At 50.7% G+C, this 70,374-nt stretch overlaps 2 protein-coding genes and 1 long non-coding RNA gene across 6 annotated transcripts; 1 reads left to right on the forward strand and 2 right to left on the reverse strand.

Moving 5' to 3' along the window:
- Nucleotides 1-9,078: 9,078 nt before the first annotated feature.
- WDR4 (WDR4 tRNA N7-guanosine methyltransferase non-catalytic subunit) lies at nt 9,079-33,130 on the reverse strand. Its single transcript, XM_082626023.1, has 11 exons — nt 33,011-33,130; nt 31,338-31,403; nt 29,976-30,119; nt 23,093-23,249; nt 22,404-22,516; nt 19,977-20,037; nt 14,239-14,337; nt 12,748-12,812; nt 11,809-11,992; nt 11,044-11,113; nt 9,079-10,167 (listed from the first exon to the last, which is right to left on the reverse strand). The coding sequence occupies exons 1-11, from the start codon at nt 33,097-33,099 to the stop codon at nt 9,971-9,973; spliced, it is 1,245 nt and encodes a 414-aa protein (XP_082482149.1). The 5' UTR covers nt 33,100-33,130; the 3' UTR covers nt 9,079-9,970.
- An 8,670-nt stretch (nt 33,131-41,800) lies between these two features.
- Nucleotides 41,801-52,797, forward strand: NDUFV3 (NADH:ubiquinone oxidoreductase subunit V3). 4 transcript variants are annotated; one of them, XM_082624957.1, is made up of 4 exons: nt 41,801-41,935; nt 43,146-43,266; nt 48,451-49,542; nt 51,821-52,797. In XM_082624957.1, the coding sequence occupies exons 1-4, from the start codon at nt 41,882-41,884 to the stop codon at nt 51,982-51,984; spliced, it is 1,431 nt and encodes a 476-aa protein (XP_082481083.1). In that variant the 5' UTR covers nt 41,801-41,881; the 3' UTR covers nt 51,985-52,797. The 4 variants fall into 4 exon arrangements, with proteins under 4 accessions (XP_082481083.1, XP_082481086.1, XP_082481084.1 ...); XM_082624958.1 differs by lacking the exon at nt 41,801-41,935 and adding an exon at nt 44,697-44,797 and having other exon boundaries at nt 43,180-43,266; XM_082624960.1 differs by lacking the exon at nt 48,451-49,542.
- Nucleotides 52,798-63,078: 10,281 nt separating this feature from the next.
- LOC309806724 lies at nt 63,079-66,701 on the reverse strand. Its single transcript, XR_014294430.1, has 3 exons — nt 66,618-66,701; nt 66,283-66,407; nt 63,079-64,454 (listed from the first exon to the last, which is right to left on the reverse strand). It is a non-coding gene; the product is annotated as an uncharacterized lncRNA (long non-coding RNA).
- Nucleotides 66,702-70,374: the final 3,673 nt, after the last annotated feature.

A 70,374-nucleotide genomic window follows, 5' to 3' on the forward strand; every position in this document is an offset into this window, starting at 1 on the left:
GGTTTTCCAGATATACCATTATGTCATCTGCAAATAGAGATGGTTTTACTTCTTTACCAATTGTTATGCCTCTAATTGACTCCTCTTGTCTGATACGTGCAGGATAGTAGAAAAGGTAGTGAGCATTCGTGCCTTTTTCCTGATCTTAATGGAAATGCCTCTTCATAAAGTAAGGTACTGGCTTTAGGACTAAGGTGTATCATGTCAGATGGCTGTAAACCGTGTGACTGTACTTAATGCCACTGAACTGTACACTTAAAAATGGCTAAAACGGCATATTGTATGTATATTTTGCCACAATTTTTCCCCCTCAATTCCCATTCTTTTATCATGGTACTGAATTTTGTACAAGATGTATCCATGGAGAGAACTATGAATTTTTTTCTTAGATGTGTTAATGTGATAAGTGATACTAATATTGAACAAACCTTACATTCTTAAAATAAATCCCATTCAGTCATGATGTATTATTTTTGTAATGCTATTGTATTATTTTTATGTTAGATTCCAGCTGCTAATACTTAGTAATTTTGCACTGATAATTCATGAGTGATATTGGTATACAGGTTTTTCCCTTTATACCGTCTTTATCTGGTTTAAGTATCTGATATTATACTAGCTTCACAAGAGGAATTAGGAACTGCTTTCCTTCCTTTTCTACACTCTGGAACACTGTATGGTGCTCTGGGACTATCTGGTCCTTGAAGTTTGGTAGAATTCCCCTGGGAACGTCTAGGCCTGTGGTTTTTCTGGGGTAGTTCCTTAATAACTTTCTTATACTTATTTCTAACATGCTGCTGTCCTCACTTAACCACATACAGCGAAGAGCTTTCCAACACGCACCTACCAGAGAAAAGTCTGTTCTCACCTGTGCTGGTGGCTTCGGGGGTCTTTTGAATACTGAACTTTGTTAAGGTTCAAAGCAAGCTTCCCAGCAAGGCTCAACTGCAGAGGAGCCCTGACCACATGGTGCTGTACAGTCAGACTTGACCTGGCAGGATTCACGGGTGCAGGGCCAGCAAGTGGGGGGCCTGCTTTGTCTGCTCTTCGGGTCAGATTAAGAAAGCTGGAAAGTTGAGGTAGATCATCACGTGATCCTAAGCCAAGGGCGCTGTCTGCCCGCCTGCTGTGCAGAACAAGCCACTTCACTGGAATATTCAGTCATCGGAATAGTTCACAAAAGGAGATGTTCCGAGCAGGGTCGCCGTGACAGATGTCTCATAGCCTTTTGATTTCTCTGGGTAATGGTCCGTCTGAGCCAGTAACCTCAAAGAACACTGACCTAAGAGATGCTTGGCCCGGAACCGCAGGCTTCCAGGAACGCTGACCTCCTCCGTGGCCGTCCCTGCCCACCTGGCTACCGCCCGTGCCCTCTCAGCCGCGCTGGCTGCTCACAGGCTCTTCCCCCGCCAGACGCCTCCCCTCCCCATCAGGCCAGCAAAAATCAAAACACCCAGAGAAGCCATGAACACAGCTTTATTATTTTCTTTCATTTCTTTGTCATGGAACTGGAACCAGCAAAACATAACATCAAATGTCAGGCTGGTGATTTTCTGCTTCAAAAATTGGCAAATCCCACTGTGAATCTTAGCACCACTTTGCCTCCATTTCACGGATAAAAAGCCAGGCTTGGGGGGAAAAATAAATGGCTCTTGACGTGGAAATCACAGTCTTCCCACACGCTCCTCCCCACGTCAGGCGGGCTTGTCCTGTCTTTGGTCCTGTCTTTGGGACCCCCTTCCTAAACCAGCTGTTTCAAGTTATGCAGGGTGGAGAAAACCTTCCCAAATACAGTGTGATACCCAAAAATCATAAAAAGATGGATGAATCTGACTACCAGAAAAGGCCATATTAAAAAGAAAATATCTAAAGCAAAGCCAAAAGTCAAACTGGGAAAGATGCGCAATTCACATAACCGAGGAAAGGCTAGAAAGATGTCCTTCAGATCAGCTCCCTCTCCCCCCAGGAAACACTGACAACCAACTGGGCCAAGGACGGTCACAGGCAGGTCAGAGACGAGAGGCCAGGCCTCACTCGTCACAGGACAAATGTGACTCAACCGCAGACCATGGGGAACACGGCGGGCCCAGACACAGACCCCCCGCCCCCCAGGACCAACTGGAAACCTGGCGACACAGGCCTGAGGACTTTTTGCCTCAAGTCATCCTTCGGCCGCAGCACAGTGGGGGCGGGTCCAGGTGGAAGGGAACTCGGAGGCAGGGCGCCTGAGAAGAGGGAGCTGCCCGGGTCCCCCTGGGTCTTGGCTCCAACACCACCCTGCTCACGTGTGGTGAAACCCCGCGAGGCTCACACAAGGACTTCTGAGGACAGGACAAGTCCCAGACCAGAGGTCATCCGAGGCCCCTCCGGCCAGCCCAGCATGGGGAGACTTCATGAACATACAGGGTGTTCCCCAGGGATGCCAGGTGGGCCGGCCTCAGAAAGCAGAGTACACTATCCCTCTAAAGGCTGCTCCAGACCTGCCCCGATGAGCTCCAAAAGAGACCCCAAAAGGATCGACTTCATCCACAGGAGCTTAACAGCCTGCCAGGAAGAGTGAAACATTCTTTAAAGGAAGACAATAAGGCTGAGCACTCAACCGTGAAAATGTCACAATATCAGGCACCCGATAAAAAACCTCCCGGACACAGTAGCAGGAAAATAGGTGCCATAAACAGAAGGTAAACCAGTCAGCAGAAACAGACCAGAAATGACAGAGAAGATGGAGTCAACGTAAAAGAAAACAATCATTTTAAGTATGCACCATGTGGTCAAGGACATTTTTTTAATGAGTATGATGAGAAAAATGAAAGATATTTTTAAAAGAACAAAATCGAAATTACAGAGATGAAAAATACAATATCTGATTCAGAAAATACTCAGCCTCGGATTGACAGCAGCTTACACACCACAGAAGAAAAGATCAGGGAACGTGAAGATGAGAAATAGAATCCATCCATGGAATTCCCTGGTGGCACAGTGGTTAGGAATCCACCTGCCAATTCAGGGGACACGGGTTCAAGCCCTGGTCCGGGAAGATCCCGCATGCCACGGAGCAACTAAGCCCGTGCACCACAACTACTGAGCCTGTGCTCTAGAGCCCGTGCGCCACAACTACTGAGCCCGCGAGCCACAACTACTGAAGCCTGCATGCGCCTAGAGCCCATGCTCCGCAACAGAGAAGCGACCCCAATGAGAAGCCCATGCACCGCAACGAAGAGTAGCCCCTGCTCACCGCAACTAGAGAAAGCCCGTGCGCAGCAACGAAGACCCAACGCAGCCAAAAATAAATTTTAAAAAAAGAATCTATCCACAATGAAGCACAAACAGAAAAAGGCCCGAAGAGGAATTGCTGAGACTGGTTGACCTTGGTGCCCCCATCAAACAGTCTGAAATACAAGTATTGAAGTTTGCAGGAGGCAGAGAGAAGGGGGAAGGAAAAAAATATTTGAAGAAATAATACTTGGAAACTCCCAAATTTGATAAAAACGATAAATCCACAGATTTAAGAAGCTCAGCAAATGCTAATAAACAGGATACATACACACATACCCCCAAAGCACATCATGATCAAATTATAGAAAACCAGTGATGAAGAGGAAAACTTTTTAAAAACACAGGAAAAGAAGACACACAGTGGGGAAAAGAAGGTGTATCAGTCAAGACATAGAAATCACACAGATAATTTCAGGAGGAAAACTCTAATATAAAGAATTGTTAAATAGGAACAGAGGGTTGCTGAGTGAAGTGTAAAGAACTTTAAAGAACAAGGGAATCTGAGGTCCGGGAGGAGCCGGCACCTCCAGGACTGATGCAGAGCGAACGAGCCAGGAGAAGCGTGGCGTCTGTGGACCTCGGGGAGATGTCAGCATCCCACTGGGGGTTTGGGGCGGGGACTGGACCCTGCTTGAGGGGGTGCGGCTGTGGTGTGCCAGCAGGTGGCGCTGGCGAGCAGAAAGCCTCCTGCCAGGGTTCCAGCAACTCACTGGGGCACCAGGAGACAGACTCTCTGGGAGCTGGACGTGGTGCCAAGGCACGTGCCAGGGCGCCTCCTGCTGGGGTGCGGTGCACGCTCCCTGGGAACCCGCTGGGGTGTCACAGAGCACCCCGTGCTGCTGGCCGGCATAGCACAGCCCACGAAGAAAGGACCCTGGGCGCTGGAGCAGCAGCCCCACCCTCCTGCAGTGCCCCCCCAGCCCCGCCCAGCACCCGCCACTGACCATGCCTGCCACTGTGCCAACCCGCAAAGGAAAAGGCAGAGGGTCCGGCTGCAGGGGCACGAAGCTGGGCACGGACTTTGTGCATAGACACTGAGGCCACCAGCACAGAGGAAAAACAGACACTGGGGAGACCAGGGCAGCCCCAAGACAGAGCAGGAACATCTCCAAAGAAATGAAAATTAAAGAACTACATCCAGTGAAAATACCCTTCCACAGTGAAGGCCACAACAGCAATTCAACAGAGGACAGCCTTTCCAACAAGTGGTGCCAGGACAGGCAGACGTCCACAGTCAAAGAACAGAACCTCACATCTTACATACAAATTAACTCATGATGGATCATGGACTTAAATGTAAAATATGAAACTATGAAACATCTAGAAATATCAGAGGAGAAACTCCTGAGGGGCTAGGGCTAGGAAAAGGATTCTTGACACCAAAGGCACCATCCATCAAAGGAAAAAACTGATAAACTGGAGCCCATCAATATTACATGTGTTCGCTTTGCAAAAGACCCCGTGTTCAAAGGATGAAAAAAGGAACTGCGCCCTGGGAGAAGACGTTTGCAAACCATATCCGGCAAAGAACTTGAATAAAGAACTCTCAAAACTGACTTAAGATAAAACAGTGACGACACCAAATGCCAGTGAGGATGCAGAGAAACTGGGTCAACGTGCATCACCCATAGGAACGTAAACTGACACACCCGCTCTGTAAAATGGTACGGAGCTTCCTTACAAAACTGCACGTGTGCTTCATACAACCCGAATTACTTAAGAGCGAGCCCCCAGACGTTTTCCCCGCCAAAGCCAAGGTTGTGGCTGGACCAGCCTGTCTGGTTCTTACGGTTGCAGGACGCGCTTCAGCAAAAGCCATCAGGGAACTTTGAGAAATGAGGTTTATTACTCAGTCCTAGAGGGCACAGCATGCCCGAGGGCCACACAGCGAGGCCGAGGAGAGTGACCGTGCAAACGCATGAGCCTGGGGCGCTGCCTCTATTGGGGTCAATGCTGGGGTGCCTAGGGTTTCAAGGGTTCACTGTTTATTGGCTAATTTGAGGCTTAAGAGTGGGAATTAGGTTGTGGAAAGGGCAAAGCAAGGTCATTCACGCAGTCAGTTTATCTAGGCTACCAGGGCTTTCTGAAAGAGGAACCTTATGTACAGTACACACCATATTTCTGACAATTAAGATTAAAAATAGAATGTAAAATAGCTCATGAATAACTTTTATATAGATTATATGCTGAAACACTATTTTTGCTGTATTTGGTTAAACAGACTATTCTCAAAATTTTATTTTTTCCGGTACGCGGGCCTCTCACTGTTGTGGCCTCTCCCGTTGCGGAGCACAGGCTCCGGACGCACAGGCTCAGCAGCCATGGCTCACAGGCCCAGCCGCTCCACGGCATGTGGGATCCTCCCGGACCGGGGCACGAACCCGCGTCCCCTGCATCGGCAGGCGGACTCTCAACCACTGCGCCACCAGGGAAGCCCTATTCTCAAAATTTTATCTGCTTTTTCAAACTTTTCAAAGTGACTACTGAACGCTTTAAATTACATATGTGGCTCAGCTGAATTCCCACTGAAATCCAAAATTTGGAGGATAAGAAGAGATTGTCTACAAAAAAAAAAAACACTTTAAATATAAATACATACATAGGTTAGAAGGGATGAAAAAAGAAATTCCATGCTAACACTAACTTTTTACTTGGAGTGGCTGCATTCACAGGATAAGCTACACTTCAGAACAAAGAATAGGACTAGGGACAGGGGGATGTTTCAGAATGATAAGGCATCATTCATCAAGATGACACACTACCCCTACGTGTGTACACACCTAATATCAGAATCAAAAACCACTAGGACAATGGAAAATTAGTTCCACAATTAGACATTTAAGTACTGCTTTCAGTACGTGAGAGAGGGACAGAAATTAGGAGGATGGCTGTGTTCCTGAAACTGGTAACAACCAACAGCATCACCGACTTGACCTGATGGACACTTAAAGAACACTCCTCCAGCCAGCAACGGTGGGACACGTTCTCTTCAAGGGCGCGTGAAACCGTCACCATACTGTGGAGCATAAAACAAGGCTCAATAAATCTAAAAAGAAAGGAATCAAAGTATATTGAGACCACAATGGAATTAAAATTAAAACCAGAAATCAATTTTAAAAATCTGAAGAAAAACATCCAATGTTTGGGAATTCAACCACACTTCCAAACAGCCCATGCAGCAAAGAAATCACAATGGAAATTAGAAAGAAAAATGCATGTCAACATGTACAGAATTCAAATAACAGTGCTGCAGGAAAAAAATCCACAGCATTCCCTCTACATTTACACTAGAAAGCTCTCCCAAGACAGTGAGTCACTAGCTGCTGGCAGGAGGCCTCAGTTCCCGGCCACGGTGATCTATTTGCAGGCCTGAATGTCCCCAGGACCGTGTGCTGGCATCCCCCCTGAGCGGTGATCCACGCTTTGTTAAGGCGACTTTGCTGAGAACAGGGTCAAGGTTAAGCCTCGACACGAAGTGGGCCGCTTCACTGGCCCGCACACAGCGGCCCATAACTCCAAGTTCGCCCCTTTGCAAAGTTAAACCTCAAAGGCTGAGCAAGAGAATGTACCGAGTTTTACATTTTCCATTCACGGTAGGGGTTGAAATGAACGAGGGTGGGCAGCACTGTCCAGGTAACTGTGGGCCAGCAGGGCAGTCCCGAGAGAAGTGTTCACGCGTGCTCCAGGACACTGACCAGAATGTTCCCCGCAGCCAAAACGTGGGAACTACTCAAATGCCCACGTGACAGCGGGATGAGCGCGCTGTGGTGTTTTCATACGAGGGAGCAGTGAGAGTGAACACAGCTGTACACAACAGCACGAGAGATAGCAAACCAGCGTGTCAGGTCGGCCTGGCCTGGGGGTAGGGGTGGGGGGTAGGCGGTGACTGCTAGGAAGGCACCTGGGAACCACTCTGCTGTTGCTAAGCGTCCTGGCTCTGGCTGGGACTGTTACCCACGTGTATGCAGTTGGTGATGTTTGTGCATTCCATGCACACTTGCCAGCCGTACACTAGGATGAAAATGAAGGAACAAAACCACTTAGAATTCAGAACTGTGGTAACCAGGTTTTTAAAAAATCAGTAAATGGGCTGGAACAAAGCCCAAGGAATCTCCCCAAACGCAAAACATACAGACACTGAGAAAGAATGGAAAATAGAGATAAGTAAAGGGGTAAAGAAAGCCAACTCAACTCCTCAGTCCCCGTAGCTCAACAGACAAACCAAAAGAAGCTGCTCTTCTAATCGGATGATGATGGACCGGTCTTCTCAAGGCAAAGCCACGGAGGGAAGCAGGGATGCTGCTGCTGTGGGTGAAGAGGTAAGAGACGAAAACCCAGGAAATCCAACAGGTGGCTCCTCACGGATCCGGGTTCCGCCAACCGTAGAAGAAACTTCGGGACAACTGGGGGCACACGAGCATGAACGGTTCCTAAGTCAGGGTTCCAGCGAGAATTCGGCTCACACTCACCTGAGATTTGTTAAGGTCCTTTGATGGAGAGACTAATTCCAGAGATGCGGATGGGGTTTCGGGACCAAGAAGAAGCCACGTCTGCCCCTAGGGCTGGGGTGGAGCCAGGGCCCCCAGAAGGCTACAGTGCCCACGGGAACGGGCACTGCAGCAGAAGAGAAGGCCGCTGCCTCCCTCCCCCTCCCTCTCCACCCCCCACACCTGCTGCCGGGCCCCCAGCGGCCGAAGCCCCGGGACGGAGGCATGGATCACCCAAGTGGGGCGGGGCTGTGTGGGAGAAGCAGCAGACCAGATCACAGTCAGGCCATCAGTATACTCTGGTCTCTGACACGTGCGTGTGTAGCTTCGATAAGAACGCAAGTAACTTTAAAGCGATCCCCGGAAACGCGGGAGATTTCGTGGCCCCTCTCACTTGTGCCCTGCTCTCCCGGATAGGCTGCCTGACACTACCGCTATCCTAAGTCTGAGCCTCCCAATCAGGTGCAAGAGGCCAGCCTCACACACCCCTCAGCGCCGCCCCTGCTGCCCGGAGCTGGGACACCGGGGTTCCAGAGGCGGGGGCTCCCCTACCTGCCCTCAGGGACCACGTGGAACGCAGTGAAATTAACCAGCTCATTTAAAACACTGCACAGACTTGAGACAGAGTGCAGTAGGGACGGGCAAGGCTCTGCAGAGGGCCAGAAGATCAAGGCTGTAGACTGAGCAGGCCATCTGGTCTCCGCGGCAACCACCCCACTCTGCTGCTGCAGCCCCAAAGCCGACGCCGACCACCCCCAATCGAGCAGGCGTGGGCGTGTCCCAGTAAAATTTTATTTATGGACGCTCACATATCTCTTTTGACTTTTTTCAACCCTTTAAAAATGTAAAAACTATGCTTAGCTCACAGACCACAGAAAACTGGTCAACGGGCAGCATGTGGCCTGCGAGCCCGTTTGCTGACCCCTATCTTAGACCAAGACACCAACAAGAACAAACCTAAATTGCTCCTAAAACCAAGAATTCAGAGCAGACTATTAACGAAAACCCTCCCTGTGCCCAGTGCAGTGCTCACGAGGTCAGGCTCCCACTCCAGGACCATGGCCAGGGCACCCCACTCTGCCCTGGGGACCCCATTCCAACCCAGGCACACCCCCTCTGCTCTCCTCTGCCCGAGACAGCCCCCAGTCTGGGGAGGTCCTGATGTCCCTTGTGGGAAGTTACCCCGGGCGGTCCACAAACAGCATTGTTTTCAGATCAATGTTTAAAGTAGAATAAGGCACTTAGGAAAAGTTTGAAGCCTTCCAGCTTTTGAGACACAACATGATGTGTGTCCAAGTACCCTGTGAAACCCACACCAAAGAAATGCTTTTCTCCAAATCAAAAAGCAAATGTTTCCGTCGGAAACAGCACACTCATCAAAGATGGTTCTGCTCAATATATTTTGAGATTAGCTCCACGTGTTGCTGCTAAAATTTCTAGAAGCTGCAAAAAAGCTCATCTTTATTGATCAGTAATTAGAATTCAGCCGACCCTCCTGCTCTGCAGCACGTGAACAAAGTTCAAACCGAAATCAAACATACACAACGTCACCCGTCACTTCTCTGCGGAGTTAAGTGTGCAGCTGGGCTTCTCTGTCCTCACGCGTCGCGGAGAAGCTCCCGTCTCCACCAGCACCGGCATGAGCTCTCCGCACCCCGAGGGGCCTGAGCACCGGAGCCAGCGCTGCCCAGGGAACCGAGGACTTAACTCCCCTCAGGTTTACAGACCCCAAGGCGCGCAGCCGCCTGCTGGACAGCGTAGTGGACCATCCAGAAGGGCGAGGGGACTGGAGAAAAGCGCACGTGTGCACTGCACCGCTGGAAAGACGTCCGTCGCTTCCAGGCTCCCCTGGAGGAAGCCGCGTGGACGAGCAGGAAAGGACAGCGCCACAGCTGCAGGGTGACGTGCCCTCCAGTGTGAAGGGAAGGGGCTTGGAGGCACTTGCTGCTCAGGCATAGCGGCTAACACGCTGCATGGCCTCCCTCCAGACAGAGGGCTCTGCTCAGCAACGGAATGTTCTAGAGCCCAGGGTCCTGCGTCCAGCTACCCAGCACGGCCCCAGGTGTCCGATGAGTCGGGATGGACCTCGCCGCCCCCCAGCCCGAGTCGGGAATGAGGTCCCCCCTTTGCCTTCGTCAGGGCGCTGCGGGCAGGAGGGGTGAGCACAGTGTCCCACCGCCCCGAGGCGGCGAGCATCCCGAGCCGAGCTAGGACGAGCAGCTCCGTGGTGCGCGCCCCGCCTTCATCTTCTTGGTCTGCCCGTTGGACCCGCACGGCGGCCCCCTGCGTCGCTTCTTCTCCAGCTGCTGCTGCAGACGTTCCTCCTTCTTCTTCAGGTAAGTGGTCATGTTGTCGCAGGTGGCCTTGTAGAGGCTGCTGAAGCCACCATCCGTGCCAGCAGAGCCTGTGCGGAACAAGAATGGGTGCCAGCGTGCCACAGGAGCGCAGGGGCTCTGCTTCTAGCGGGGGACGTGGTGGGCCGGAGGGACCCTCCTGCGACAGTGACCACCCGGCTCTCTGTGGACCCGGGGCGCCTCCTCTGGCATGGCCCCAAGGATGCCCACCTCCTGGTGGCCACACCTGGCTAGACCGAGGACTCGCTTCTAACAGGACACGCGGGGCCCCGGGGTCCCCGGGAGGCCAGGTGCAGAGGCTGTGGCTGCGTCCTGTCGGCACCGTGCCCCTACTCCTCTGCGCTGGGGACTGGGGTGTCCTCCAGCCAACAGCCAGAGGGGACCTGAAAACTGCCAACCACCGAGTGGCCCGGATGCAGACCCCGCAGGACCCAAACAGTGGGACGTGCGGGCCGCTCTAGCGTCTATACACACCGAAGCTGCGTTTGTGTCCCCAGAGCTTGGAGGACCCAGACCTCTATCCGGACACTGGTTTGTCTTCCCAAGAAGTCTTCTGAGCAATCATTGCTTTATTCGAGTGAAGGCACCTGAGTTCCAGGGCTGAGTTAAAAGCACCCCCAGACACAGCCAGAAGCTGCATCCCAAGAGCCTGCCTTCTGCCAATACAAACAGAGGGGCTCTCGGCACCTGAATCTCCGCTAAGGGAACCCGGGGCGCGGCCCACCGTGGCCCCGCAGCCAACCAGGCCCCGGCTCACAGCAGCTCTGCTGTCCTGACGGGGACGCGGACACACACTGCACCCACCACAGGCCCCGCACCCTCACCCACAGAACGGCTTCCCGCTGCGTTCCGCGCTCTGGAACCTGCGTCCGCCCGCGCCCACGGGTGAACGTGACCCTGCAAAGCAGGCCAGGGCGGGTCCTCACCTTCCAACATGGCCCAGTTCTCGCGAAGGTGAGCACAGACCCTCTTCGACGCAGCACTTTCAGGAAGAGACTGAGAAGACGAACAGAAAACCTTTATTGGAAAGAGGCCAGTGGACAGCGGTGACCCCTGCACTCACAGGAGGCGGAAAGGCCGCTCTCCCCGGTTCATCAGGCCTGGGAGCGACCGCGGCTCGCACGCAGGACTCCGCCCAAGGCGTCTGGAACCTGGCAGGCACCGGCTGGCAGCATCGCTCACTGCTGGTTTTCAGATACAGACACCCGAGCGAGCTGTCGGGCAGCTCTGAGCACTCGTCAAGGCCGTGCAAGTTTGCAACGGGCTCTGCGGGTGTCACCTGCTTCTCCCCATGGCACCTTAGACACAGGACAGGCGGGAGGTGACATCCCTGATTTACGCACAGGCTCACCCAGACCACCTGTAAGGAGGGGTCCCCTCACTGTCCAGCGGGACCACTGCCCCAGCGTAAGGCTGTGCTGAGGCTGCAAATGTTAAGCATACACACCCAGGGCTCACCAACTGTGGGCTTTTCTCCTAAAAAGACGTGTCAGCAAAACAATCACAGGAAATACATACCAATGACAGCAATTCACCCCCGAGACACCCGTGCAGGCACCGTGACACTGAAGAACCCGGCCAGGCACCCAGCTCCCTGCACCCACGCCACAAGCCCTGTGGCCACTGTCCCCCAAGGACACAGCCGCTGGCGCGGGTGCGGTCGACGGAAACAGCGGGGCCGCCCATCTCACCTGCCACTGGCCGCCCACAGGCCTGCAGAGCACGAGGGGGGCCTCCCGGCAGTCCTGCAGGACCCACAGCCCCCGGGCCTCCTCGAAGGCGGCGTCCCACACTCTGTGCTGGAAAGTCAGCTGCTGCTGGTAGACCAGCTGCCGCCGGGGGGCATCCAGCTGGAAGAGGCAGACCACGGGCAGCCTTCGCAGGGAGAGAGGGGACGATCACGACAGCGCCCACGGGGGCGCTCAGCCCCGGGCCAGCCCCGCCAACACCTCAGCGGCAGCCTCGGGACGCCCTGAGCCCGGAGCCCCCAGCCAAGCCACTCCCGCTCCCCCGACCCCGGGAACCGTGAGCTAACGCACGCTCAGTCCCGAAGTCCGGGGGCAGCTTACTAGGCAGCAAAGACGAAGCCGTGCAGAGACAGCCGCCCTGCCCGCCGGGCAGCGGACGGGACCCCGGGCCGCGCTCAGCGGCCCCCACGGGCCTTCCACCCTCTAATCCTGCGTCGTCATTTCCAACACGAGCCCAGCCGCCTGCCCCAGGCCTGCTGTCAGGACGAGTGACGATGGGGGAGGCCCCCGAACGCCCTCCCCGGCGTGCAGACAAGGCTCAGGAGGGAACAGCTGGGCGGCCCGTGCTCCCCACACCTACCTCGTCAGCACCGCCCGCCCCCGACGGGTCTCTCGTGCCGAACCGGGGCTGACTGAGGTGGGTTCTACCACAGCCGACCCTTCGTTGGGGTTCTATCTGCACAAAAGACCAGCCGGGGGCCACCGCTACCTTCACTCTGGCGGATTAAGATGCAGCGCACAGAAAGGAAGCCACCGGCCCTCAGCAGCAGGGCTCGTAAAGTGAAGATCACCGCAGGCAGATGCCAAGCCAACGTCGCCGCCCAAGCCTCCCGACCCAGGAGACGCCCGCCGCTCCCTCCCGCACGGGCCGCGCGGGCTCACCCGTCACACAGGAGCGCCACGCAGTCCTCCTGGCGCCAGTAAGCGATCCTGGATGCGGCAAACCTCTGAAAGGAAAAGCAGCGGCTTCAGGGATGTCCGCTTGTCAGGACCTGACGCCGGGCTGCTCTGCTCAAACTGCGAGCATCGCTGCAGGACGGACGGTCCCCACGTGTGGTCCACGACAGGCAAAGAGAAGGCACTGCAGGGCTCTCTGGACGCCAGTGAGGGCACAGCTCACAGGGAGCTCCGACCCACGGGGCAGACGGCACAGGCCGCTCCGGGGCTCTGGCCCTCTCTCCGGAGCTGTGCCGCATCTCCAAGGCCAGGGGAACTACTCAAAAAGGAGGGAGACCAGAGCACATGGGGAGGAAGGGAAAGCGGGCACGTGAGCGTCCGTGCACTCCGGCAGAGGAAGCAGCCTGGGCTCGGAGCCAGCAGAGGTGCGGGGGACACGGCAGGCCCTCGCACAGCTCTCGGGGGCCACCCGGCTGCTGCTCCCCTCTACGCTCTCTCCTCGCCGTCCAGGGGCGTCAGGGGTGAGCAGGGCGCAGACGGGAAGAAGGCAGAACGAGCAGGCCTCTCTTTGCCGCAGCTCCAACGGGGGCACCGTAGCTGCAGAAACCCGAGGCGGAGGCGCGCACGGGGGCAGCCAGGGCAGGTGGAGGCCACTGACCCGGGGGGCCCTGCAGCCACTGGGCTGGGTGGCCGCGGCCCTGGGGCCCTGGGGCTCTGACCCACGTCAGGCCGACCTGCCCACGTGCTACAGAGAGGTCTCGGGGTGGATAAGAGAACCGAGAAGCCAAGGACGAGGAAGGAGAGTCCTTCAGTTCAGGCCCAGGTCTCGTTAGACACGCGGCAAAGCCCCATGCCGCGGGCTGCCACCCTGATCATCATGACCCCAGCCCCCAGGCCAGCTCTGCGGGCCCCGGAAACGCATGAGCAGACCCTCCCTCCCCACCAGGCCCAGCTGGGCTTCTGGAAGCTGCCAGAACCGTCCACGTGTGACCAGCTGGACCCCAGCCAAACAGGGCACCTGCCCGGGAGCATCACAGCGAAGAACCCCAAGAGCCTGAAAGGCAGCCCACACCTTCTCCCCTGCAGATCCCCTGACAGCTGAAGGCTCAGGTGACCTGACCTGGGGATGCACTGGCCAGTGCGCCATCCTGGGGGCATGAGGTTGACCCACGAGGGACAGAGGTAGGGAATCCTGGGCATGCTCAGCTCCCCGCCAGGCACCACTATTTTTTCCACTTCCAAGCAGGATTAGAGGCCTTTCTGTAAATCCGTGGTTTGAATGCACACATGGTAAGATATAAATTTTTTCCCATTTACATGACTAGGTGCCTTCAGAATTTGAAATACACGATTCCTCTCAAGCTGGAAGAAGTGTACATTGACAGTAAAAACACTTTTCCAACGTAAAACGAATTTTTTCCACAGGATCCATGACTGGAGAGACGCCCTATAAACCAGAGACAAACGTGAGGTTACCTTGTCGCTCCAGGGCTCCGTTGGCTCCTGCAGGCTGGGCAGGTGACAACAATGCAACTCACGGCCGCTTCTGTACTGCCAGAGCCTCAGGGTGCGGTCCTGCACACACCAAGGACGGGTCAGCACCCAGTGAGGCATCCAGGCTTCACCGGGTAGTGGGAATAACTCAGCGATGGCCACTGCGCCTCTCTCCCAGCTAAAGGCTCTTTGCTTAGTAACAACTGTGCAAAGAGTCGCACAAACCAATAAGTAAACATGGGTGACCCCACAGAGCCAAATGGGCAAGGACACAGGACACCCTGTCACATGCCGGAGGTCAAAGACAACACCTGCTATGCTCGGGCTGGGAGTGAACACACACGCATGCACGCACGTACACACACGGACCCATCAATGAGCATGCATTCGCACAAGGAGAAACACATGGAGTTAGTGAGCATGTGACAACTGTCCACACATCTCTGTTTAAGAATGGGTGAAAAGAGGACATCCGTTTGTTACCCATGAGAGTGTCAACTGGCATGGCCTTGATGTGTGCTCCAAAAATAACAAAAATGCAAAAAAAGGAGTGTTTATCAGGAACAAGACAAGGATGCCCACTTTGGCCACTTTTATTCAACACAGTAATGGCAGTCCTAGCCACAGCAATCAGTCAAGAAAAAGAAAAGGAATCCAAATTGGAAAAGAAGTAAAACTGTTACTGTTTGCAGATGATGTGATTTTATATATAGAAAAGACTCCACCAAAAGACTACTAGAAATAATAAATGAATAGAATAAAGTTGCAGGGTACACAATCAATGTAGAAAAATCTGTTGTGCTTCTACACACTAACAACAGACTAAAAGAAAGAAAAATTAAGAAAGCAACCCCACTTACAATTTATTTAGGAATAAATCTAACCAAGGAGATGAAAGACCTGTACTCAGAAAAGTATAAGACATTGTAGAAAGAAACTGAAAACACAAATGGAAAGATATTCCTGCTCATGGATTAGAAGAATTAACATTGTTAAAATGTACATTATTAACTAAAACAATTGAAGACTCAGTCCAATCACTATCAAAATCCCAACAACATGTTTCAAACATAAGACAAAAAAATCCTAAAATTTATATGAAACCGCAGAAGACCCAGAATAGCCAAAGCAATCTTGAGAAAGAATAACAAAGCTAGAATGTATCACGCTCCCTGATTTCAAACTATACTGCAAAACTACAACAATCAAAATGGCATAGTATTGGCAGAAAAACACACACACAGATCAATGGAACAGAATTGAGAGCCCAGAAATAAACCCATGCACATATGGACAATTTACAACAAAGGAGTAAAGAACATACAACAGAGAAAGGACAGTCTCTTCAATAAATGGTGTGGGGTAAACTGAACAGCCATATGCAAAAAAATAAAACTGGACCACAATCTCAAACCATACACAAAAATGAACTTAAAATGGATTAAAGACTTACATGTGAGACCTGAAACCATAAGACTCCTAGAAGAAAACACAGGCAGTATGCTGTTTGACGCTGGTCTTAGCAATATCTTTCTGAATATATCTCCTCAGGCAAAGGAAATAAAAACAAAAATAAACAAATGGAACTATTTCAATCTAAAAAGCTTCTACACAGCAAGAGAAATGATCAACAAAAGGACAACCAACCGAATGGGAGAAGATATTTCCAAATCATATATCTGGTAAGTGGTTAATAACCAAAACAGAGAAGGAACTCCTACAACTCGACAACAAAAAACCTTTAAAAATGGGCAGAGAAAAAAAAAAATGTGCAGAGACTATGAATAGACATTTTTCTAAAGACATACAGATGGCCAACACGCACATGAAAAGGTGCTCAACATCACTAATCACCAGGGAAATGCAAATCAAACCCACAATGAGATATCACCTCACATCTGCCAGAATGGCTACTACCAAAAAGACAACAAATGACAAATGTTGGCGAGGATGTAGAGAAAAGGGAACCCCCGTCCACTGTCGGTGGGAATGTAAACTGGTGCAGCCACTGTGGAGAACAGTATGGAGGTTCCTCAAAAAATTAAAAATAGGGCTTCCCTGGTGGCACAGTGGTTGAGAGTCCACCTGCCGATGCAGGGGACACGGGTTCGTGCCCCGGTCCGGGAAGATCCCACATGCCGCAAAGCGGCTGGGCCCGTGAGCCATGGCTACTGAGCCTGCGCGTCCAGAGCCTGTGCTCCGCCACGGGAGAGGCCACAACAGTGAGAGGCCCATGTACTGCAAAAAAAAAAAAAAATTAAAAATAGAGCTACCATATGATCCAGCAATTCCACGCCTGAGAAGAAAACAAAAAACACTAATTTGAAAAGATATACACACCCTTCTGTTCACTGCCACATTATTTTCAATAGCCAAGATCTGGAAGCAACCGAAGTGCCCATCAACAGAAAAATGTGGTACACACACACACACACACACACAATACATTACTGAGCCATAACAAAGAATGAAATCTCGCCATTTGCAGCAACATGGATGGACCTGGAGGGTATTACGCTCAGTGAAATAAGTCAGATGGAGAAAGATAAATACCATATGATTTCACTCATACGTGGAATATAAAAAGTAAACAAACAAAACAAAAACAAACATGCAGATACAAAGAACAGAGTAGTGGTTACCAGAGGGGAAGGGGTGGGGGGAGGGCAAGATGAGTGAAGCGGGTCAACTGTACTGTATTGTGACGCGTGGAGACTAAACTTTTGGTGGTGAGCGCACTGTAATGTATGAAGAAGTCAAAATGCAATGTTGTCCACGTGAAACTTACACGTTATAAACCAACATTACCTCCATAATACAGAAAGGAGAGGGTTATATTAAGAAACATTTGTTACAACGCTCATTAAGACGCCAGGAAATAGAACCACACGTCTAAGGAGAAGGACCAGACAATGAGTGAAACGGAGCAGGGTCCACACCGGCACCCGCCTCAGAAAAACCCCTCCTGTGAGTGGGATCCCTTGACTAAAACTAGACATGCACAGGCCACGTCCACCTGCGGAGCAAATACGAAGTCTGATGAGAAGAACCTCTGCATGATTTAAATGACCCAGAGAGAAAGAGGAAAATTAACTTCCCCCGAATGGTTAAGGCAGGAATCTCCGGGTGCTGGGATGTGAGTATGAATGTCTTGCCGTGAATATGGCTGATAAACAGGGAGACGAACGCACGTCTACAGGTGTCCCCACTCGCCCCTAGTCCCCCCAGGCAACAAGGGGTGTTTTAGAGCAGAGCCCTACAGGACAAAGCCAATCACAGGTAGATGCAGACAGAACCCAGCTGCTGGGGACAGATGATGGGAACAAGAGGCCTTGGTCTCGGGGACGCTGGGACACATGTAGAGAAGAGACACAGGGCCCCTCCCCACAAAGGGTGAAGACAGGAAACCGAACTCCACCCCCATGAGAAAAGGACTGACTGACCCAGGAGGGCTCCCACAAGGATGCAGCTGGGTGCCCGAGTCTGACACCTGGGCTCGCAAACCCAGCCCCAGTGCCATAAGTGGACAGACGGACCACCAGACATCGAGGAAAACCTCCAGCTGGAAAGGTGTGCGACACACAGGGAGGAAAGGAAACACACACAGAAAAATCCTTAAAAAAAAAACCACACGTCACACCACCTCAAGGTGATCCTAAGTCTGCATTCAGGATGCAAGAACGGGGGCTATGAAGAAAGAACATTCCAAGGACGAGAAAGAGCCTTGAAAAGTAGAAATCACAGCAGAAATTAACATTCCCACAGAAGGCTGGAAAATAAAGTTGAGAAAATCTCCCCCAAAGCAGAAGAGGGAGCAGGAACATGAGAGAAAAAATATGAAAGGAAAGAATCAAGCGTCAGCGGGTCCAACATCCAACTGCACAGATCCCAGAAGAGTGAGGCGGGGACAGCTCCAGAGGGAGGGAGCCTGAGAAAACCCCCAGGTCTGTGGCCCTGAAGACTCAGAATGGAAAGAGCCACTGACTGTGCAGCTAATTTCAGGGCCCCCGTGACACCCCCGCCCTGCTCCACCATTCTTCAGAGCACGGGGTGAGAAGGCCCCCAAAAAACGGCCAGAGAGAAGGCGATCAGACCCCACATAGAGGACCCAGACTCGGTGGCCTCAGACATCTCAAAAGAAAAAGCGGGCAGTAAACCAAGCGAACTAAAAACCAGAGAAGAGCCTGGAGCAACCGCTTGACAATCTGCAGGGAAACATCTGACTGAGCATCGTACACCTGCCTGATAACCGAGTGCTGGGGGCGGGCGATGGGCACCTCCCGAAAGGCAGGCTCCTAACCACCCTCCCTGCACCTTCAGAAAGCTGCCCCGTGATGTGCGCCCCAAACAAGGTCGGCGGGCACCTTCAGGAGACAAGGAGCCCACCAGCAAAGAGGGAGGGGGTGCAGGCAGGACACTGCTGATTCCCATGCAGATGGCAGCACCTGACACAGGGAAACTGCTCGTGCTTGAAACACGGGCATCAAGAGGACACAGTGAAGGCTCCCAGGGCCTGCCTTGGAGGCCACGGGGGGTGGGGTGCTAGTTTCCACTCTAAGCCTTACAGCAGCATCTGACTCTTTAAACAAACAGACAATCTGCACTTCACAGCGTGCAGGGCACGCGGCACACCACGCCCGGGCCGGGTGGCCCGTGAGGAGGTAGGATGGCGATGGGATGGGTCACCCAGGATGGCCAGCGCCAGCCCTACTGCACTTCTGTAAGAAGGAGAAGCGAAACGCTGGACTTGACAAAGCTCAGTGGTAAGACCAAAGGTGGCCACTACGCTTTCCTGTGCGGCTGAGTATTTTGTTTTATTGTAAAAGAGGCTTACAGCAAAATTCACAGAAACTGGCTATCTCTGGGAACTCCAGCACGTTTATTTTCTTCTCTTTACTTTCACAAGTCACTTTCAAGAACAGGACAAGAGAAGGGAAAAGTAAAAACCTGTGAGAAACCACACGTGATGAAGGAAATGGGACGTGGCCACCGCCTGGAAGGCCTGCCTGTCAGGAGTCCACGAGGCCCCCAGCCCACCCCAGGCCCGAGTTGCATAAAAAGCTCAAGGTTGGAAAGACAAAGATAAAGGGCTGTGGGCAGAGCTTCTGAAAAGAAAAGAAGAATCAGAGCCAATTAGAAACGCAAAGCCTGCACTTCAGCAGAAGTACTGCCTGATGATCCTTCTAAGGAGTATTCCCTAGAGAAAGGGGCCACCAATCACTCAGCTGTTCAGGCTTCCGGCTCCTGGGACAGACAGAGCTGCTGTACTTACTGATCAAACTTCCACCAAGGCCAAGTGCCTGGCCCCTCTCCACGCACTCACACAGGGGCGGGTCAGGGAGAAGGGCTGAGAGCGGCAGGGCGGGAGGGAACCAGGTCCCTCTGGGATTCGGAAAGGGCCGTCTACCAGCCGTTTTGACGAGGTCATGGTGCTGTAAGGACCCCTCAGACCGGAGTCCCTTGCACACCGGTTCTGGCTCAGCGCCTGCACACGCACTCACACGCACAGCCCTGGAGCAGGGAGCGAGCCGGCCGGCTCTACCCCACGGACCACGAGCACCACCTAGTGGACGGCCACCCAGGAAAGGCACGCGCTGACCTCCCGACCACGCTGGGAACCGAAGACAGGCTGCTCGCTGACAGGTCCTCCCCTGAGCGAGGCTCCAGGCTGCATCCCCCCCAAGGGAAGCCGGGGCGCCCGTGGGGGGCGAAGCACTTACCCCGGAGGAGGACAAGAGCAGCTCGGGGTGGTCGGGCACCACGAAGATGCGACTCACAAACCTACAGGTGGAGAGGAGCAGAGGGTGAGCCAGGCTGCTGTGACTCTGCCCCGCCGTGTCACCTCAGACCCTGACCCCAACAGAAGCCGAGAGGAGTAGCGTGACTGCGTGGGGAGCACGCCCTGTCACTCGGGCCCAGAGGCACTCCGCGGCCGCGCCTGCCAGGAAGGCCCCAGGGGGTCTGCCCTGCTCGGGAGCTGCCCAAGCACGCACCTCAACGGGGTCTGTGACACCAGGGCGACCTGCGAGCAGGGCCAGGTGTTAGGGGAGCAGCACCACTGACCACAGCCCGAGTCACACCCATTGGCCTCACCCGAGCAACCCAGCTCCCCACAGAAAGCAGCCTTGGGGCTGCAGGCGTGCGCCAGCATCTCTAACGCGATCACTAGCTCACGGGCGCCTGGGGACCCCTGGGAGGGGGGCCTCCGTGGCTCCCTCGCCTCCACCGGTTCCCATCCCAGCCGTCTGGAGCTCCACCTCGGCCTGGGCCCCGTCCTGGCTGCAGCCACCCTCCCTCCCCAGGACAGCCTTCCCCGAAGGCCCTCAAAAAGGAACAAGGACATGTTGCAGGATGAATGCAGCCTGTGTCCCCTGCAATGGCACGTCCACGACAGCGGGTACGCGCCACCTCGATGTCTCTACAGGAAAGGAGTGGAAACCCCAGTCTCCAGGGCCTTCACCAAGACTCTTAAGGAGCAATGACTGATCATTTATTCGCCGAAATGTCCACTGAGCACCTACTGCGTGCCAGGCGCTGTGCTGAGGGCTGCAGACAGCAGTGAGCAACCCTGACAAAGACCCCCCGCAAGTCTAGGACTCGGCGGGAGACGGGCCATAGGAGACCCAGGGTGTCAGGGGAGGCTCAGAACGGCCCATCCAACAGAAACACGGCCCCAGCCATGATGTGAGTCACCAGGGCATTTTACATTTCCTGGTGACCACGCTAAAAAGGTAAACAGACTCAGGCGAGACTAATGTTAATACTATGTTTTGACTTAACTCAATATACCCAAATGTTATCATCTCAACCTGCAATCCATATAACAAATTAATAATGAGCTATTTTTACGTTGTTTTTTCACACCGTCTCTGGAATCAGGTGTTTTACACTAACTACTGGCACATCTCACTTGAGACCTGGTGGCTCATGGCTCTGAACTGGCCAGCACAGGCTGAGAAGCCCAGCAAGGAGGGGCCGGGGAGAGGGGTGCTTCCTGAGAGGGCAGGTGGCATCGGGCAGAAAGCTGAGTGAAGGAGGGCGCTGAGCAGCATGGGCAAGAGCTTGCCCGGTGGAGAAAATGGCATATGCAAAGGCCCCGAGGCACAGTGTGCCCAGTGGGGTGGCGAGCAGCAAAGGCCCCTGAGAGACGGCAACGGGGCGGGGGGCTGGCAGGTCACAGGAACTCTGCTCGCAGGATTACTAGACAACTGAATAAAAGCTAAAGCAACGCTATCATGACATACAGACCCAGCAACCATCGACCTTTAAGGTCAACGTGTACATTCCATTCAAAAACCAGGAAACAGGAGCAATCTCAGAACTGAATTAAATCCGTCCAATTCCTCCCCTGCCTCAAATAACGTAGTTTAAAACACTTCAGCCAGTTAAACTAAGTGCTTTTCCTTCCTGCACACTGTAATCGGCCTTTTACCTCAGAAGAGCGACATTCTTCAGAAACGCCACCCTCACATAATGTCAAACTTCACTTACTAAACGAGCGCTCACTTGCCAGAAGACAGATCACAGAGCAACAACGCCCGCCTGGACGATTTAAATGACTGAAGCATGTTCCTCGTCCCCCGACACCACCCCTGACCGCTGACTACTGCCAGGCGCTGACGGGCATCTATGCTGGCCTGCGGTGACCACGAACTGGGGATGGAGACCTCGGTGCCACCAAGAAAACCTCTGGGAAATGGATTCTGAACAGGGAAGGAGGTTCTGAAGGCTCTGAAGCCCTGGGACCAGGGCTGAGCTAGACCAGGGCCTCACGAGGAAGCAAACCGATGCAGGCCAGGCCATCCAGGCTGGTCCCCTCCCCCCAGCAGGCATCTCTCGCTTCGCCACAAGCTTCCCCAGCTGAAGGGTCCGCCTGCATTTCAAATCTGAGCCTCCCTCTGTGGAGGGTGAGGGACTCACTCGGTGGGGGGGTGGGGACGGAGGACACTCACTAGTTGGGGCGACAGGGACAGGGGACACGGTGCGGGGACGGGGGTCACTCACTCGGTCGGGGGATAGGGAGGGGGAACACTCACTCGGTCGGGGGATAGGGGACACTCACTAGGTGGGGCGACGGGACGGGGGACACTCAGTGCAGGGACGGGGGACACTCACTCGGTGCAGGGACGGGGACGGGGGACACTCACTCGGTGTGCCCAAGGCAGAAGGACTCGATGTTGTGTGGAGCCGCGGCCCAGCTCACCCGGATTTTCTCGTCCCGGTCGGCGGTGAGGACATAGCGGTCGTCGGGACTCACGGCCTGTGCACGAGGGTTAGAAGGGGCGGGTCAGCATGGCCGGCTCCCCCGGCCACCCCAGGCCTCAGCTCAGGTGTCCCCCGAGGGCCACAGCTGCCCCACACCTGCTCCCGCCCCAGCCCGGCCGCGCCCACTCCCGTCTCCAGCACCTGGTCGCCTTCCTTTCACGTGTCCCCATGTCCAGCCCGTCACTGAGTCCTGGTGATCTGTCCTTCACAACCCCCCGGTTCCTGTGTGCCCCTGCAGGGCCCCCACCCCCGCCCCGCCGCCCCGAGCCGCAGCCCGGCCCTCGTGGGCCTCTCGGGGCCTCTGTGGGGGGCAGCTCGTGGCTCGGGGGCTCGGAGGACGCCTGCTCTTTCCACACCCCTCCCCCTCGTCTCCCCGACCTGGGCCTCCCCCACGTCTAGACCACCCAGCTGCCCCCGACTTGACCGTCCTCCTCCAGCCTGCTGCCAGCTTCACCTCTGAGATCGGGGCCCTGCCCACAGCAGAGCCCCAAGCCGCCCACCTGGCACACAGGCCGCCCCCTCCTCGCCCCCTGAGCCGGACCGCAGCCAACGAAGCACGTCGCCCACGTACCACATCCAGCAGCATCGACAGGTGTCCCAGTTCAAGCTCGCCGCTCCCGTGCGGCTCCAGCACCGAAAAGGAATAAACGTCCCCAGACTTGTCTGCTACCAGAACTTTCTCCTCAGAGGCCGTGAAGGTCAGGGCTGTGCACCTCCTCACCACAGTCCTACAAGGCCAGAGACGCCCACGGTCGGCCTATACGGGTCGGCGCCAGGGCAGCCCGCTGACCCGCAAGGCTCCCACCACGTGGCAGTTACCGAAGACGGTGCCAAAAACATAAAGGATGGAAACAGAGCCAATGCCTCGGACAAAACTTACTTTCGCGATACTTTTTCTTTTAAAAATGTGCTAATGGCAGAATCTGGGTGGTGGGTATCTACGTGGCCAACGTGAGACCCGCTCAGCTTGACAGTGTGTTTGAAGGCTGTCGTGATAGAGTGCTGGGGGCGGGGCTCCCCGGCCTCCCCGGGCGTCGGGGGCACCACAGCAGCCGGCTTCCTAAACGCCAACGCGCTCCGGGCCGCGACCACAGCTGCGGAGGGCCCTCCTGCCCCTGCGGCTTCCCATCCAGGACCCCGCCCTCCGCGCCGCCCACCCACCGCCGGCTCTGCCGCCCGGACCGGGATCCTGCACGCGCTGCGGGTGTGCGTGCGCACACGGGAGGGCCGCGACGCCGAGAGCTGGGGGCACATCACAAATCCAAGTCCTTGATCCAGGGCCACAAGACCTGTCACGTCTGCGAGCTGGTTCAGTAACGACGTCAGCCACGAGGAGCAAAACCACAAGTGGTGACACAGGCGCCACCGCCGCCCGCTTACCCCGGTCGGGGTCATGCCGGTGCCTCCTGCTACCATTTTTCATTTTGTTTCTACTGGGACGTCTTCCAGGAAGCAAAACAGGCTCTCCGCGACAGGGTACCCGTGTTTTCCATTCTACGCTAGAGACAAGCCCTAACGCTGCTTTACACACAAACGCCTTCCGTTTATCTGCACGCGTGGCCTCTTCACAGAAGGGCGGGTCTCAGCTTTGCCGTCACCCGAGGGCTGGAAGGGGACCCACCGTCCCCGTAAAGAGCTAACGTCCGTGCAGACGACACCCAGCTCACAGCAGCCGGGACTCCAGACGTCAGCCTGAAACGGAAACTGAACATTACGCCCCCCACGCGGGGCCCATCAGAGCCCTGCCCGCCTCTCTGGAGGGAGGGGCGAGAGGACAGAGGAGCGGGCGGGGGGCCCTGCTGGGTTCCAAGCGCCGCCACGGGGCTCGGCAGCTGCTGGACGGCCCCCACTCCTCGGTCCGGTGCAGCCCGGCAAGGAGGCGTGATGCCATGAACGTGGGGAAACAGCAACAAGGAAAGGGAATCAGACCCCAGGGCGAGGCTGATCAGAACTCGCGGTGCGCCCGGCATTTAAACAAACGGCCTGTGCGGCACCAGCAACCCAGCTGCGCAGCCTAACGGGCCCACTGAGCATGTGCGCGAAGCGCGGCCGCGGCCTGGGGGGGGCGGAGGGGGAGGCACGACCTCCTAGGGGGCACGACCTCCTAGGGGGCACTGGCCTAGGACAGTCCTCGGGAAGCAACAGGCTTGCATCCCAACAAGCTCGCCCACCCCAGGAGGAAGTGAGCCCTCCAGAGCCGGCCCCCTCCCCACTGCAGCCCCCCCATTCCCACTCCGCATCTCGCCCCTTTGTTCTCTGCCAGCTGGGGGCTTCCAGCTTCTCAGGCTAAACCCGTCCTGGCAACAATTCCAGGACGTGGCTCAGCTGTGCAGGACGGGTGTAGGAATTGGGACCCGTGGGCATCAGGACACAGGTGGCAGACAGGACCGTCGGTGGCTGGCCATGCCGCCCCAGCAGAACGAGCCCCGGGGGCACCAACCTTCGGCCTCCCCGGGGTCTGAGGCCTCAGTGCTTTCCCTCGCTCCACAGAGTCACTGGGTTCAGGGCCCAGGCCCCCCCCAGGGTGGGTGTGGCCCCCTCCTCCCTGCCAGGGACAGAGGGAGGGGCCGCTAGAGCGAGCTCTGAGCCGTGGGCAGGTTCCACAGCCGCTCGGGGCCCCGGCCGGTCAAATGTGGATGAACTGGATGTCAGATGTACCGAGGGTGGGTGCTGTTCTGAGGGGGCCCATCAGATCCCAAAGGAGTCTGTGCCCCAAAGGTGAAGAGCTGCTGCACCCCCTCCAGGGTGACGTCCACTAGACCAGCATGGGGGGGACCGCCCACTGCATGTCGTCGCCCCGGAGACTTCAACTCACCCTGCTCTCCTGCAAAAGCGTAATCGGAGAGGAAAGGCGCTGAGCTCAGGGTAAACGCACAGGAAAAGGCAACGGGAGACACACGACCCCTGCCCTGAGCTCGCCCCGGCCCAGCCCCTTGGCCCCATTATCCAAAGGCTGCAACACGAGGGAGGTCCTGCAGTTGTAATCTGGTTCCTTAATTTCATCCAATCACATCATGCCTTCCACACCACCTAACGCAAGCATTTCCTACACAAAGTTATTCTGTTGATGTCAACTTAAAAGCCAAGAGAGAACGACTAAAGGGAAAACGCCCGGCACCGAGACCGCTAAGGTCTACAGCCCCGGGTGTTATTGGGTCTCACGTGGAAAGAAGCCCCGACACACGACCTTCCAGAGACAAAACAACATGGCCCCTTCCGTTCAGTCCACACCCACAGGCCTCGGGGTAGGGGGACCCAGGCACGGTCACGGGGACCAGGCGTCTGAACACCCGCCCTGCCCCGCGCCCGAGGAGGCCTCACCTAAACTCTCTCACTAAGAAGCCCGACGCCACGCAGACCCCCTGCCCCCTCCTCAGACCCTGCACGAGCCAGGACCCTTCTAGAACAGCCAGAGCCCCCCAGGAGCCCTGGGCGCTTGCCGTGCCACCCCGGCAGAAGGGTAGGAGCTCCGGAACCAGGACCCAGGAGTGCGGCAGGCTGCGTGGACACCCCCGTGCCCACGTCCAAAGTGAAATCCCTACCCACCCGCGGAACGCACACAGAAGTGGCAGTTCACCCGCATGTCTGCCTTCTAGCAAGTCCAGAGCAAGAGCAAGCTGGCCGCCAACTCTCCCCACCACCAGCAGGCCCTGCGGCCGCACCCACGCTTCAAAGAAGTGGTCAGTGTGACTGCGAGGGACCCAGGGGTCAAGAGCCCTGACAGTGGGCACACCCCCTCGGTGAAGAATCACCCTCATCCAGAGAGAGGTCGGGCCCGTGGCCTCACGGCCTGGGAGGAGGTGATCTCTAGGAGGACAGAACAGGTCTCCAGGGGCAGAAACAGATCCCGCGAAGAAACCGTCGCAGGGGAAAGGCAGGTGCCGGGGAGGCAAACGCCGAGTTGGAGGGCCACGCGATGTCTCTCGCTAGGGATCTCTGGATGATGAGATTCAGGGTGATGGGTTTTTGTTCCCACTTTGGCCCTCTCTGAGGTTCCCAAATTTTTACATGAACCAAAAAAACTCAAGGGGGAGAATGGAAAAAATTGCTGTGGTAGGAAACCACACTGCTTCAAGGACCAGACAGGACGCCTACGAACCTGCCCTCAGCTGCCCTCCCACAGACCCCACAGGGGCAGGTCTGCACACAAGCACGCCCATGGCAGCTCTGGACGGCGGCCTGGGGGAGCCGGTCGGCCGAGGCTCACCCGTAGTGTCTCGCTCAGCACGCGACACTATATTGGGTTGGCCGGGTGTCAGGGCAGCCGCAGCAGATGGACTCGTTTAACACAAATGGGAAAAACCCAAGTTCCCCAACAGAGAATCAAAGGGAAAAGGAACCACCACCCCGTGGGAAAGCAAAGGGCGTGAAAAGACAGCTCGCAAGATACAAGCAGTTCTTCAGGGTACGGCTGCTCTCCGCACTCCTAACGCGGCAAGCACGCAAGGTCCCACTCTTCTCTCACGCGGCCCCAGGTCCAAGGTTAGACGCTACTCAGTGCTGGGCTGGGTGGTGCTGCTCCTGCGCTCTGGGGGGTAAAGGGAAAACCCCTTGGGAAGGCAATTTGTGATCATTGACATCATTTACAAATACACATCTTCAGACTTGGCAATTCAGTTTAGGCAACTTTTACAGAAAAATGAGAAAAATTACGTCTGTATATGATAATTCACTGAAGCACTTTTTGAAAGAGCAGAACAAGTGAAATGCAGGTAAGAAATGTCCATGAAGAGGGAAGGTCAAGAAAACGACGGGACTGCATGCAGTTGCTACTCTTCACAAAGCACTGACCGGCGTAGACATCTCTGCCAGCGGCTCCATCGGGCGTACCTCCAACACGCCCTGGAGTCCTAAAGACCCCAAGTCTCCTCTGACCCAGGCCTGATCCCCTGGGTCCTCTGATCATTGCCCAGGTCCCCTCGTCAACCTGGGGGTCAGACACAGATTTACGGATGTCCTTGGAGGGCAATCAGAGCTCTAATACATCGCGCTGCAGACAGAATCAGTCTGCAGGTCCTCAAGGTACCCCGGTGGGCGTACCAGAAGCAGGCCAGACAGCCTTTACTTTAGCAAAAGAATTACTGCCAGATCCCTTTAGATGGTTTGATTTTCATCTTTTGGGGCAAAGCTCCCTTTTTGAGAATCTGATGTAAGGTATGGAGACTCCACAGACAAAAGTCAGCAGTCAGGGTCAAGAACGGAGATTAACTACTGTTATGGGCTGAACTGTGTCTCCCCCACCAAATTCATGTTGGAATCTAAACCCCCGCCCCAGACCTCACAATGTGGCTGTATTTGGAAAGACGGCCTTTAGAGAGGTGATTCAGGTGCAGTCTGGCTGTTCAGGTGGACCCCAATCCAGTGTGACGGGCATCCTGTGACGGGCATCCTTACGAGAGGAAAACAGCCCACAGAGGGATGACCATGTGAAGAGACAGCAAGAGGGCAGCCATCTACAAGCCACGCCCAGGAGAAACCAATCCTGCTGACACCTTGATCTTGGACCTCAGCCCCCAGAACTGTGAGGACTAAATACCTGCTGTTTAAGCTGTGGCGTTCATTATGGCAGCCCTGGCTGCCTCATCAGCTACCATCACCTGCCATCACTGTCGCGGGCCCGCCCTCCCCGCTCCCTACAGGTTGTGGAAGCAAAACCAAGGCTACCTGCAAGGATCCCTGTGGGGGAGCTCAGGGTCAGAAACCCCAACGTTCCCGGCGATGTTCAACCCTGAACCCCGAAAATACATGACATCGTCTGTGCTCTAAGTGACCCGCCAACGTTCCGGCTATGTTGGCAGGAAGATGCTGCCTCACAGGCCTGTCCGGTTAAGGGTGATGTGAATTCACCTCGGCAGGAAGGAGCAGTTCATCATCAATTATCCTGTGGCTACACGGCAACACACATTTAAACGTCATTTTGGGGCTGGAAACTCTGACTGTGGGCGGTAGCTGGAAGGCACGGGTGCAGGGAGATTCCCTGTACATCCTTTAAATTTTCTGTTTTAAGCTTTTAAAACATGAGCATCCATTGCCCATCTAATACACAAAAACAGGTATAAGGTAAAAACGAAGTAATGTTACTGGACTTTATTTTTAACCTGACTGAAATCGAGGGCAGAGTGGGTACTCCTTGCTTTTGATGCCACCTGGAATCTGGCTTTTTATCCTTCTCTTAGCAAATAAGATGAGATAAAAATCTTAGAAGAGTAGCTGTCCCAGTACAGGTGTGAGTCGGCTACAACAGGAAACTCCTTGACCTTGGCCCTTCAGTAGTTAGAACGTTATAACTGCACGGGTTTATCTCTGATTATGAAAGGCCAGTTAAACCCTGCAGCCGCAGGGAGGCGAGGCGGAGGGGAAGGGCTGGCTCTGTTCCATGTGGGTGCTTCCACCAGTGTCAGAGAACAATCAGAATAAAGCCAGCCTGCACCCTCCTAAGGAAAGAGAGAAGGTGCAAGTTAAGAGAGTATCAAAGCCAAAGGAAATTTACATCTGCCCGCAGCCGACTGTCAGCATCACCCACCTCCTCTCCAAAGACAAGGAAGCTCTCGGGAAGCGAGCGCGCTCAGAAAACCGCAGTGCCCCCTCCCTTTGAGGAAATGATGGAGAGAGATGCAGGAGAAGAATAAAAAGTCGGAAGAGCATGCACAGGACTTTGCTGGGTAAGAGGAAACACCCAGGCCCTGTGACAGCTATGTTCTTGCTGAGTTACTGACATCATCTCCCATCAGTGCTGAGCCCCCAGCCCTTGAGATACTCAAGTAAGTGCACCGACTTAAAAACTCACCAAGTTAAAATCGTGGCCCAGGGCTTCCCTGGTGGCGCAGTGGTTGAGAGTCCGCCTGCCAATGCAGGGGACACGGGTTCGTGCCCCGGTCCGGGAAGATCCCACATGCCGCGGAGCGGCTGGGCCCGTGAGCCATGGCCACTGAGCCTGCGCATCCGGAGCCTGTGCTCCGCAACGGGAGAGGCCACAACAGTGAGAGGCCCACGTACCGCAAAAAAAAAAAAAACCGTGGCCCAGGTGCCTTAACTTACACGAAGCCCCCGACACACTCCCAGGGGGCATGCTGGCATTCTCTATTTCTGCCACCACAAGACTGGAGGAACACTGTTTGGGAAGCACGTCAGAAGCACGACAGCACAGTGGCCAGGGGCACAGACTCTGTAGCCAGTGACCAGGACAGGGCCCAGCTGAGCTGAGTAACTGGAACTGCTTCAAAGTCTCCTGAGCAGCGGTGTGGGTGAGCACACTGCCCCGCCCCGCCCCACTCGTGGGCCTGTTATGAGAATTAAATCAGTTAACACAAGTACAGCACTCGAAACAGCTCCTGTCACAGAACTGGTGCCCTGTGTTAGCTTCTTACACTATTGCTACGGTCACTATTGTTATTGGCATGCAAGTGTAAGCCGTGCGTTCAACATCGTAACGATTCAATGTTAGCATTTCATACCTGACACTCAGACATTGCCATGGTTTTGTACGGAAAAGAATCAGACGCTTACTGTCATCAGTTAAAGCAAAATAGCTGCCAGACGTAGAGAAGGTGGACGCCAGAATCGTGTCACTCCCCTTATCCACGGGCTGTCCGTCCTCCCTGAGAAAGAGAGGGGACAGGTCAGGCCTTTCCTCAGCAAGTGAGGCTACGCCCTCCAGGCCAGCCCTGTGCGTTTATAATGCGACCGGACGTAGAAAATGTGATGAGGTTCATGTAACCAGAATATAAAACATATTAAGGGGACATGGAGAGGTTAAAGACCACTCTAATGTTTAAGGAGTAAAGCTCATTAAACAGAAAAGTCTCTCGGCATACACACCAGAATCCCAAGGGCTGAGCTGCAAAGACCCTCAGAGGCCCACTCCCTCAAGGACATGAACTGATCTACAACTAGAGGCAGGGATCAAATCATATTAAGAAAAATAAAGTGGGCCCCAAGCCCGATTCTTCTAAAGAAAACCACCATACAGAATGACCATACTCTGAAAACAAACCTATGGTTACCGGGGGGGAAAGGTGGAGAGGGATAAATTGAGATTGGGATTGATGTATACACACCACTAGATATAAAATAGGTAACTTAATAAGGACCTACTGTATAGCACAGGGAACTCTACTCAATACTCTGTAATGACCTATATGGGAAAAGAATCTAAAAAAGAGTGGATATAGGGCTTCCCTGGTGGCACAGTGGTTGAGAGTCTGCCTGCCAATGCAGGGGACGCGGGTTCGTGCCCCGGTCCGGGAAGATCCCATATGCCGCGGAGCGGCTGGGCCTGTGAGCAATGGCTGCTGAGCCTGCGCGTCCGGAGCCTGTGCTCCGCAACGGGAGAGGCCACAACAGTGAGAGGCCCGCGTACCGCAAAAAAAAAAAAAAAAAAGAGTGGATATATATATATAGATGTACAGCAGATTCACTTTGCTGTACACCTGAAACTAACACAACATTGTAAATCAACTACAATAAAAATTTTTTTAAAAACCATACTCTACTTTTATCTTTCAATTAGCTAAAGTTAATTTCATATACCTGCTTTCAATGCATTTAAAATTGTCCTGTTATTTCAAAGTGCCAATAAAATAGTTAATTACTGACAAAAACGAATTTAAAGTATTTTTTAAAGTGCTAATATTCTTAATGCTGAATTTGAAAGGTAGTTCCACATTTCTCTCCTGAGGTGGTCCGTGGTTTATCCACACAGCCGGGTAACAGAAATGAAAAATTAAGCAAATAAGACAACAGCTTATTCCTTAGACTAAACGGTCCCATTATTCAAACCATGCATCAGCCCTGAAGAGGCTCCCCTACCATCTCACCCTTTATGCTCTTGTGTCTCCTTTTCTGCAGCACTGCAATCATATATGAAGAGGCTGTCATCATCACTAAAGAAAAAAATAACAAAAACATTTTAAAGGAAGCACTTCGTTAATTATAATGCTCATTTTTTTTAACCTGCATCAAAAAAATATTTGCATACTCACTAAGGGTCTTATCCACAAGAAACTGTCTCCGTAAGATATTTCAGGGAACAGTTAAGGAGCTTTATTTGCTTAACCTATTTATATTTGCCATACATAACTGATATGGTCTGTCCATAAAAGTCAGTTAAGTAAAATAAATGAGGACAAACACTCAACAGGAAGTAATATACTGTTCTTTGATAACAAGAACATCAGTGCAAGACGGCTATGTAAGAAGTTATATTCTGATGTTATTGAGTTTTCAGAGCGTTTTTTGCACCCAAGTTTAAAACCGCCATTACTTGTTTAGAAAAATGTCTCATCTGCCCCAGAAAAGCTCCCACGGCTGCCAAGCATTTACCAGTATAGAAGCCACCCACCTTCCCTATCAGACCCTGAGCTCCCCCTCCAGTGCCTGGCACAGAGAAAACATCGTGCAAATGTTTAGCCTTTAAAGTGACTGCAGCCAAACTCTTTTCACATGGAACACTGCAGTGCAGGAAGAGAAAGTCCTCCAAGCCAGAAACTGTGCCAGCCAGCCACTAGATTTCCTCAAAAGGCATGGAATGAAGCAACCAGATGGAGTCTAATTTAGCCATCTCTCACTGTGGCATGTTAGATACCCCGAGGCTCTAAAACAAAATAACCTGGGACAGACAACAGGTTTGTGAATAAATCTGTGAAATCTAAACGTAACATCTTATTGGATCTCTGAAACCAAACACTGAACAAAGAACACAGAGAGTATCTTTACATTTGAGAGACACATTGTTTCAAGTAAGGAAGAATCAAAACTACCCTGGGAAAGAAAACAGGGGCCGAAACTGACCACTACTAATATCCAAGAGGCCCCTGGGTCAAGACTGTTCGATCAACAAACATTTACTGATTTAAGAATCCCGGGAACGATAAGGAAGGGGCGTGAAATTAGGGAAAGCAAAAGCAGGACCTTGTAATGGGCCACTAGGGAGGTGCGCGCAGTGGCTCTGGAGTACCCCCTGAGCGAGGAGGTGTCAGATAAAACCCTCCAGCCCCGAAGGGCAGGTAGGGCGGGGTCGAGGGATGTGGGCTGGGAGGAGGAAACAGGCACCTACGCAGGAAGAGGGAGGGGAGAGAGGGAGTGCGCCGAACTTGGTCCCCGGGAGTAAAGCCCTCTCTCCAAGGGCTGCCTTCCACCCCTCTCTCCAGAGAGGGTCTGACCAGCGTACCCCGGACCCCGCAGAGCCCAGAAGTGTCCCGCGCCGAACCCTCAAAGAGCGCCGCAGACCCACCGCGGAGGGCGCGGGGCCCTGGGCAGGCGGCTAGGGGACCCCTGGGCGGGTCTTGGGAGAAAGACGCGGAGAGCGGACATTCTGCGGCGCAGGCACGCGGCCGGGCCCAGGTGGCAACGGAGAGCTCACAGATAGTAGCGGGGCTCCCCGGGGTCACCCCAAGGTGGGTGCAACCCCGGCTGTGCGGGAGAGCCGGGGTCTCAAGGCCCCGACGCGCGACCGCAGCCTTGGATCCTGCTCCAGGCCCAGACCCCTCACCTGCTCGAAGTGGAGGTGGCCAGCAACCGGCTGCCGCCCCGCACCACCAGCTCATGCCCGCACAGCGACAACCCTGCAGAACCCGCCATGTGCCCGCCCGCCGCGCAGCCACCCACGTGCGCCGCCTAGCGCCTCTTCCTGCCAGCGCCGAAAAGTGACGTCAGACGTAGACGCCGCGAGGAGACGTCATCCGGGCTGGCCCTGCGAACGCGCCAGCCCCGGGCATGCGCAGAAGGTGCATTATCCCTTCAACTCGCAAGCCGGCCTTCGCGCCTCTGGTGGCTTGGGGTCGGTTGCTGATCGCGTTTGTCCGGTTGGAATACACTTGCTTGTTTACTGTTCGTCTCTTCCTCCAGACTGCATAGGGCCAGTTCTGGATCTTTCTCACGCTGTGGCTGGGCGACTTGGCCGGCCTGGTACCTACTTGGTCCTTCAAAAAGTGAGAAGGTCTGAGTTTGCCTCCAGGTCGAGGACGCGGTGTCTGAGGTGGGCTCAGAGCTGAGGGAGGATAAGCCAGACGCGCCCGAAACGCAAAGCCTCTGAACTGCTATTTTTCAACCCAAGATAGGGCTCTTTTCCTGTGTTCTTATGCTCATGGAGTAGGTCACCAGGCACCAGTTATGCGGGGTGATTTCTCGGGACTCTCCGCCCCCATATTCCACACTGTTCATCTAATCTCATAAATCCTCCTGGACGCCCCTTCTCTCCATCTCCGTGGCCTCCGCCACGACACAGCCCACAGGAGTCCCGCTGCTCACTGGTGTCACATCCGCCCTTGTCTCCCCGCCACCCCCCCCCCATGCAGTTTCCGCACTAAAGCCAGAGAGACCTTTTCAGAACACAGTTCCAATTCCCTGCTTAAAATCAACAAGTGGCTTCTCACTGTTCTCAGTACAGAAACCAAATCCTAATCTTCCACTATGAGACCAAGCGTGGTCTGCCTCCTAACGACTCTGCAGCCTCCTTCCCTACCAGGCCCGCTTCAGTCTCAGTGCTCTAGCCGTGACTACCCTTCCTTTCACTGGAACAATGGTCCTACTAACCACAGGACCTTAGCGCGTGCTATTCTTTCCGCCTGAAATGTTCTCCCCACACCCTGTCTATGTCCCTAGTTAATTCCAGTCACCCAGTTTCATCACAGTGAAGTCATCACTTAATCAGGGAAGCCTCTCCTGACTTTCCATTATTTGCATCCACAGCACCGTGATAACTTGTTTAATGTCTGTCTCCAGACTACAAGTGCCATGAAGGCAGGGACTGATGCCTACTAAATTGGCAAGTCACCGATCGATGCCCCAGCTTGCACCACAAAACCTGGCATGAAGTCAGTGCTCAATATTTGCTAAGTAAATAAATGGAACAACTAATTGGCAGTCTTAAAATATCAGCTATATTTGCATAAGAGGAATTGTGATAGGCATGAGGCATGGAAACCGCCTGACCCAAACCCCACCTCCAGTTTGATTCAAGGATGAATTTACACCCAGACTTAAAGCAGAATGCTTGGGAGACTTCCCTGGTGGTCCAGTGGTTAAGAATCAGCCTTCCAATGCAGGGGACTCAGGTTCGATCCCTGGTCGGGAAACTAAGATCCCACGTGCTGCGGAGCAACTAAGCCTGCGCGCCACAACTACCGAGCCCACATGCCACAATGAGGAGCCCATGCGCTGCAGTGGAGGATCCAACATGCCGCAATGGAGGATCCCCCGTGCCGCAACAAAGATCCCAACGAAGAACCCGCATGCCGCAGCTAAGACCCGCAGCCAAAAATAAAATAAATATTAAAAAAAAAAAAAGCAGAATGCTTGGGAAAAGCTGGGCTTCCTTTAAGGCAATGAGGTAAAAGGGGCTTTCATGGAGGCAGAAGATGGAAGAGAGTCTGTATCACAGAACAGAGAACGCAGAGGGCTGGGGGCGGGGGGTTGCAGGGTTGGGGGGTTGGGGGGTTGGGGGGTTGGGGGGTTGGGGGGTGGGGAGAAGGGGCAGGAGCTAAGCCGGAGACTCACATGACATCATTGCAAGGGAGCTTCCAAGGAGGGATTGACGCTGGGCAGAAACCAGAGGAAGCAGGAGGCTCCACAGTGTTTCTGGAGGTGAATCGGCTATAAACATCATTTCTATTCAGCTAACCTAGCCGGTACAGTGAAAGTCCATACTCATGGTCTGGGGTATTTTTCAAGCCTGCAGGTGAATTTACAGTTTCTCTTCTGGGTGGGATAACAATATCAAGACCACAGAGATCCTAGAAAGGGGCAGCCAGTCATCAGCAGTCTTGCCGGCAAATTTAACTTTCTTTACAATCGTGGTTTACATGGTTTTAAATGTTCTGTAACACACACTCTAACAGATACAATTAACTGTAATGTGCGTATTTAAACTGACCTTGAAGCTTCACTACTTTCATGTTATAGGTTACAACCTCGAGAAATAACTACAATTCTTTTGGAGTTGCACTATTCCTCTTAAGTCTTTATTATTTGTTATTTGGAGGAAAAATAATAAAGACTTAAGAGGAATCCTGCATTGTATCAAAAGACACAGAGCAGGTATAAATGAAAACTTAAAGATCTGTACTTGACCATCAGATGTAAACAAAACTTAAGCATTTTGAACTTCTTGAGTTGATAAATCACTTGCCTCATACTTTGAATTCTTATAGTACTTGTGCCAACAAGACTTATTTTCCTCAAGATTTTTTTCATCAAATTTCATGATAACATCTACCTTTTTAATTTTAATCAAATCAAATTGAAGGGGCTTCCCTGGTGGCGCAGGGGTTAAGAATCCGCCTGCCAATACAGGGTTCACGGGTTCGAGCCCTGGTCCGGGAAGATCCCACCTGCCGCAGAGCAGCTAAGCCCGAGAGCCACAACCACTGAGCCCACACACCTAGACCCCGTGCTCCACAAAAAGAGAAGCCCCCGCAATGAGAAGCCCGCGCACCGCAACAAAGAGTAGCCCCCGCTCGTGGCAACTAGAGAAAGCCCGCGCGCGGCAGCGAAGACCCAATGCAGCCAAAAATCAATCAATCAATCAATTAATTAATTTTTTTAAAAGTCAAGAGAATAGATCTTGAAAGTCCTCATCACAAGAAAAAAAAGTTTGCAACTATGTGTGGTGAGGAATGTTACCTAGACTTACTGTGGTCCTCATTTCACAATGTACACAAATACTGAATCATTATGCTGTATACCTGGAACTAATACAATGTTATATGTCAACTATATCTCAATAAAAAGTAAAATAAAAATTGTACGAAAAAGAGAAGAAAAAAGAAAATGCTACATATATATATATGTATATATAATTCAGCCATAAAAAAGAAGTAAATCCTGCTACTGCACCATTGCAACAACATGGATGAACCTAGAGGGCATGATTCTGTGTGAAATAAGACAGACAGAAAAAGATGAATACTGTATAATCTTATTTATATGTGGAATAAAAAAACCAAACTCATAGAAACAGAGCAGATTGGCAGTTGGCAGGGGCAGGGGTTGCAGTGGGGAATCAGGGGAAAATGGATGAAGGCGGTCAAAGGCTACAAACCTCCAGTTATAAGATGAATAAATACTGGGCATGTAATGTACAACATGGTGACCATAGTTAGGAATATTGGATTGTATACTGGAAATTTAATAGAGTAGATCTTAAAAGTTCTCACCATACACACAAAAATTATACCTATGTGAGGCGAGGGGAGTGGTAACTAACCTTACTGTGGTAATAATTTGCAATATATACACTTGACCCTTGACCAACTCAGGGGTTGGGGCGCCAACCCCCTGTGCAGTCGAAATGCATGTACTGCTATCTCTGCCTCAAAGGGCAGGAAGCGGACGCAATTTGTTCCGAATCAGGACTCACACCCCAGTTCTTTTGATTCCACATATTGTGATTGCTAATTGAACACAAACTTTTCCCTACGCTTAGTTAATGTAAAGATCTGTAAAAGGAAAATACAGGTACTATATTTATTGAAAAAAATACAGGTAGAAGTGGACCCATGCAGTTCAAACCCTGTTGTTCAAAGGTCAACTGTACATATGTCAAATCATTACATTATTCACCTTAAACTTACACAATGTTTTGTCAATTGTATCTCAATAAAGCTTAAAATTTTTTTCCACTAAAAAAAAATAAAGTCACTCAAAATCTCCCATTTGGCATGGTTTTGACATATGTTATGGGTTGAATTGTGTTTCCCCCAGATATACTGAAGATATATGGAAGCCCTAACCCCCAGGACCTCAGAATATGACCCTTTTTGGAGAGAGGGTCTTTACAGAGGTAATCAAGTTATAATGAGGTCTAATCCAATATGACCGGTGTCCTTATAATAGGGGGAAATTTAGATACACAGACATGCACAGAAGGAAGACTCAGTGAAGACACACAAGGAGTACGCCTTGTGAAGACAGAGGCAGAGACTGGACTGATGCAGCAGAAACCTAGGGACAGCAAGGACTGCTGGCCACCACAGCTAGGAAGAGGCAAGAAAAGATTCTACCCAGGATCTCAGGGGGTGTGTGGCCCTGCTGACACCTCGATTTAGGACTCCAACCTCCAGGAAAAACTGTGAGACAATACATTTCTGTTGTTTTAAGCCACCCAGTTTGTGGTCCTTTGTTACAGCAGCCCTCGCAGGCTACTGCGACACATATTTTCATCTTGAGGACACTGGTATTATGACAACTAAGTTCTTAGTAGCAGCGCTCAGCTTCTCGCTTGGTTGGTAGCGACCTTTGTCCATCAGAGGCTTGGAAAGTCTCTGGTCACAGCCACTTGGTGAGGTGGGAGAAACGTGAAAGCAGATCTTCCGAGCTGGATGCAAGTTTTATCCCAGTTGGTCCATCTAGAATGAGTTAGAGCATGGTTATATATGCGGGATTCATATACACAGGACCTTGCTGGATAATCCTAGTCATCATGTCAGTGTACAAGAAGACAGACTTTCTAGTAGTATCATTGGAATCTACATCTTTTCCATGAAACAGTGGGCATCTGAAACGATCATATCAGGACTTCCCTGGTGGTCCAGTGGTTAAGACTCTGTGCTTCCACTCCAGGGGGCACAGGTTGGATCCCTGATTCGGGAACCAAGATCCCACATGATTCATGGCATGGCCAAAAAGTAAAAAAAGAAAAAAGGAAAGAAAACAATCATATAACTTTGAAGCACCAAATGAAACCAAACATTTGTGGGTTTTTTTTTTAACTCATCAAAATGCATTATGAAATATTTCTTACAAATCAAAACCATGCACATAAGAGAACAAACACTCATGTACCCCCAATATACCTTAAGAACTAACCATTACTGGACTTCTAACCTCCGGAACTGTGAGAAAATAAATTTGTTTTAAACCACCAAAAAAAAAAAAAAAAAAAGAACTAACCATTACAAATAGAACTGAAGCCCCAAGTCTCCCTTCCATGTAGGCCTCACTCCAGTCTCCCACATCCCCTCCAGAGGTCGCCCCTATCGGATTTGTTTGGGTGGCTTGTCCCCCTTGTTAATAAGTAGGAAACACTTTATGTATTTTGGATACCAATTCCTCACGAGTTAAATGATTTTCCGGTTTGTGGCTTGTCATTTCACTTTTTATAGTATCTTTTGCTAAAGAGAAATTTTAATTTTAGGGCTTGGCATGTCCTGGACCGTGGGAGGCATGAGTATGTTTTAACCCCAGACTCAAGAGAAGAATAGGCCTTGAGATATTTATCCCCACCTGAGATAGACACATTTCCTGTGGACTTTCTTTGCAGATTTTTTGCTAGCGGGTGGCTTTGCCCAGGTTCACCCTGTCACCAAGGGGAGCTCTGCAAGGGCTTCCTCCGGTGCTCTCCAGCCCACTCCCAAGTGTCCTCAGGGCCAAAGTCTTGTCTCCTCTTCTGATGTCAGTTAAACCAACGCTTTGGCTTACTGAGATCAGCAAGTGCTCCCAGGGCAGTGCTGGCTTCTTGTAGTTTCTGGCTTCTGTTTTTGGGCCCCTGGAGACACACACTTCCTGTGGTCCAGGACACGCCAGACTGTGAAAAACATGATCACACTAGACCAAGACAACCAGCACTAAGAAAGGTATGGCAAAACCCAAATCCACTCGGGAGGAATGCACATTCAACCCGGAACTTGGGAATTCCCACAGAGAAGAGCCCAGAAACACGAGCTTCCAGTACATCACTGCCCAGCAGTCACAGGAACCAGCAGAGACCACAGAAAACAGAACTGGCGTGAGAACAGAACTGGTCGTTTGAAATTATGCTTGTAATATTGTTCCCAGCATTGCTACATGTTTTGTAACCCGAGGGCTTTTCATTACATCTCGTGGCCACATACTGCCAGAAATAGAAGTCGTTACATATGTTTTAAAACACAGTTTTAGGTACATCCAGTATAACTTCAACTTTATTTTCTTATTTTTTCTTTATATAAAAGCTTTTAAATTTACTTTTCCTGTTTGCTGAGCAACCTGTTTTTTTTATTCTATTATTAAAAAGAAAATTATCTTACTAACTTAGTAAGGCATACTATGTATGGTCATTCTAAACAATAGTTTTAAACTACACTGTTATTATATACACACTACTATATATAAAATAAACAACAAGGACCTACTGTATAGCACAGGGAACTATACTCAATATTTTGTAATAATCTATATGGGAAAAGACTCTGAAAAAAATATATATATGTAACTGAATCACTTTGCTGTACACCTGAAACTAACACAACATTGTAAATCAACTATACTCCAATAAAAATAAATTTAAAAACTACACTGTTATTGAAAGTTTGTTTTAAATAAATCTTAATTTAAGACATAATTAAATCATACTTATTTACGTAGGATAATGCCATAATACATTTCCTTCGGGGCTTACAAAGTATGTACATATTAGCCCAGGATGCAGAGCGAGGTCATGCGTATGGAAGGTGTGATAGCTGAGTATGTTAATTTTCCTCTTTGACCCAAACACCTTTGAGTTCAGGACCCATCACTGGGTCCAAGTGATGCCCAAGTTATCTAGTTACCTTAAAAAGAAGTTTAATTCACCCTTGGTTGGGTGGGTGGTGGATTCCTAATAGTTTAGATAGAATTTTATGTGATTCATTAAGGAATATAGACAAACACAAGTTTTTGAGGCTTTGCCTAAAAACGCTGGATCAGCACTTGCTAGAACTTCAGGCAGAGGTGATGGTGCCTGCAGCAAGACTAGGGCAGAGAATTAACAACTGAGGAACAGCCCCCACTGGCAGCAAAATCTAGCCGACACTCCTCCAGCTGACTGTGAAATAAGGTATAATCCCCTCTCCACAGATACTTGTGAAGCCACGGGCCCTTTCTCTGGCCTCTGCTTGATTTTTCTATTTCCTATTTGCCTCTTGCACTTGGCCCTGTTGCTTCTGTTCCGTTTGGCCAAATGTCCTGTACGCCTGCCTTAACCTCCCCACCTGACTGCAGCAGCTTCCAAGGAGGTCCTGCTCACCCCAGGCTTAGGTGCTGGTGCCAGCTACAAATTGCCACTGGCCATCTGCCTCTACAAAGATGAGGTCACCCACCACTGCAACTGCTCACCTTCAACACCCCCTGAAAGGAGCTCAGGGTGGAGATCAGGAATGAGGCCCTCTGCGCTCTGGGAAAAACTGGCAGAACAGGCCTTCAGATAGTTAGAGCTTTTCAGGAGAAGATGTTATGAGGCAAATATCTAGAAAAGCACTAAAATCCCTCACGGTGACATCTGTCCCTCCTGATTAGCATGACCTGAGGGTGGAGTTTTCCACCCTCTGATCTCAAGAGGTCATTCGTCCGACACCTGGCACAGGCCCAGTTTTAGGGTTGGTGACCAACCAGTCTTAGACGGCTTGAACTGGACAGGAGCCCACCCCAAGTTCCTGAAAAACCACTAAAGCCTCCATTACTACAGTGACCCATAGGTCAGAGGTGTTATCTATAGGGGCGACTAAGGAGTCAAAAGTAATTAAGGTGAGCTGGGTCAGTGAAGGCAGGTTAAAAGCAGAGTTTTTAGCGAGCTGTTCCTTTAGCTGCTATTGTCAGACAAGCTCAGGTATTTCTGTCAGTCACCAGTTTCTGTTAATCCTATGGGGATGCTTTTCCTTTTAACCCTACGGGGCACGGTTTCACGGGGTATCTGTTCTGCCCATTTATCTGGCACTTGTATGAGTCTCCAGCCTTAGCCAAGGTGGAGGGCCTCTCCCGGGTGGAGGTGAGGTGTGGGTATGCTCCTCTTGGTTGGAATGCTTCCCGGCCCCGGGCATAGGCAGGAGTGGGGAGTGAAGGCGCGATCAATGGGGGAGAAGGAAGCCAGTAACTAACTACACCTACTCCATGTCTATGCCTAACTTGGGGGAGTCTGCACCGCAAGTTATCAACACTCAAGTAAACTAAAGCTTGCACTTTTGATCTGCTTGGCTCCGGGACTAGTGCGGTCACAGGCCAAAAGAGCGTCCACGGTCCCACCTGAGGCTGCCCTGCAGGGTGGCCACAGGTAACCACTACGGTCGGAGGACAGGAAACGGCACCCACAAAGACCACTTCGGTGACGCAGCGCCCAGGCCGCCGCGCCGTCCGGGTCCGCGGGCCCCAACCTCCAGTGATTGGTGGCTTTTCCCGGGGGCGTGGCCTCGAGGCGCCGCGCGGGGAACCTGGAGGCCGCCAGGATGCGCGCGCAGAACCTCGGCGGTGGTGCGCGCGCAGCAGCCGGAGCCCCGCCCTGCCCCGTCCCTGCCTGTGATTGGCGCCTTCATCCTAGGGGGCGGGCTCTCAGGTGGCAGAGGGTGCGCTGCGGCCGCGTCTGTTAGGTGTGACCTTTTCCCGCCCGGCCTGTTCCCCGGCCCGCGGCCCCGTCATGGCCACCGCCGCGTCGCTTCTGCTGCGGCAAGGACTAGCCGGGGGGCTGAAGGTAAAGGGGGGCCGGGCGGGGCCGGCGCCCGGGAGCCCGCGGAGGGCGGGGCGAGGGCTGCGGTCCTGACGGTCACCTCCAGACGTCCGGGGACGCCGCTGACCCCACTTCCCGGGCCGAGGAGAGGACGCCGGGTCGGGGGCCAGGCCGGGCCTGGGGAGCGGCGAGGGTCCCGGCGACCCCGGCCACCGCTCCCTCTGGTCCTGGATCACCGGGAACCTCCGGTGTGCGGTCCGGGCCTCCGACAGGCGTGGGGGCCGCTGGTGCCCCGCGCCGAGCCCTGTCCGAACTCTTGAGGACAGTGTCTCTACTGCTTATTTAACCCGCGAGAAAGTGAGGGCACTTTCAGGCACCTGGTGGACCCGGTAACTTACGAGGCAGCCATGTGAAGCCAGCTTACGTTACCTTATCTGTGAAAAAAAAGGAAGAAAGAAGGGCTTTTTTTCTCCATACCGGAAAAGCGAAGTCCTCTTCACTATCTTTAAAATGAAAAGGGGCTGTTATTACAAAAGCAAGAACTATTCGTGGCAAAATAAAGTACAGATGGTTGGAGGGGAGATCTGTTGTCAGGCCACTATTTACCTCTGCATATCTAGTCCCGGTTCATTTTTTTTTTAGCTTTCATGTATACATATGCACACGTGCTGACGTCATAACCATAAGAAGCAAATGTTTCACTCTCATATGTGGACTGTAGGCACCTCTGTAATGTGTCCAGCATCTGGAACAGTGCCCAGCACATAGCAGGCCTTAGTAAGTGTATGCTGAGTGAGTTAACGCTCTATAAAATGTGGTAGGCAGTTTTGAAGCAGCTATTATTCATCTGCATTATTTTCCATGGCTAGATAGTGCTTCTACTTTATATTCTAAGTACAGGAAAACATTTTATGAAAAGAATCAGTATTTTGTAGGTTGATGGGTAATTGGAGAGTACAAAACAGTACGCTCAGGAGAAAGTCTGGTTGGAGAAATACCCAAATGTTAATAGTGACTGCCCTTGAACTCAGGTGTTTTTTTCTTGCAGCTTTTGTTGTGTTTTCCCAAATTTCCATAATGCACATAGATTAAGAGAATTGTAATAACTGTTAGAAATATGCCATATGTATGCAAAGCATTTATATGTCATAATAATACATAGTATTTATGTCGTAATAGCTGTTAAAAAGGGTATTACTCTAAAATATTCGTATTTGTGCCATTCTTTTGTCAGACTGTGCTCCTAGAAGCAGGAGTGTTTCGAGGACTTGCTTCTACAGTTTCTCTCTCTGCACAATCAGGAAAGAATGAAAAGGGATTGCCACCGAATCCCAAGAAGCAAAGTTCACCAAAAAGTAAGATTTTAGTGGTCGTCATAAGGGAGACAATACAGAGTAAATCAGTCAGCTTCCCAAGCAGGAAGAGGAGTTTACTAGCTACATAACTGGGCTCTTCGTTTCTAGCAGTGTCCAGGTTATAATCAGACATAGGATCTGTAACAGGCTTTAGACCAAACACATCAGTAACATAACAGTTAACTCTGTTAAGGCTGAACTCAGCGATTAGCCCTGAACTGTTCTCTCTGTATTTTCTAAATGCCAGACTCCACGGATAGCAACAGAATGCAGAGTATGCTGGCTCTGTGGCATCTACGTGGCCCTAATACCGATCCCACACTCCCGTGAAGTAGCTGTGAACCCCACCTTTTTTTTCTTCCCTGATTGTGACTTTTCATTGTCTCTGGGACTTATCCGTAGTCTCCCAGGCTTTGCTTGGTCATAGCCCAGGATTGCAGGCATCCTTTTACGACTGTGGAGAGAGAGTTAGGAGCAGGCACCGTTTTCCATTATGACTCACTTTGGTGAAGCATGATTCTTATCTGCTTCCAGCTCTTTCCACAGTCATTTTGACTTTTATCACCAGTTTTGACTTTTTTTCCTGAATCCAATGTAGTATATCCTCATAGGAGGAAAGCAGGAAATGCAGCAGTAGAAACCTGATTATAATCCAGGTCCATTGCGTTCAGTTTTAACTGATGAAACCCTAGTTAACTCTTAATATATACATATGATATATACAGTCTATTTATAAATCTTTGACTGTATGGGGTTTAGAATGATAACTTGAGTTTGTCTTATTTTCATCAAAATATCATTTCCTCAGTTTGAATGCTTGAAAAGTGTGTGGACACTTCTGTTTAGCCCCCCTTCATCTGCCCACGGAGACATGGGCAGCCTATAAAACGTCCGCGCGCTGTTGAGAGAGCCAGCCACCCGCTGCCTTTCACGCGCCATCCATCCACGCTGAGGAGGTGTACCCTGCCTGTGGTGTCTCCGCGCCCCCATCCGAATTCAACAGGAACGTTGTTTTCTGTCCTGTACCTGCTGTGTTTTTAAAGCCAGTATTCTGTTTTCTTTTAAATCTGTACGTTTTTAAACAGGTTTCTTAAACATAAGGACTCTCCTTTTTCCCAAAGATCCCCCTTTTTCCAAAGTGCTTCTGTATATGAGTAGAAATGGAATACTTCATCCTGTGGCGGTTTGGGGTACAGTTACGAGAAGGGAACACTGAGCTGGGAGTTGGCCTTGGGCTCATGTACCTTCTGCCTCTGAGCGTGGCAGGCCCTGCGCCCTCGGGGTTCCTCTGCGTTGAGCGGATCAGCGCGCCAGTCTTGGCCTGGTCGATGTGAGACTGATGACCCGTGTGTCATGTGTATGTGCTGTCAGGTGGGAGGACAGTTTTTAGAGCTACACCGTCTTTAATGCACATTATGTTTGTATCTCAGAATTTAAAAAATAATTACAATCCCTCCATGAAGAAAAAGAAATGATGCTTCTAAGTCAATGTGTGCAGGCCTCAGTATTTCTCCCGAAGTGTCAGTGATTGGTGAGTGTGAGATACAGAAATGGCTTTGGCCCGCCGGTGGCGCATTGCCACTGTGGATGGTTTTGGAAGCTCTAGGGAAAGTTTCCTGCATGCAGACGGGGCCCTGAGCGCTCACCCCTGGGTTCACATCTAGTCCGGGGATCTGCATCTGGGCTGAACACGCTCTCCATTGTTCCACCTGGGGCGCCAGCTCATCGTAGCCCACACTTCCTTCCTGAGGGTAACTGCCAGCATGGTGAGCGCACACATCAGAATCCGGGTCTCCAAGTGGGTGCCTCCCCTGCACAGCTGCCTGGCTTGCCAGCTTTGATGTTCTGGCGAATTCCATCACTAGGCTGAATTTTGCAATAATCAGTAATAAACCATTGACTGGATAAGTCCTATGTCGCTTTTTAAAGACTCTGTCAAGAAGCCAAAGTTAATTATCTACTTCAAGTCCCTATTCCAGTTTGAGAAATGAGGACTCTCCGGAAATAGGGGTTTGATGTATTTAATTCTAACCAGCGTTGCTAGGCACTGTTTCAAGCACTCCGTATCTCCCCTCCACACCCTGTGAGAAGGTACCATTAGTATCCCTGGGTTATAGATGAGAAAGTGGACGGGGGACTCCTGAGCTGCCCAAGGTCACACAGATGTCGGTAGTGGAGCCCAGGCAGTAAGGCCCCACAGCCCATATTTATAAGCAATGTGCTGTCTTGCCTCTGAAAAAAGTCAGTTCTCGCATGTTCATTAAAACCAAAACCAAAAAATACTCTTTTTAATAGTAACAAATGTGAAAAGAGGTTTTAGTTACCATATAGAATTTGAATAACTGTATTCTTTCACATCTTGTTGAAATGCACCTTTGTTTCTGAAATTAGTTTTGTGACCTACTGACAAGATGTGGCGGTATTGCAAGGCTGCTGATCTGTTTCAAACACCGAAGTCATTTTTACTTTCCGTAGGGGACTACTAAACAGTTGAAGATCATGCCCTCCCTTGCTTTTCCATGAGCAGGAAAGAAATTCAGGAAGTTCAAATTGAGGGGAGATAGAGAAGCAGTAAGAGAACTCGTGTCTCTGCACCGTCACTAGTGTTTGTAGACCTTTATTTACGTGGGTTGTGATGGTCTCTGAGGGTTCGAAACCGTCCCCGAAAGCCCCCCTCTTGTGCTGGGAGGGGTGTCTCCGTGGCTAGTCTTATTTAAGTAGCTTTGTGTTTTCGTATATTTATCTTTCAAGGAAAGTCACACTGAAACTAAAACGTTTTCAGAGTATGCAGGCATCCCGCCTTTAGAAACGCAAGAGGTTTCATGAAAACAAACAGGTAAAGTCATACTTATATTCAGAGTGAGAGCCATTGTTCCTGTACCCGATGGTTGTGTCTCCAGGTGACATCCTGCACTGTGAATGCAGGCGTGGTGTCCACACTGGCACTTTGGCCCAGAGGTCACTGGTGGCAGCTACAGATCATCGTGGCAGGCTTCCTGCTGAGTCACAGAGGACGCTGGGCCTGTGCTGCAGCAGGTCAGAGATTGGCTCTTAATAAAAAGCAAATATGCTACTGTGGTTTATTCTATTAGCCTTTCCATGGAATTGTCCCAATAACTAAGCCTGAATCAAAGATATTTTAAAACACTAATGTTCTTATTAACATTATATGTTAATGTTAATAAGAATATTAATTAATGTTCTTATAACATTAAATAAGTTTCCTTTTTCAAACAAAATAAACTATATCATTTGAAATTTTCTGTTTTCAATAGGTGATAAACTCTAACTTTTTTTTTTGTTGTTTTTTGTTTTTTGTTTTTTTGTTTGTTTGTTTGTTTTTTGCGGTACACGGGCCTCTCACTGTTGTGGCCTCGCCCGTTGCGGAGCACAGGCTCCGGATGCGCAGGCTCAGCAGCCATGGCTCACGGGCCCAGCCGCTCCGCGGCATGTGGGATCTTCCCGGACCGGGGCACGAACCCGTGTCCCCTGCATCGGCAGGCGGACTCTTAACCACTGCGCCACCAGGGAAGCCCACTCTAACGTTTTAATAACTTATTTACATTTTTTAAAATCTCCACAATAAATTTTAGAAGATTGAGGCATAATGATTAGGTAGCAGCCTATTTAAAATAAGCCTTATTTTAAGTTAATTTTTCACACTTGGAAAATTCATGCTCAGCATAAAAGTGGATTAATGATGCAGGTGAGCAGGCTAGCAGGGTTTGGAGATCAGCCTGTGTTACCCATTGCTTATAGGAATTTTTGGGCTGTATCAGGTATGGTTTAGAAAGACAGAGAGAGAGAGAGAGTTCAAGTGCACACACATGCCTTTGCCATGGTTTTATGTTTAACACGATCCTGGCGCTCTGTTCTGCTCCTGCAGTCAGAATGCAGATTCTGGGGTGGCACACAGCCACAGAATCAGACAGAGCGTGGCAGAGGGGGTGGGGGGGGTGGAGGTGACGTGGTGATGGTTTTTTAAACAGTGACCCACTGCTCCAGCTGTTCAGTCATATCCTCTTACACTGCCCATTAACCTCTCTCTGGCCCATTTCCGATTATTTCTGGTTATTCCTCAGTTTTCTTTGACCATTTTCTGTCATTCTGTTTTGTATATATATAGAGAGAGTTCCTGAGCTCAGAAAACAATTAGAAACTTTTTTGGATACCAGTAAGATGGTAAAGTTAGAAATACATTTTTTTCCGCTTTAAAGAAGTAGTATACTTTTTAGTATAAAGTAGACTCTGAGACTTGAAAGTAAGGAGCGCACTTAGAGATTTGAAAAGTAATTTTAATTTATAAAAACTTGTCCTGTATTTTTCTTCTAATCTGTATGGTTAAAAAAGATTTAGCACTTGAGAAAATTGAATGAAATGAGCTCTCATGAATGTACTGTGGTGGGCTTTCATTTGCTTTTGTAACTGACTGTACAAAGTCTGAGACTTTTATATCAGCACCTTTTTGTAACAGCTTAAAACTCATTGTTTCCAATGATATATATGATACTAAATTATTTTAGACTTTTCTGGTCTTGTAATACTTTTCCTTGGCAGAAGAAATCCCCAAATGATGTGATTTTGCAGGACTTTTCTTCCTCTCAGGGCACCTGCATTTGAATCACCTTATCCCCTCCGTCTGATCTCCCACTCTTAAACTCATGCATATGCTCACCCCAGACCCAAACCAGGCTACTGTCTCTACTTCTGCTTTGCTGTTTTGTTCAGAAAGTTCAAGTTCATACAATACGGGTAATTTTTTAAAATATTTGAGGTGCACCCATTTTTTTAGGGATTTAAGAAATGATACATTTCTAAAACTTCATCATCTGAAAATATATTATAGTTTATCTTAAATTTAGATGAAATAGTAGCGTAAAAAATAATTACCATCCAGAAGCTCTCGCTGCGAAAAATGGAGACAAGATTGTTACTTCTATTGGTAAAAATCCCATCTTAAAAAGTTTCAGCTACCAAGAAAAACATCTATGTTTTTTACTGTTCTCTGACTTGTGTGGCTTGCCTTTCACTTGAGTGGGTTTCGACGGAACAGTTCCTAAGATGATTACGTTGAAGATATTGTCAATAACAAGGTGGTATGTAATGAAATGTCTGTGGCCTTGGTGAATGTTCACTGTTTTACTAAATATTAAAAATAATCTTCCTCTTTATGCCATTTCCTAGATGTAGTGGAACCAAAGGAGAGGGGCCAGCAGCTAGCCACCCCAACAGCAGATGAATTGTCTAAAAACGTACCTTCACCCACTTCTTCCCCACCAGTTGTGAACCAAGGCAGGGTGCTAGCTGGCCCTAACCCCGATGCCAGCATGCCGCCCACAGACCAAGGGGTTCTGAAGTTTTTGCCAAGAAAGACTTTGGTAGAGTTTCCTCAGAAGGTTGCACCTCCATTCAGTAAACAGGGTTCTGATTCAGAAGGAGCCCAGCAGAGCAGGAAAGGGACGGATGATTCATCCTCGTCTTCATCTTCGTCCAGCTCCTCTGATTCCGAGTCTGACGACGAGGGTGACGGCTCAGAAGCGGGTCCTCAGGCAACGAGCAAACGCAGAGGAGGGTTTCCCGTAGCAGAGGCCTCCCATTCCTCTGCAGATGGGGCCCCCCCAATTGAAATACCTGCACAAGAGAAGAGTGTATCACAGCAGCCGCATCCGGACCTCGTCTCTGCACAGAGGCCCCACCAGGCAAAGAAGAAAGGGGCCTCCAGTCAACCATCAGAGGACAAAGACCCCAAACCAAAAACCACAGCACCCAAGTCACACGCAGGTGAAAAGTTTATGGAGCAAGATGTAAAGGAAAAACAGTGGCAGAAAGTATCTACATCAAATGAAATAGATAAAGAAAGCCAGAAGCCACTAGTAGTTAAAAAAACCGTATCCAACCGTACGAAATCAGGATTATCCACGCGACCGAATGGCGGCCCAGCGCCCACTCAGTCTGCAGAAACCAGAGTAGGAAGACGGCTGCCAGCGACTCCTGAGACAAAAGAAAGGCTTTTGGAGAAACAAGTACCAGAGCCTGATGGGGAGGCGGCTCTTTCCCTGTTCAAAAAAGAAAATCTGGGAAAGCAAGTAGCAGAAGGAATCTTGAAGGCTAAGGAAGAGATTTCGGAAGATCAGTTACCAGTGAAAACTTTGAAGCCAGTCCCTGTTCACAACGAAGACGTTTTTGCTGAAAAGACAGCAGTTCTAAAGCTTGAGGAAAAGCGCGGAATCATCGAAGACTCAGCAACTCAGATGGAAGGCCAGGACGGCACACAGGGTACACCTTGACTTGAGCTGAGAGCTCTTCTTGTCCTGGGGTGGTGGGTGAGACTGAAGAGCTGTGTGATCTGAAGAGGCCTTACGCTTGATCACATTCTATAATAGGAATATGGCCTATAGCACTGTCTCAGATAAGCTGAGGGTTATATGTTAATTATGGATAAAAATTCCTGAAACATTTAAAGTTTATATCACAGTGGAAGAGTATGCCCTTGGCACTCTTGGACTGTCCCTTAACCAGTATACCTTGTGCAAATAGGCAATTTAACATCATCATCCTTAACTTTGGAGGGTGTTGAAGTGTTCATTTCTTGAACCTGCAGAGCATGTCACTGAGTGGAGGGGGGCTGTCCTGTTAAACTCGCACAGGTGAGGGGCGATAGTTATGCTTGTAGTGATGGTCTTCGGGTGAGCCAGACAGGCTGTTGCCTTCAGCATCTTTATGCCTGAGGGAGAATTGCATTTTAGGGAGTACAGCCGTGACATGAAGGCAGCCATGAAACGCACGAGTCTGATTTACACGAGACGGTTCCTGCTCCTAAAAAGCGCAATGGGCTGCTTTGCTTTTCTATTTTGAATTTTTATGAAGGGCTTTTTTGCTCCCCTAAGTGTTTAAAGGGAAACTTTATTCCTATCATTTTACCATTTTCTTGCGCTTTGAACTTCATAAAATGCAGTGTGCTTTAGGTGGATCATGGCAAGACAGTGAAGCAGGTCTCCTGTTTTCAGATCTGTGGCTCTTGAAAACTCATCACTGACAAACCCCGCTCCTTCCTGTTTGCTCTCTTCTTTTTAAAGCCTCCCCCTTGCCTAATTTACCTTACCTGGAATTATACTTACTGGTTGCATTATGTTGGCAGGATTTACGTGTTTTCTTCCCTCTCCATCTTCTCCCTCTTTCATAAATATGCGAAGTGCCAGCGCCTGCCAGACTTCTCCAGACGTCAAGAGCCACTTTCCTGATGCTGCTCTGTTAGTCATTCTGCTGTAAATTTGTAAAACCTTCAGGATGATAACATAGAATTGGGGGTTTTCAGACTGCAGTCTTTTTGAAAACAATTTGACCCTCCTTTTTCATGGTTGTGTTATTTTTCCAATATCCTCTTTGCCCTTCAGAAGCTAAAGACACTGCCCAGGAGCGCAGCTCACTTGCAGGGGCAGCGTCTACAGGGGGGCCGACTTGGTAGCTCTCCCAGCCCAGCTGCCTGGCTCCTCGCCCGCCGGGGGGATTGGTGTTGGACAAGAGTTCTCCAAACCCTCCTTCCCTGCAGTCAGCACCTTCCTCACCTGGGCTGTAAGAGTGCATCTGCTTGGGATGTCCCTGCACCGCATCGAAGATACTCTGCTTGTTGAGATTGGAAAGATGTCACTTCTATAAATAAGACATCATTTAATACAACCAAAAAAATGAAAACCAGAACTTTTGGTATGAATCCAAATAGTGGAAAACTGTAGTTATTTTTTGTGCCGCACGAGTAGGAGTGGCGAGAGTCCCGACGGCAGTGGTTTAGGGTCAGTAAGAGCTTAACCAGCCTGAGCTGTCACCCCACGCAGCTTCGCTGTGCCTCCATCGTGTCGCGGGTCACATTGCAGGAGAGCCGGGTGTCTTTTGCTTCCTCCACGCTCTTAGTTTTAAGATCACCAGTTGTGTAGGTGTGTGGATTTCCATTCTTTTTTCCACTTAGAGAAATAAGGCTAAGTATTTCTTAGTCTGTGAATCTAAAGTATACCAACAGCTTCTTCAAAAAAAGTTAAACAACAGAAACTACACGTCTCATTTCCAGTTCCCCTTAACTGTGGCATTATTAAAACCACTGGGCTTTATCTAATTTTCTTGCATTTAGAGACTTAAAAGGCTCACTTAGTTTCTGCTTTTAAATTTCTCTTCTGTGAATGGTTTATTTCTATTAGAGACAGATTTTTAATAGATCTGCTTTTTTTCTGCATCTTTAAATGACCTGAAAGTCCCTCCATAACTGTTCTCGGCATTTTCAAGTCTAGAGGTATACAAAGTTAAGATGTTAAGACACGTTGCAAAAACTATTCCATTTCTTACATTATTGAGGCTATATGTTCTAGTATAAATTTTCAGCTAATTATTTTGCTTTTGAAGACACTGTTGCTTTATGGGCTTTTCTAAGTAGACAGCGCATTCAGGAAGGGTTCATGTAGAATGCTTGGTATGTGAGTGTGTGTGTGTGTGAGGGTGTGTGCTGACTCACTCAGAAGCTCCCTCCCTGTCGGAGGTCCTCACCGGTGCTGTGTTTCCCCTGCAGGGTCCCCGCCGGCCGCCACCCCTGCTGAGCCATTTGACAACACCACCTACAAGAATCTCCAGCATCATGACTACAGCACGTATACCTTCTTGGACCTAAACCTGGAGCTCTTGAAGTTCAGGATGCCTCAGCCCTCTTCAGGACGAGAGTCACCTCGCCACTGAGAGCTCAGTTTAAAGATGAACCTTTCGGTGTCCTTCTGCATTCTTGCGTGCGAAAATAAAATCTGCTCAGTGGTCATGAGGCCTGGTGTGTAGGATTGCTTTCCCTTCCACACCTTTCATAGTGAGTTGTGAATTGGCAGCAGTCCTGCTGATGGTTTATTCACCGTGTGTTTAGATGCATCTCTGTGCAGGGAAGTTTTCTTTTCTTTTTAATTAAAAAAATTTTTTTTAAATTATTTATTTCTGGCCGTGTTGGGTCTTCGTTGCTGCGTGCAGGCTTTCTCTAGTTGCAGTGAGCAGGGGCTACTCTTTGTTGCGGTGTGCAGGCTTCTCATTGCAGTGGCTTCTCTTGTTGCGGAGCACGGGCTCTAGGCGCACGGGCTTCAGTAGTTGTGGCTCGTGGGCTCTAGAGCTGAGGCCCAGTAGTTGTGGTGCATGGGCTTAGTTACTCCGTGGCATGTGGGAATCTTCCTGGACCAGGGTTTGAACCTGTGTCCCCTGCATTGGCAGGCAGATTCTTAACCGCTGTGCCACCAGAGAAGTCCGGGAATTTTTCCTTAATTATAAAGTATGGGTCACTGGACAAATCCGCACAATTAGAGAATTGTAGGTGTTTTCCCTCAGTGTGATTCTGCTATGCTGGGCCCCTGGTCAGTTTAGCGTTTTCTGGTTCACCAGCAAGGTGTTGATAAGGGCAGCAGGGCCTTCTGATTTGGTAGACCTAGTGCTTGATGAATTGGAAACAGGCGTTTTACACATTTTAACTGCTGCATTGCAAAGAAATTAAATTATGGCATTTTATTATCAAAAGGATCGGAATTCTTTTGCTCACTTGAATTAGGCACGGGATGTAAACGCAGGGAAGTTTCGAGCGCTGGCGTTACACACAGGTGAAGGTTGTACAGGGTCCGGCAGCAGCTGGGGTCCCAGGTGGCCCGGCAGACGGCTTATTTAGCCACAGAGGGTTTCTGGGTTGGCCGAATAACTCCGTCATTTGCGGGAACATTACCCACACTTGGGGACGTGCGCTGTGCGAGCAGGCTCCCGTGTGTCACTCGGTGCCTGCACCAGGCCCCTGTGAGGCCGGAATAAACAGTCCGCTCTGAGAAGTAACAAATCCAGATGAGGTGTTGCTGGGGTGAGAGACTGCACCCATCTGCTGGAGCCTCACGTCCCCCCCGAAGCAGAAGGTCCGTCTGCACACCAGGGACGTTTCCTGGTTTGCCTGTTCTCACACTTCCCTGATGTTTGTGTGCCCAAACTCGTGGGCCTTATTTCATTTCAATTCTGGTTCTTGGCCTCTAGTCAGTTTATAGCAAACAGTACAGTGTATTATAACTTCTGACTCACATTTCTGTAATCCTGCATTTCTTAAAATGAGTCCAAGTAAGGATACCAGGACCGAAAACATGGTGTTGAAAACTAATATTGTGATCAGATGTCTCAGATTTTGTTACCACCCCAGAGGCTTAGCAACTCTGCAAGATTCTTCTAATCACATTTTTTATTATAATAACACTAAAACCCATTACCAAAAGAAAGAAAATGGAAAATACTAAGATTACCTAAAATCCCTTCTGCTAACCCAACCATTTTTAACACTGAACAGGTTTTCCTGGTGGTGGTGGTAGTTTTGTTTAGATACGACCATATAATGTAGGTACAGTTTTCTATCCTCCTGGGGTTGTTTTTCATTTGATAGCTTGCTTCTCACACTGGCCCACAGAACCCCTGTGCTCTGTGGTGGTGTGGGGGGGCCATGGACTCTGATGCCACAGAATGTGTCTCCCTGGGCTGTTAACGCCACGGAGAGTTGAAGTTCTTTTTCCATAAAAACCAGTCCAAATATATTTTAAGTTGCATGAAGATTTCCCTTGGAACCAGTGCTGTTGGGCTCATCTTTCAGTCTCTCTGGGAGTTTGGTTCCCTCTGCCCCGCCCCCTGAAAAGGCTTCCTGCGGCCACGGCAAACAGCACCGGGCATGGCTCTGCCTTCAGACCCCCTGATCCTCCATCTGGGGGCAACACCGTGGTTACCCGCCAAGTGCAGCTTTTTGGATTTGTGTAATTTCCCATGTTCTTTAAAGAGTGCTACCAGAAACATCTTTGTGAATGTCACTCATTTTGTATTTTGTATTGTTTCTTGAAGATGAATTTCCAGAAGCTGAGCTGATGAATCATAAGTGATTCATGAACACACGTATTGCTCTCATTTCTGTGAGATTTTTAAACCGGCTTAATATGTTTTTGAGTTCAATAAGGTAAAGATTCTACCTCCTTTTATATTTTTCCCACCACGTCACCTGAACTCTGACATCTTCCTAGATGTTGGTTCTCTTACACCCTGTTACAGCACATACCCTGGGACTGCAGGAGGCTGTACAGAGACCCTAAGTCCAGGCCCTGCTTATTGTGGACCCTGGTTCTAATGCTTACTGGCCGCTGCTTAACCTGAAACTCAGCAGGTTCTCGTGTGGCTTTTCTGATGCTGCTTCCAGGCCCGAGGTTTGTGTTCTGATAGTTTGTACGTCCTACTTGTCTCCCAACCCAAGAAAGTGCTCGGTGGCTTCCTCGCTTACCCCCAGCGCTGTGTGTCCATGGCCCCGTACCTTGCGTGTAGGATGCAGGCAAAGGTTTGTAAGATGAGTTCGCCGACAGCACGATGTGCCCCACCCTGCAGGGAGGCTGCATGAGATAGAAACGAAGCACACCGATTCAGTCTGTTCAAGCAGGGGGTGGCACGCTTTTCCAGAAATGGGCTGGATGGTAAATACTTTTGGCTTTGACACGTACAGTCAGTGCAGCTCAGTCATTCTTTTTTTTCAACCCTTTAAAGATGTTAAAAACCATTCTTGTTGTGGGCCTTACAGAAAGAGGCAGAGAGCAGGGTTTGACTGAGGGCCGCAGTTTTAAGTGTTGATACCCCAGTGTTAGGCGGTGGCCACAGATCATTTGATTCCGTGAAAGGCCAGCTAGGTGGTGTGCTCCAGGTGCTCAGCGCCCCAGCTCTACTGCCCTCTCCCCTGCCCTCCTTCTCTCCGCCCTCCTCTGGCCTTTATTCTAGAAGGGGTCTGAAACAAAGACTAAGATATAAAATATTAACCACCAAAGTGATGCTCCTTTTGGAGTAGTTTTCACTCTTGCAGGCCTGGAATCAACATCAGTCTAAATGTCTGCTCCACGCTGGGCTTGGGTCTGGGCCTTGGGTTCACAGATGGTAAAGGCCACTGGCCTCTCCTGAGTTCACAGCCTGACAAAGAAAGGAGGCATGTGAGCCACATTGCAGGCCACGTGCCAAGTCTCACGACATGAGTCAGCTGTCTGGAGAAGAGGTGAGGGTGGGTGTGCATCAGAGGAGGCTCTGTGGGGCGTGATGTCTCACCTGAACGCTGGAAGGGGGCCAGGGACTCACCGGTGCAGGTGTAGCTGGTGGAGGGAGCCCTGAAGGTCGGTCTCCGAGGCACGGGGGATGGGGGGTGTGATGCACGGGCCTGGATGCTGGAAGAGCGTTCTGTTTTCGGGAAGCTGTAAATCCTTTGGCATTGCTAATGTGGTTAAGTACTGGTGCTGAACCACTCAGCCAGGGCTCCGCCTGCCACGGCAAAATGCAGCAGGTTCAGTGGCTAAACCATACCCATTTACTGTGTCACAGTTCTGGAGGCTGGACGTCCAAGGTCAAGGTGCCGGCTGATTCAACGTCTGGTGAGAGCCCTCCTCCTGGCTTGCACGTGTCTGCCTTCTCCCTGTGTCCTCACATGGCAGAGTCAGAGAGCAAGATTTCTGGCGTCTCTTTTTATAAGGGCACTAATCCCATGTTGGGCCCCCACCCTCCTGGCCTCTCTAGCCCTAATTCCTCCCATCACATCGGGGGTTAGGGCTTCAACATATGAATTTGAGGGGGACACAAACATTCAGTCCACAACAGGTTCTGTCCTGTAGGAGAAGAATTTCACTGTCTGGTTTTATTTTTTTTAAACTGGTAATTTGAAATATTCTGACAAAAAGTATGGGAAGGGCTGAGCTGCAGAGATGATAAAAGAATGGGAAAATTGCTGAGCCTGGGTGATGGGCACATGGTAGTTGACGATTCTGTTCTCTGCAACTTATTAAGTCCTTGGGAACTTTCATAATAAAAAGACTTTTACAGGGTTTCCCTGGTGGCACAGTGGTTAAGAATCTGCCTGCCAAGGCAGGGGACATGGGTTCGATCCCTGGTCCGGGAAGATCCCACATGCCATGGAGCAACTAAGCCCATGCGCCACAACTACTGAAGCCCTCGCGCTAGAGCCCATGCTCCACAACAAGAGAAGCCACCACAATGAGAAGCCCGCGCACTGCAACGAAGAGTAGCCCCTGCTCACCGCAAATAGAGAAAAGCCCGCGTGCAGCAATGAAGACCCAACACAGCCACAGATAAATAAATAGATTTATTAAAAAATAAATAGGTCTTCCCTGATGGCACAGTGGTTGAGAGTCCGCCTGCCGACGCAGGGGACACGGGTTCGTGCCCCGGTCCGGGAGGATCCCGCGTGCCGCGGAGCGGCTAGGCCCGTGAGCCATGGCTGCTGAGTCTGCGCGTCCGGAGCCTGTGCTCCGCAACGGGAGAGGCCACAACAGTGAGAGGCCCGCATACCTCAAAAATAAATAAATAAATACATTTCCTTTTCTCTTTCTTTTCCATGTGTTTGGACATCTAGCCTTCGGTGATAGCATTTCTGTCTGTCCCCACATCTACCATCTAACTCCTTTCTCCAGAGAGTATATCACCCTGCGCCCTTGGTGGGAAAAAAACCAGGCAATGAAATCCAACTGCTCGGAGATGAATGAGCTCGTTTCCGACCCAGGGATTGGAGAGCACGGAGGGGGCCGGGCTGACCACACAGTCCCTCTGCACGGAGCTAAGACAGAGCACGGGGTCAGGGTGGCAAGACAACGGAACTGTCACGAACCCCGACTAAGGAAGAATCAAACAAGCCAAGGGGTCTGGAGGAGGCAGGGGGGTCGGGGGGAAGCCTGAGAGGGTGACTCAGCTGGACCTTTAGAGCAAGTTAGCCGGGACCTAGAGCAGAAACTCGGAGAACAGCCACCGGGCTCTGCAGGGCTCGCACGGGCTGTTTCTTGATTCAGTGGGATTTTTAGGAACCAGTGTGTCTTGAAAAAAAATGTGTTTCTGACGTTTAGGAACTCCCTTTTTACTTCAATTTCTTTCCATCTGTTAAAATTTAATGATTTAATGCTTTTTATTTTTGAAAGTGTCAGATGAGTTCTTTTATGTCTGACAGATTCTTGTACAGAAGAGACTTTTTAAATTAATATTAAATTTAAAAAATATATATTTTAAAATTTAAACAATTTTTTAAATACAGTACTCAATAAAAACCTAATTTTTCTTAAAGCATTTTTTTACAAGTCTCAGTAACCTATTTATAAAGTCCAATTTTAACAAACACTTCTAAACTTATAAAGTAAGTTTTTACTGGATACGTATTTCTTAGTGACTTGTATTGAAACTATTTTTTCAATTAGTTCCTATATCCATGAATCACTGGTACTTAAGGCTAGAAGAGGTTCAATGAAAATTAACGGAAAAAAAAAAAAAAAAGACCGAGAACGTATAGTGCACTCTTGAGGATTGATTCAGGTTTTGTGGGGCCTGAATCTGACAGAATATGGAGAGCTCGTAAATAAAAATGATGCACAGGGCTTCCCTGGTAGTGCAGTGGTTGAGAATCTGCCTGCCAATGCAGGGGACACGGGTTTGAGCCCTGGTCTGGGAAGATCCCACATGCCGCGGAGCAAGTAGGCCCTTGAGACACAACTACTGAGCCTGTGCATCTGGAGCCTGTGCCCCGCAACAAGAGAGGCCGTGACAGTGAAAGGCCCGCGCACCGCGATGAAGAGCGGCCCCCACTTGCCGCAACTAGAGAAAGCCCTCACACGAAACGAAGACCCAACACAAACAAAAATAAATAAATAAATAAATAAATCCTTCCCTCTACTTTAAAAAAAAAAAAAAAATGATGCACAATTATGAATTCAAAATTGGTATGAAAGTGATATTTAGAATGAGAAAAAATAGCTTACAAATTTTAAAATTTGGTAGGTGCCATAAACCTCGCAAAATCCAGAAGAATAACATGATATTTTGATTAATGGCTTGACATACCTTTTTATGTGTCCAGCAGTTAATAAAAAAATAATTTTTGGTTGCATACTTTTTTTTTTTTTTTTTTTTTTTTTTTTGCGGTACGCGGGCCTCTCACTGCCGTGGCCTCTCCCGCCGTGGAGCGCAGGCTCAGCGGCCATGGCTCACGGGCCCAGCCGCTCCGCGGCATGTGGGATCTTCCCGGACCGGGGCACGAACCCGTGCCCCCTGCATCGGCAGGCGGACCCCCAACCACTGCGCCACCAGGGAAGCCTGGTTGCATAGTTTTTGATTGCTTCTTCGCGTGGCATTTTTATAGCACTATTTTGATAGAATAGAAAGAAAATTCAGTCTTTCCACCTGCAGGGTTGATCAAAATTTGTTTTTTGATAGTCTGGATACATAAAAATTGTGACCGCACACAGACATCCTTGCTGTTTGTAGTACTGTTTCAAGCACAGGAATTCTGATAAATATAATTTCACATGATTCCCATCAAAAAAGAGAAAGCAAGGCCTATGTTTAATTGCATGTACTGTATCATGGAGTTTGTTCCCCACGGAGAGAAGTTCTGTTCATCTAGGTATGGAGGGGTATCAAATCTGATACCATATTTCATGATTTAAAGAATTTTCCATGACCAGTTTCTGGCTCCCTGCATTTCAAAATTTGCTTCTCAGAACTTCCCTGGTGGTCCAGTGGTTGAGGCTCTGCCTTCCAAAGCAGGGGACTCGGGTTCAATCCCTGATCCAGGGGCTAGGGTCCCACATGCCCGCGGGGCAACTAACCTGTGTGCTGCAATTTCTGAGCCCACGTGCTCTGGAGCCCATGGGCCACAACTGGAGAGAAGCCTGTGCGCCACAAGGAAAGATCATGTGTGCTGCAACTAAGACCCGATGCAGCCCAAAATAAATAAATAAATAAATAAACATGAAAAAAGACAAGGGTTTCCCTGGTGGCTCAGTGGTTGAGAGTCCGCCTGCCGATGCAGGGGACACGGGTTCGTGCACCGGTCTGGGAAGATCCCACATGCCACGGAGTGGCTAGGCCCGTGAGGCATGGCCACTGAGCCTGTGCGTCCGGAGCTTGTGCTCCGCAACGGGAGAGGCCACAACAGTAAGAGGCCTTGCGTACCGCTAAAAAAAAAAAAAAAAAAGACAAAAATCGGGCTTCCCTGGTGGCGCAGTGGTTGAGAGTCCGCCTGCCGATGCAGGGAACACGGGTTCGTGCCCTGGTCCGGGAAGATCCCACATGCCGCGGAGCGGCTGGGCCCGTGAGCCATGGCCGCTGAGCCTGTGCGTCCGGAGCCTGTGCTCCGCAACGGGAGAGGCCACAACAGTGAGAGGCCCACGTACCGCAAAAAAAAAAACAAAAAAAAAAAACAAAAACTTGCTTCTCCTCCTTCCCCACCTACTGCTGCTGCCCAACCTCTCAGGACGTGGTCACAGCTCACGTTCACTTCACATGTTTGTAAGCATGCTACATGTTCACGGTCACGGGACATGGTCATAGCACGTGTCCGTGATGCTCATACTCCAATCTCCCCTCTGGTCACCACCTTCACATCCGCGTGCCTGGCGGATTGGCTCAGTGGGAAGCAGGAGCGTCCCCGGAGGCCGTGCCCACGGCAGACAGCTCTCAGTAGCTCGGCCACACAGGAAGTCGGTGTGAACCCATAGACATGTCTCTAAACCCAGACAAAGTGTGCCCCGCCAGCCACTCCAAGCCGGCCAGGAGGGGAAAGTGATGGAGGACCCTGGAGTGGAAAGAGGCTGTGGTTTGGTTTTGTTTTTTTGGCACATGGGATCTTAGTTCCCTGATCAGGGATCGAACCCGTGCCCCCTGCAGGGTGAGCGCAGAGCCCTAACCACTGGACCTCCAGGGAGGTCCCAAGAGACTGTGGTCTTAAGTGATTGTGGTCAAATACCCTCCTTTTGCAAGTCTGACGCCACCTGACTGTGTGAAGCCTTGGTTGGCCCCTCCACTGCTCCCGGGAGGGGCCTGAGGCTTGTCTCCTTAGCCATGGGGGAGCCGCCCCTGGGCTGGGGTCAGCGTCCAGCTTGCACACGTGCCATGATGATGGCTGAGTGCATCTTCACACAAAAGCCTCAACACTTCCCATTAAGGTCATTTAAATATAACACATATGTGCAGGCGGGAGTGAGTGAGAGCGGGCAGGATTGCCCCATGTCAAAAAGAAAAAAAAAAAAAGAGTATGGATTTATAGTAACCAATTATCTTTTGGCAAAAATCAGTGACTGTTTTCCCAAGTCTGGAGAACACATGAAACATTCCATTTTCTCCAGTATCTGTTTCTTTTACTTGAGGATGTTACCTTGATCTGTCAGAAGTGAGGACTTCTCCCCGCCTCCTTGAAATCATGAAAACTGTGCAGCTGAGCCCCAGTTAGTGAGAGCACCCACCACACACTTCCTTGTGGGAAACGTGCAGCAGGTGCCCCTGCATCCTGCAAATACTGAGGATCCCAGCTCCATGACGGACACACAGCTAGATGGGATCTCCGACCGGCCAAAGGTTGTCGCCTGGATGAAGCCGGGAGTCGTACCCTCGAGCCAGGGGAGGGGGTCTGACTTTGAGTCTGCTCTGCTGTCTGAGGACCCTCGTCCCTCTTCCCTAATCGGAGGTGGAAGGGGCACAGCTACATGGGACCACTGTTCTCAAGCCCACCCCACCCCCCAAATACCCGACATCATGACACAGGCCAAAATGTCTGTTTCTAATGCTACATTTTGTTCATAACAGAAATACACATATAAGCCCAGGGAAGATGGGAGCCCCACTGTGCAGTCCTAGGGCCTTGATTAGTGGGGTGTCCTCCGACATTGCGAGTTGTTTCTTTGCGGGGTGCCCCGGAGATTTCTTTTTTTTTTTTTAACATCCCTGGGATGATGTATCCGAGCAGTCTCCCAGATGAGTGAGAAGCCAGCCTTTCTTCTGTGGGGGGAACAGGGTGCTGGTGAAAGGGGAGATGGACAGGGCAGGCACCCACCACAGGCTTCTCCAGACATCAGGGCACAAGAAGACCCAGGGGAAGGTGAGGGGTGCAGACTCTGCCCTCCAAACCACCCGTGCCCTGTGCCCCGAGCAGTTCCTGCTGCCCAGCGCATATTAAAATAGCTTCCATTTATACCGGGTTCAACACTTACAAATCAAGTATTAACCTAAGTAATATTGGGAATGAAAGAGTGAAACTGAATCAGCTCCTCGGCCACTGCGGGGCTGGGTGGTGGGGTACCTCGGCCAGGCGGAGGGTGGAGACGGAAATGGGTGTCCCAGAAAGTGGGCTGCTCGGGACCTGGTTAAGCAAGGTCTACCCACACGCAAGGAGAGGACCTTCCACAAAACAGATACCAGGGCAGCATGAGTGATTAGGTCCATGTTAGAATTATGCCTGTGACAGACGGAGATGTGGGTTGGAACACAAATTCTCCACGTATGTTCCTTTTACCCATTTGGATTTTTGAAGTATGTGAATGTATTACTTACTCAAAAATAAAATTTTAAATCTTTGGAAAAAAATTTTTAAAGAAAGAAAGAAAGAAGCAACTCTTTTTACCAAATGAGGTTGAAGCTATTTCCTCTGTTGACCCCGCCTGCTGAATCCCCAGCTGAGCAGGGATGTAACGGGTGGAACAAATCAGGGACAGAATATGGCCAGGCACAGCCGTGCCAGTCTAACATCTAAAACAGGCAACCAGGCAAACACATTAAAGGCGCAAACTTGGGCAGCCTGGAGAGAAGCTTCTTTGTGCTTTCTTAGGTGGTCGAGGCCAACTGACCACCTGCATACCCTTGGCAAGAGCTGCCTCCAGGCTCTGAGGGCCACGGAGCGGCTTTCTGGACCAACACGCTCTGTCCTGGGATGCCAGCCCTGCCCCAGAGCGGGACCAGCCCTCGAGGGATGGAGTCCGACCTGTCACCTGGGCTCCCCCAGTCCTTTTTTCTCTCTTTTAAGCACTGGTGTTAAAACCTTACAAAATCCAAACTAATCAGAGCCCAGGTTACAAGTATATCTTGATGCTTTTAGTTCATCAGAAGCCTTGCCAAGGTTTTTAAAGTGTGGGGCTTAAAATACCTCATCCTCTGCTCTGAGCCAGCTGGGGGAAGCCAAAGGAAAACACCATCTCCCTCAGAACATATGGCAAGTCGCTGCTGCCGGAATAGGGAGAAATCAGAAAAGAAAGGATGCTCTGGCATGAAATTAAAATGTGGGTTTATTGCATGGAAATAGACAAAGCTTCATGCCACCAAATGCTGTTTTCAGAGCGAATTTTTTTTTTAAGCTGAGATTTCTTTTTTTTTTAATTTATTTATTTTTGTCTACACTGGGTCTTCATTGCTCCGCGTGGGCTTTCTCTAGTTGCGGCGAGCGGGGGCTACTCTTCATTGCGGTGCACGGGGCTCTCATTGCAGTGGCTTCTCTTGTTGTGGCTCACGGGCTCTAGAGCGCAGGCTCAGTCGTTGCGGTTCATGGGCTTAGTTGCTCCGTGGCATGTGGGATCTTCCTGGACCAGGGCTCGAACCTGTGTCCCCTGCATTGGCACGCGGATTCTTAACCACTGCGCTACCAGGGAAGCCCTTCAGAGCGAATTGTTAAATGATAGAGTTGATGAAAAACAGAAACGGGGAAAGGCATTGCTGAAACCTCACGTGGGTGCTGGGGACCTGACTGTCCTACGTGAGATGGAGACCGGGAAGGGAAGGAGATGGATCTGGGTAGAGTTAACATGTGAACACTGCACAGCAAGGTTTGTGGGCAGGACGAGCTCCAGCATGGTCCTCCAAGCAGATCCTTTTCTTTCTTTTTTTAAAAAAATTATTTTATTGAAGTATAGTTGATTTACAATGTTGTGGTAATTTCTGCTGTACACCAAAGTGACTCAGTTACACTTATATACACATCCTTTTTCATATTCTTTTCCATGATGGTTTATCCCAGGAGATTGGATATAGTTCCCTATGCTCTACAGTAGGACCTTGTTGTTTATCCATTTGAAATGTAATAGTTAAGCAAGTCCTTTTCTGGCTCATGGCTTTCAGTTCCCACCTTCCCCGCTCTCACTGTGCCACCGGGTCCTTTAAAGCATCGTGATGGCATCACCAGGTGTACTGTTGCAAACAAAGGTCACCTGCCCGCAGGGGACAGCTTAAAGACCTTGTGGTGCTTGAACCATATTTAAGGTTTATTTTTCAGCACCTTTTGACCCTGTATTTCTGCTCAGTCTTTTGGTTATTTAATCTAAAACGCATAATTCTCTTTTCCACACTTTTACCATTCCTGGGGTTTCCACCTCGCTCTCCTCCTTTCACTGAATGTTAGACTTGTTTTGTTTTTATTTTTGTTTTTGTTTTTGCGGTACGCGGGCCTCTCACTGTTGTGGCCTCTCCCGTTGCAGAGCACAGGCTCCGGACGCGCAGGCTCAGCGGCCATGGCTCACGGGCCCAGTCGCTCCGCAGCACGTGGGATCCTCCTGGACCGGGGCATGAACCCGTGTCCCCTGCATCGGCAGGCGGACTCCCAACCACTGCGCCACCAGGGAAGCCCTAGACTTGTTATTGTTACTAAGGATTTGACAACACAGAAGGAGGAAATGTTATGTAGTGTCACTGGATAGTCAACGTTTTACTACTTGAGTTGGCGTGTCCTTAGGAAAATATGTGTGCAACGAAAGACCGTTGGCGGTGTAACTGTAGAGGTATTAGGTTAATATGTAATGCATAAGTCTGTGTCATGGATCGTTTTTATTCATCATAAAATTTTCAAATGACTCGAGGAGGTGTGGCCCTCGCAGCTGTTCCCCCGTGCTAACGGCCTCGGGCTCTGACTCAGAGAGGAATTCTGTGCCAAAGCACCTGGCAGCCACCACAGTTCTTGGGATACTCCCAGGAAGATCACTCATTGTCAGCAGGGGTGATGACAAACCAATAAAAGGCTGTGTGGGGAGGACCTGGTGAGGATAGAAGTCTGGGTCCCTGGGGTGTGAAGAGGCTGTTTTGACCCCAAAGTGCTTACCGTTGATTTACTTAAATCCGTTTCTATTTACGACGTCTAATTTTTGCCCCCTGGAGCACATCAGAGAGGCCTGTGAACATGAGTCCGAGGACAGACCTGCCTTTGGAGAGCGGATCCCCCAGCCCGACGCCCACGTGCCCCGCACCTGGCTGTGCGCAGTGTCTGTCTGAGGTCGGGCCGTGCAGCCCTCGAGATGCCCTGGTGCTGCTCCCTCTGGGGCCGAGCTGCTCACACACTTGACCCCGTAGGAATCGCCCAAGGGCGCCGGTGACTCCTGGGCCCAGGGTGGGAGCTGCGGGGACAAAACAAAGGAGAGTGGAGATTGATTTTATTCAGGCTGCTCAGGTAAGGGGATGCCCAAGATCAGAGCGTCTCAGCGGAGGGGGCCTGCCTTGGGCTTTACAGGCAGGGCCATCGAGAGACGGCTCAGTTCGCCGGACGGAAATGTTTGTCTCTGTGTCCAGCTGGTTTCACGGGGCAATTCTAATCTCAGCTCACCCTTCACAAGACAAAGAACGGGACATTGGAGGGCCTATGTGTAAAAGGGCATCTTCTGGAAAAAAAAAAGGGCATCTTCTGCGAGTCCTGCGGGGGTCGTGAGGAAGCGCGGACTTATCTAAGTCGTGGGGGGCAAGGGGGTTTCCTGGGGCTCAGCACCAATAATCCGCACTTGAGACAAATGCTCAGTGACTGAGAGGCAGGTGGGACTGGACCAGACGTTGAGAAACTCCGCTCTGGAGCATCTCTGAGAGAGGCGAGAGGGCCCGTGTTGCCCTGGTAACACCTTCGCCATCTCCTGGTCCTGTGATAACCTGAGACACCGGGGTGCAGGTATCGCGGCCTCTGCAGCGTTTGCTGCTGTCGGCCCATGAGGCGGGTCTCCCACATCTGACACTGGGGAGACCCCAGGACAACGATGGAGGAGGGGCCTCCCCGTCCCCGCCGCGCAGAGGGTCTGCCGGCCTCGGGTACCTGCCCTCTGCCCTCTGCCCTCAGTGACCTTTGCGGGCCTGTCCTCTCTCACCCCAACCTCGTCGGACCAGAACCACCCGGCCTTCCCCACCCTGACCCTCAGTGCTGGGCGGCTGGCGGCTGCTCCCACGGGGCGTAGGCTGCTTTCTGGTGCCCCTCCCTGTTCCCGGACGGTCCCCGTCATCTGAGGACACTTCCTGTGGGCACTGGCTGCGAGCCGGGGCCAAGGGACGAGGCACTGCTGGTTCCTCACATGGGGTTGGTTGTTGAGAGCTGAGAGCCCCCAGAGGGAGGGCAGGGGAGGGGCGGTCCCAGAACCGGGGAGGCAGGCGGATGCCTGGGGCTGTGACAGCGGGCGAGGACCCTGCACCCACGGTGACCCAGGCATGACCCTCGCTTTCCTCCGACCCTCTGCCTTCTGAAGGTGCCCACATCGGCCAGCCCACCCGGGAGCCAGAGGAGGATCCTGGGGGCAGCCAGTGCGATGGTCCCTCAGGGCACAGAGCCGGAGGGGGCAGGGGGAGGGTGGGGGGTGGGTGCAGCATCCCTGCCTTCCCTGCGCGAACCGGGCGGCCTTCCTCCTCCCCTGAAAGGGCACCTCTTCCAGGGCACGGCGAGAGCCCATGGGGACACTGGGGGTATTTTCATTTATCGGCGTCTATATTTTTGTTTGCTTCTATATTTGAGCTTCCAACGACGTGTGTTATTCGATAACAAAATCTACTACAACTGGTCCGTTCCCTAAAGGTACACGAAGCGGCGACAGGGGGAAACGTTAGGGCAGCTGGCCCACCCCTGACCCATCCCCGCGCTTGCGGTGAGGCTGGAGGTACTGCCTCCTCTTAGGGGGTGGCCCCCAGGCCCCCGGGGTGCCATGTGGAGACCTGGGGGTGATCGCGGGACTGATCTGGACCAGGCACCTGGGCCCAAGGCGAGTGCGCTGGGGTGAGCGGTACGACTCTGACACCAACTCTGGGGTCAGTGCAGACCCTGCCGGTTGAGGACACGGCCCCCCGCAAGACCGTCCTCACTCCGGACACCAGCTGCACTTCGGGGGTTCCAGGGCCCTCGTGCTTCTGACCAACTGGCTACAAATCTGGGGGTTCCCGGCACCCCCTCCAGTTCCATCGTTCGCCAGAATGACTCACAGAACTCAGGAGAGCAGGTCCCGAGGACTACAGGTGAGGTCCGGGAGGGCCCTTGGGTGCGCCCTCTGCCCGTCAGCACAGCAACGTGAGCCGCCGATCCAGATGCGCAGCTGAGTTTCCAGCGCCTGGAGTTATTAGGGGTTTGTTACGTACGCATGACTGAACCACTGATCTTGTGATTGAATCCAGTTTCCAGCACCCGCTCCCCGCCCTCCCTGGAGGTCAGAGGTCAGCCTGATGTCACTCGACACCAGGTCCCCACCCTCTAAACCCATGTCTTTCTGGCATGATGGGCCCCCCCAACCTGAAGCTCTCAAGGGCCCAAGGTTAGTCACCTCATTAGCATAAACTCAGGTGTGGTCTGAGGGGTGGAGCCTGAACCGGAGACAAAGACGGCAAATTCTTGTTGTACAACAGCTGCCCAGGGGGTGCCTCGAGGCGGCAAGGAAAGTCCTGAACTGGCCTTCTCGCCTCTGGGAGCTGCCCCGGAAGCCCCACCCCTGTGGGGAGGCCGGAGGGGGTGACGCGCCTGGCAATGTTTCCTCGACGCCCCGGCATCCAAAGCTCAACAGAAAACCCCAGACGCTCGGGATGTCTTGGCGGGAGATGGTGTTTGCTGTCATTCTCCTCGCAGGAACGTTGGGGCTGTCAATGCAGCAACAAAAATAAGCATTTTTAGGGTTGCAGTTAAACAAAAGGCCACACATTTATTCTTTATGACTCCATATGTTTGGCTTTTAAATAACATTCTTCTGAGTAAATGTAATTTGGGGCTTTTAGCTTCCTAGTTATTCACTAGAGGGACCCTGATTTTTACTTTCGGGAAGTAAGCTCTTAATTTATTTAAATAGTTGTGGGCTGAGATGAATCTATTCATGTGACGGACCTGATTGAAGACCTCTGTCCCAGCTGACACTGTGTCGTGGGTGACATGCTCTCTACATGCCCGAGTCAATCTGTGTGTGGGATGGCTGCGTCAGTTTGCAGGAGCACAGTTAGGACGGGGGGAAGTTGGCTTCTGGTACCTACCTTCCCCCACAGACTCAGTGTATCATTCTGGGTGATACTTTTCAGTGCTTCTATTTTCCCATAAAGTGGAATTATTAACACTTGCATCCTACTGCAGTGAAATAGCATGATGTCTGGGATTTGCTTTAAACTATGTAAGGGGAAAAAAGGATGGGAAATAGATGAAACAAGATTGGCAAAATATTGACAGATGAATGAATAAAGAAGATGTGGTATATATATGTATATATTTAATGGAATACTACTCAGCCATAAAAAAGAATGAAATAATGCCACTTGCAGCAACATGGATGAACCTAGAGATTATCATACTAAGTGAAGTAAGTCAGAAAAAGAAGGACAAATACCATATGCTATCACTTATACGTGGAATCTAAAAAAATGATACAAGTGAACTTATTTACAAAACAGAAATAGACTCACAGACATAGAAAACAAACTTATGGGGAAAGGGTGGGGAAGGGATAAATTAGGAGGTTGGGATTAACATATACACACACTATATATAAAATAGATAAACAACAAGGACCTGCTGTACAGCACAGGGAACTATATTCAATAACCTGTGATAAACCATAATGGAAAAGAATCTGAAAGAGAATATATATATATATGTATAACTGACTCACTTTGCTGTACACCAGAAACTAACACAACATTGTAAATCAACTATACTTCAGGGAATTCTCTGGTGGTCGGTCCAGTGGTTAACCCTCCATGCTTCCACTACAGGGGCCATGGGTTCGATCCCTGGTTGGGGAACTAAGATCCTGCAAGCTGCATGGAGCGGCCAGAAAAAAAGAAAAGAAAAAAACCTGCAATAAAGAGTTGTTTGTTCGGGGGAAAAAAAAGAAAGTCGTAAAAAAAGATTGGCAAAATGTTGATAATCTTACAGCTGAATGATGAGTCCACACAGGTTCATGATACTCTTCCCTCTACTTTTGTGCATGCCAAAAATTTTGTGAAAGTTTCCAAAAGGAAAAGGTTAAAAAGATAACAGTAATACCTGCCCCTGTGTACCGCACATGAGCTGTCCTTAGAGCACCTTGCTTCCCTTGGAGAAGGATGCCTCGTAAATACAAGACCGAGTTACTACTCTGTGGCCCTCAAATTATTGCATCACACCTTGAGGTATTGTTGACAAGGAGACAGAAAATAGATTAGACCCTATGGGAAGCATGGCCATGAAAGAGGTAGATAAAACTTTCAAAGCATCGGATGCTACGAGGGAAGAGCTCATCTTCAACTGACAAACTGGAGGGCCATCTGGGCAAATCGTTGACGTGGGAAGTACATTTGCAATACATCAAAAATATGTTTCTTGGTCGCTGACAGTTTATTTCTGGAGTTCCATAAATGTAACATTTCCGATCTTGAAAATGATAAATAATAAATGTTTATTTATAAATCACTGGTTCCCAGAGGCAGATGAGCACACAGAATAAAAACAAGCTGTAGCAGCTGGTTAATTCCCACCAGCCTGACTCACGGTGGGGATTCATGAGCCTGCGGGAGAGGCCAATACATCCAGGAAACCATGCTCATCACAACACCAAGGCTACCAAGCGTGGCCGGCGACACACAGAGCATCAGTGTGCGTGCAGCAGAGGAAGGCACGTCCTTGCAGATCAACAAACCTGCCCCTGCTTGGAAAGATGCATGTTTGAGAAGATGTCGTTGGCTTCCTACAAACCCCTGAGCTTTCTGTGATAGGAGACAGATCATCAGCTAAAGATTGGTGCAAAAAAAAAAAACCCTGAAGGGAAAAGAACTCCTCACGGTTCTATCAAGAGCACCCCTCCCAGGTCAGGGTGTGCGTTAGTCTGTGTGAGCTGCCGAACTGGCTGATGCAGGGGAAGCAGTTTATTCTTCCAGGCCTGGGTGACAGGGACCCACAGCTGTTTTGAGAAATGATAATCGTGGAGAAAGGTGACGTGGCTTTTGCTGAATATGAGCCAAAAAATGTACCCCCAATTACTCTGTAACTCAAGGCCTCCCTAATTTTTTTTTTTTTTTTTTCGGTACGCAGGCCTCTCACTGTCGTGGCCTCTCCCATTGCGGAGCACAGGCTCTGGACGCGCAGGCTCAGCGGCCATGGCTCACGGGCCCAGCCGCTCTGCAGCATATGGGATCTTCCCGGATCAGGGCACGAACCCGTGTCCCCTGCACCGGCAGGTGGACTCTCAACCACTGCGCCACCAGGGAAGCCCCCTAATTTTTAAAAACAGCTAACGTGTCTTTGGGAACGCAGGATGGCTGAGGATTGGAACAAGGCAGGAGTGGAAGCTTATCTTAGTTAGCAAACCTTTTGGCCGTGAGATAATAAGATGGTGTAGATAAGCTTATAGCGGAATCAGAATAAGTAAGAAATGCTTTATTAAAGGCTTTGAAAACTTTTACATACAATTGGCAAAAGCTTAGCTAATTTTAAGTGATTCCACCCCATTGTTACAAGCCTTCTGAATCTTTACTAGGGAAGCGTTTGTGTTCTTTGTTCACTCTGAAGGCAGTAAAAGAGGTCACCCAGTTAGTTAAGCCGTGAAGAGCACTGGCCGGGATGAGGGCCCGGCCCCAGCTTCATGGCCCTCCGGGGCTGCTGAGAGCCCTCAACTTGTCCAGACATTTTTAACTTCCCATAAAAGGACCCAGGGTTTCCTTCCAGGTCTCTAATTACATGAGCACTTTCTGTTTTCGGGTAACAAATCTATTCTTTAATCTTTCCACTGATCCTGACTAATATTTGCACGTAAGAGAAGTGCATTGATTTGCATGATCTAAAAGTGCATTTACGTAGCACAGGGAGATCAGCTCGGTGCTTTGTGACCACCTAGAGGGGTGGGATAGGGAGGGTGGGAGGGAGACGCAAGAGGGAGGAGATATGGAGATATATGTATATGTAGAGCTGATTCACTTTGGTATACAGCAGAAACTAACACACCATTGTAAAGCAATTATACTCCAACAAAGATGTTAAAAACATAAAGTAAAAAAAAAATAAAAGTGCATTTAGATAATGTCATACATGGTGATGCAGTCAAACAAGAGGCCACCCAGCCCGACGGG

Source organism: Mesoplodon mirus, assembly GCF_964341445.2.
Source record: "Mesoplodon mirus genome assembly, chromosome: 6".
In the NCBI taxonomy this organism is placed as follows: Eukaryota; Metazoa; Chordata; class Mammalia; order Artiodactyla; family Ziphiidae; genus Mesoplodon; species Mesoplodon mirus.

What these genes read in the sequence shown, in the direction of transcription:
- WDR4 (XM_082626023.1), bottom strand. Translation starts at nt 33,099, where the DNA reads ATGGCGGGTTCTGCAGGGTTGTCGCTGTGCGGGCATGAGCTGGTGGTG. An exon ending in TGGCAATGTCTGAGTGTCAG is followed by an intron (nt 23,250 to 29,975) that starts GTATGAAATGCT and finishes CTGGCCTTGTAG; the next exon opens with GACTGTGGTGAGGAGGTGCA. An exon ending in GTGGCGCTCCTGTGTGACGG is followed by an intron (nt 11,993 to 12,747) that starts GTGAGCCCGCGC and finishes CTCCCTGCGAAG; the next exon opens with GCTGCCCGTGGTCTGCCTCT.
- NDUFV3 (XM_082624957.1), top strand. Translation starts at nt 41,882, where the DNA reads ATGGCCACCGCCGCGTCGCTTCTGCTGCGGCAAGGACTAGCCGGGGGG. An exon ending in GACTAGCCGGGGGGCTGAAG is followed by an intron (nt 41,936 to 43,145) that starts GTAAAGGGGGGC and finishes TTCTTTTGTCAG; the next exon opens with ACTGTGCTCCTAGAAGCAGG. An exon ending in AGGCCAGGACGGCACACAGG is followed by an intron (nt 49,543 to 51,820) that starts GTACACCTTGAC and finishes TTTCCCCTGCAG; the next exon opens with GGTCCCCGCCGGCCGCCACC.